This window comes from Pelodiscus sinensis, chromosome 16 (genome assembly GCF_049634645.1).
Source record: "Pelodiscus sinensis isolate JC-2024 chromosome 16, ASM4963464v1, whole genome shotgun sequence".
In the NCBI taxonomy this organism is placed as follows: Eukaryota; Metazoa; Chordata; order Testudines; family Trionychidae; genus Pelodiscus; species Pelodiscus sinensis.
This window is the reverse complement of record NC_134726.1, coordinates 22,585,214-22,639,098: the sequence shown is the minus strand read 5'-3', so window position 1 is coordinate 22,639,098 and position 53,885 is coordinate 22,585,214. Positions and strand designations below refer to the sequence as shown.

The 53,885-nt window shown below is 44.1% G+C and overlaps 1 protein-coding gene across 1 annotated transcript; it reads right to left on the bottom strand.

Annotated features, from left to right (window-relative positions):
• Positions 1–2,875: 2,875 nt before the first annotated feature.
• On the bottom strand, positions 2,876–52,608 carry LOC102454424 (putative short-chain dehydrogenase/reductase family 42E member 2). The gene is made up of 13 exons (XM_075899463.1): positions 52,451–52,608; positions 48,286–48,683; positions 36,196–36,545; positions 34,900–34,995; positions 33,447–33,507; positions 28,415–28,530; positions 26,339–26,414; positions 24,257–24,339; positions 19,024–19,161; positions 14,111–14,176; positions 9,679–9,742; positions 8,051–8,124; positions 2,876–4,868 (listed from the first exon to the last, which is right to left on the bottom strand). Exons 3-13 carry the CDS (start codon positions 36,424–36,426, stop codon positions 4,662–4,664), a joined length of 1,212 nt encoding a protein of 403 aa, XP_075755578.1. The 5' UTR covers positions 36,427–36,545; positions 48,286–48,683; positions 52,451–52,608; the 3' UTR covers positions 2,876–4,661.
• Positions 52,609–53,885: the final 1,277 nt, after the last annotated feature.

Genomic DNA, 53,885 nt, shown 5'->3' with positions numbered 1-53,885 from the left:
TTTGGCTATGGGAGGGAATTTGGGTGTGGGAAGGGGGTGGGAGGAGGGGACAGATTCTGGGAAGGGGTAGGGTGTGGGAGCAGGTGTGGGAAGAGGCTATAGAGAGGCACAGTGCTTACTTGGAGCAAGCCTTCTGGCAGTGGCTCCTAGGCAGAGGGGCCAAGGGGTCTCTGTGCTGCTGTTGACAGGCACTGCCCCTGCAGTTTCTCATTGGCCACAGGGGTGTCTGGGGTGGAGGCAGCACACAGAGACACCCTCCACCTGGGAGCCGCAGGGATGTTCCAGCAGAAACCACTTTGGCCCCACTGAGCTGTCAGTGGTAGCCTTAAGGATTTTTAAATCACCCATGGGTGGCAGGAAGGACATGCATGGGAGTGGCAGTCCATGGTAGGGGAGAGACCTGGCCTCAAACTTTGCTGTTGCCAGGTCCTAGGCCAAAAATATTCCTGGTGCCTGGGCACCATGGACCCATATAACTCATCACCTGTGGTGGAAAACTCATTGCTAAGTCACTTAAAAATGGACTGTGATGAAACTTATATATTTCAAGGAACGCTTGTGCATTGCTTGAAGAGATGGACTAGATGTGACTTAATTTTCCAAGTGTAATTTCTATAATTGCCATTCTTAGAGATAAAAAATAGTGGAGTCTACAGTAAAGTTAACCAATAACATCACATATGTAAATAATGGCATACTAATTGGGGGAATCTGAGTTTGAACTTCATCTATCTTTCAGAATGTTACAGTTCAAAAACTCTGCTGGCAGTTGATGCAGTTGGCTGGAATTCTAGGGTAGCTGTTTGTAGGCCTGGAAACATGAATGAATAAACTACCCATTAAATTATAGTGGTTTTTGTTTCAGATATCTTGAATTCTTGGTTCATCAAGATTTTTGTTAATATGTCTCTCAGGTCAATACATTTTGATATTTAGTTCTACAACAGTAATAACAGCTTTTAATTTTGTGAAACATCATAATCATATAAAGTTATACATTGTTTGTACATTTGACTAATTTTCTTTTGTTCTTTCTATTTTCACTATTTTTTATATTTTTTAAATGATACAGAAATCTGTTATATTTTCTATTTGTTGATTTTGCTTACAGAAAGTGTAAATTGAGAAGCTTGCTGAAATTATTGGGAATGACTGAAAAATAGAAAAAAATAGAAAAATATGCTTGTACATCCTTAAGTTGCACAGTACAAGTGCATATTAAACACAGTTTACCTTTAAGCAAACCTTTTGCTTTTCTTTGATCATTTTTTCCTCTAGCACAAGGACATTCTGAAAGCAGGGATCTGAAACGTTGTTAGGTGAACCCTGTAAGTTTCAAACCCACCATATACAGGGCAGATGGTTTCAGAGTGCTAATACTTAACACAAATAAACCTTTCTAGTCTCATTATCTCCAAGGAACTAGAGAGTTTCTCAACGATCTTCCATTTACTACAAGGAAGATGTTACACAAAATCCATTTCAAAACAACAGTCAGTATCCATGGGATGGTGACTTTTAGAAAACAGTCACTGACTTTCCAGTCTGATGCAAAGTTCCCTGTCAGAACAAAGTTGCTTCAAGCACTTAGTACATCTTTTCTTCTGGTGTTGTCAATGTGCAGAATTTGGACTGGCTATTTACTAAGTGCAAATTAATTCAGGGTTATGTGTGACTAGGTCCAAATACTGTGGCTGCATCTTTAGCTCCCCACTGCACTCTAGAGGGCAGGCGATGCATCAGCTCTATAAAGTACATCAGCGCACAGGGAACAGTCAGATATTTTCTCATTTCCAATGGGCAGGTCACAGGATTTACCTTTGGCAGGCTCCTCGTTGTTAGACTAAAATGTAATTATTCTGGGTCCTCATTTGCAAGCCGGGGAGATGGTCAGCTCTCTTGTCCCTTGATGTTGACTTTCACCGGCATAGCAAGGCTCCCCAGTAAATCATGTTCCCCCAACGAGCTTAGATCTGCGGGTTCTTAACACCGCCCATCCCTGGAGGCGCCGGAGAGAGCCGTTTGCTGGGGGCCAGAGCGCACCGTGTGGCCACGTCTCTTACCTGTTAAAGGTAACATTGCGGCCGTATTTACCTCAGTCGCGGGGCAGTTGATTTCTGCTCGCAGCGTCTCCCGCTAATGCTGTAGCAGCGGGGATGAGCCACGGAGGAGCACTGATATACTACTTTACCAACGCTTGAATTAATATACTATTTTACACACGTGACTACCTTAGAGTACTAGCAGAAATGTGAGTGTGTGAATGAAAGAAAGAAAGAAACTTGGGGTGTTTGCTCCTCCTTTTTCTAGTTTTGCCCCCCCCCCTTTCGAAAAACCCTTTCAGATAAGAATCAGGAGACAAAGAATCTGTTTGGAAGGATGTTCCCTGCTGTTTTATCCACCTATTTGAGTTTCCTTTGTTTTCCCTTCTTGCTTAATGACTGTTTAGTGTTTAAATGTAAATTTAGGAAAACAGACTTTCCTCTATTTAAGACAGATGTTTTTGCCTTATTCTGTCTGAGCAGGGCTATGGGGTTTGCAACATGTACTAAAATACAGGAAAATCTTATCAATTCATATGTAAAGTTACCACACATATTCTATCAGGCAGTATTGGTCAGCAAATTATATGTTTTCAAATGATACCGTACACAAAGATAATGAGACTAGTGTGTAGGTTGTGAATAAATGGGTGTATTCTGTCGCACCCTCCTTTTTCAATTACTTAATCACCTGCCACATAGTGTAACAAATGTGCCACCTTCATGATAATGAGAATCCAAACAAGGAAATATAAACTTGATTCAAAATGTCTGACATAAATGCAATACAGGGGGAAAAAAATCACATTTCCCTAACTTGTTTACTTAATTTACTTTATTTAATGACATTTAAACAGAAGATTCATAAATTCAATTTTTAATGTATCAGTGCTAATAAATACAAGCTATTGTGTATGGGTGTATATCCTAAAAAAGACTTAAATGCAGAAGTTCAGATGCACTTTTATTTCACCTCCTGTGCAGTTTCACAAGAAATTACATGTATGAATTAGCTACAGTTAAGTAGTAGTTCTGCAGAAAAGGACCTGGGGGTTACAGTGGATGAGAAGCTGGATATGAGTCAACAGAGTGCCCTTGTAACCAAGAAGGCTAATGGCATATTAGGTTACATTAAGAGGAGCATTGCCAGCAGATCCAGAGATGTCATTATTCCCCTTTATTCGGCTTTGGTGAGGCCACATCTGGAGTATTGTGTCCAGTTCTGGGCCCCCCACGACAAAAAGGATGTGGACGCATTGGAGAGGGTCCAGCGGAGGGCAACCAAAATGAGTAGGAGGTTGGAGCATATGACCTATGAGGAGAGGCTGAGGGACTTGGGTCTGTTTAGTCTGCAGAAGAGAAGAGTGAGGGGGGATTTGGTAGCAGCCTTCAACTTCCTGAAGGGAGGTTCCAAAGAGGATGGAGAAAGGCTGTTCTCAGTAGTGACAGATGGCAGAACAAGGAGCAATGGTCTCAAGTTGTGGTGGGAGAGGTCCAGGTTGGATATTGGGAAAAACTATTTCACTAGGAGGGTGGTGAAGCACTGGAATGGGTTACCTAGGGAAGTGGTGGAATCTCCATCCCTAGAGGTATTTAAGTCTCAGCTCGACAAAGCTCTGGCCGGGTTGATTTAGTTGGAATTGGTCCTGCCTAGAGCAGGGGGCTGGATTTTATGACCTTCTGAGGTCTCTTCCAGTTCTATGATTCTATGAAAAAAGCATGTGTAACTTTTTCTGTGTAATCACTGTCCATTCTTTATATAAACTGATGTTTCTCCTTTGTTCTGTTTCCTGGTTCCTTTGTATTCTTCATAGTAACATGCAGGCACTGTGACTGTTGGTCCAAGGGTTGTCTGGTCAAACAAGATGGGTACTAAGTGACCTGTGGGGTGGATGTGGTTGGCCAGGGTCAGCCCCGGTGGGCCGCCAGATGCTTTTATTTACCTGCATGTCTGCAAATCTGGCTGCTCGCTGCTCCAACTGGCTATGGTTCACCGTGGTTTGCTGTTCTCATCCAATGGGAGTTGCAGGAAGTGCTGAGGGCAGGCTATCGCTTCCCATAGCTCCCAGTGGCTGGGAATGGTGAACCGCGGCCAACAGGAACTGCCAGTGGCTGTAGGTAAATAAAGAATCTGGCAGCCCATCAGGGGCCAACCCTGGTGAACTGCATCCAGGCCACGGGCCACTTATTGCTCACCCCTGGCAATACTTCCCTTATTCTAGTTACTGTTGTTTTTATAGCACTGCAGACATGCTATATCTACTCTTACTCCAGTTTCTTATCCAGTCATTGTCAGAAGGGGTTCTTTTGTGATGAACCAAATAGAAACTACAGCTCTGGTCCCTGCACTTATCAATGGTGATTTCCTGTGGCCTTGCAAGTTTATTATACTTTAAAAAAATGTAGTAGCTTTAACCTTTAAGAACAATTGTTTATATGCCAGTTTTTATTTAATAGCAAAAACAGCTTAAAATACATCAGATGAAATAACTTATTCAAATAATAATGAAGTTTATGTAACCTGAGAAATACACTGTGGCTGATTAATTTGTTTACCGATTATTAATAAACTAATTTTAATGGTGGCTTTTCTTTAAATAAAGACATAAATGTGTATGCTTAAGAAAGTAAAATAAGGAAGATCAAACATAAACAGGTGCCAAAGACAAACCAGATTTTAAGGAAATCATAATGGTTCTGGTATTTGGGTGTAGTTTGAAGATAATGATCCACTGAATCTGCAAGTGCAAATTTCTTTGGGCAGTAACCTAGTTGATTGCATGCCTTTTCTATTCGGAAAGTGTGTGTTACAGTGATGCTCCTCACCTGAAAAGCAAAAGAACAATTCATAGTGCTTCAAATTCAGAATTAATTTAGAACAGATATATAAATAAATTGGTGGGATGACAGAACAAACAAGACATGGCAACATTCAACCGGACAGAATGTTTATAAATACAAACCGGATTTCCATGGCTCAGCAAAGCCAGGCTTTGTCATTCATCAGTTCTATCAAGGGCCCTTTGCTGGAAGAACTAGGGGTATGTCTACACAGCAAAGTTATTTCGAAATAACTTTCCTAGTGTCTACACAGCCATTCCGTTATTTCGAAAATAATTCGAAATAGCGGAGGGCTTATTTCGAAATTGGTAAACCTCATTCCACCAAGAATAGTGCCAATTTCGAAATTGCTATTTTGAAATAAGCGCTGTGTAGATGCTTATTTCAAAATAGGGGGCCTCCAGCCTTTCTCAGGGTGCCCTGCTGGCCACCCTGGCCATGAGGCAACTTTTGACCTGATGTTCTGCCGGAACTGGTTCCAACCAGCCTTAAATGTGATTCAACGTCCACTCAGTGAATAGAAATAGAAAATAGAAAAACGCTATTTTGAAATGCATTTTGTGTGTAGAGGCATTATTTCGAAATAAGCTATTTCGAATTAACTATTTCAAAAAAGCTTATTTCAAAATAATGCTGTAGTGTAGACATACCATAAGAGTGGCTATGCCATTTCTTTACCACCTTGTGGATTCTCCTCTGAAAAGTTACTTAAGTCAGCTTGCTATCCCCTGTGCATCACTGAAGCTAGAACTTGGTGCAAAATGAATGTAAAAATGCCAGAAAATCAGAATTGTAGCAGTTTACTCTTGCTTTGTATAGGTTTAAGACTACAGATTGAAACTCTCTTAACCAGGATTCTCTGGTCCAGCAACATCCCTGGTCCAGCATGGATGTTGCAGGACCAGAGAGTCCCAGTGGAGGGCCAGTGGCAAGGATCCCTGAAGGGCTGGCAGGTCAGTGGGCTGCCCGCAGCAAGCTCATGGCAGGGCCACCCAGTGCATGGCAGCAGGTCTGCTCAGCAGGGTTGGGTGACATACACACGCGTGGCTGACTGCCGGGGCTGAGAGCCGTGGTAGGTTGGTGGGGTAGGGATCTGCAGTGCACAGTTGCCCAGCAGGTCCTGGAGCCCCAGTGCAATGTGCGTGGCCGCCCGATGGGGCCCGGAGCCATGACAGCAATGGCTGCCCAGAGGATTGGCAGGGCAACGGGGCCAGCAGGAGGCGAGGCATTGGCTGTGAGGCCAGCGGCCGGGTGAGTGGGGGCCTACAGCAGGGGATCCAGAAATGACCTCCCCATATCTGGCAAAATCCCTCATCTGGGACTGGTCAAGTGCCGAGAATGCCCGACTAGGGAGGTCCAACCTGTACTCAGGGTGGGCAATGGGAAGTCAGGCATCTAGTTGTTTCTTTCCACATAGAAATACCATGTGGAGCCACTAGATGGCGCTATTAAAACAAAAACACACACCACATGCACGCACTTGCGCCCTAACAGAGTCCCTCTCTCATTTTAATAAATATCAGCCCCCTCCAACCTGTGGATACTATTGATGTTTAGTTGTATCTAGTCTCAAATCTCTTTCTAAGGGGTTTATAAAGCAGTCATGAATTCTCTTGACTGAAATATGTCTTTTTTAAAATAAGGATGTAAACAGATTTAACATCAAAAGGCCAAATCCTGCTTATTTTCTCATTGTCTCATTGAAGTAATATGAACAAATTAAATAGGAGTTGGGCATATCATTTTAAAAAAATCCAACACTGATTTAAAAATTGTCAGTGATGGAGAATCTACCTCCAGATCTTGGTAGGTAGTTGCAATGATTGGAACTCCTACATTATTCTCATAATCCCCTGTTCTCTTGCAACATTTACACCAGTGTAAAACTGGGAATAATACATTGGTGAATCAGGCCCACTCTCTGCGCACAATCTGTGCTTGACTTCAGATGATACTGTGTAGACACATGTATAGGAAAATAAGGATTAATTAGGATTTCTCCACTGGGATTTTTATAACATTTAAAATAGCTATGATTCTAACATTTGAAAAAAATCAGTTGTAACTCTTGAGCCCTATGAGTGGGTGGACATAGGTGTATCTTTGCCTCTATATATTGCAGAATATAGTAATGTCAAAACCACACATTTGCATGGTTTCTGTATCATGTGTCTTTCTTGTATCATTAATATTTTGGGGATTATCTTGATTCATGCCGTGTTTGCTGGATGTGTTGAGATAAGGCAATAAAACTGGTCACATTCTAGTGCATTTTGGTAAGCACACAGTTTGAATTTGAGCTACTTAGAATGAATCTAGTTTAAAAGTGCTCCACCTTATCTTTTTTTAAAACTATAATTACAAAAAAAGTGGTTAAAGGCAAAAAAAATTAATGATATATAGACTTTAAATAACCAATAATTTCTTTTTTAAACAATCTTACATACAGTTAAAGCCACACATATTGTCCAAGTATTGAAAAGATCTCAGGACAGTGCTTTATATTACATGCTGCAAAACACCGTTTTACCAAATGCCAGCCAAGTTCTGCTCTTGGCTCCTCTTTGCACCCAAGAGCCTAACCTGGCTCTAAATTCTTGGGTGTGAGTTTATGTGAAACCTTCATCTGTTTCCTTTTTTAAATAATTAAAAATGAGAAGAACTTACAAAATGTCAGCACTGATCCCTAACCCTAACTCTAACTCATCAATCCCAAAATGAATCTAGGTTCAGATACTGCTTCCTCATGGGAGCTCAACTGGCAACTGGAAAGGGCGTCACACTCAGCCCGAGTTGCAGTTCTGAATGCAGAATGACTGCAGGACTGGCTCACCAATGATTAGGCAAGACTACCTCTCCTGTGGCGTTTCCTCTAGGAGGGAGGAGAACTGTATACAAAGCCTCCCTTAAAGAAAAGGAGGGTTTCCTTCCGGAGTTCCCTGGATATTGTGGAGCTTGTCAAAATGTTTCTGATGGAATGTTTTGCTGTTTTGTCCTTTCATGATGTGATAGTTCATGTCCTATTAGAAATGTTGCACCTCCCTAGTCCTGCACCCTCAGGAGTTTATTGGTCCTGAACCAGGGAATCTGCCATATCAGGGAGGTCAGTGCTGGCTCCTCAGCTCCAGACTTTATACAGATAAGTAAGTATACACTTATAGTTTTACCTCATTTCTGGTCAGGACAGGTGTAAACTTAAAAACTGGTTTTAGTGCCAGGTGCAGGAATTCCAGCAGGATGGCTGTGGACAAAAAGTTGCTAAAATGAGGTAACAACAGTAAAGTGAGCACAATGGCTGCAGCGCAAATAAAATGGGCCAAACATTGGCTGGGCTTGCTGAAGGAGTATGGCTCTGCATTATGGCTGGGAGGACACGAGATCAGAAACTGCTGAAAAAGGTGGACAGTGGTCAGCTTTATGGCACTGACTCACCCCCTCCCCTCAAGGATGTGAGGTCTGAAGGACTTAATGGTGCAAGCCCTGGGCAGGGAAAGCCTCTTTGTTCCACACAGCAAGCAAAGCAGCATCCACCCTAGTGGAGGCAAATATCAGGCTGGGTTAGGACCTGTAGTGGCCTTTATGCTAGATGTGCCTTTTTAAGTGGGGGCTGGGAAGGATTCTTTCCTGGCACCACCATATTGGCTTCAGTGGAGTGAGGTTTTTTTCACCTTCCCTAGAGCAGCCATTGGGCAGGATCTCATAAGTCTGTATGTCACAACTTATTTTGTAAGGATTGGGGCGATTGTCTAGCCCAGGTACTCCACAGGGAAGGCATCCAGTGACCAGATAAATGGTCTGATAAAGAATTTAAAAGGAGGTGTTGGATAAAGGACCGGAATAGGTGAGAGGAGCTGGGGACTCCTATGATTGGTATGGTATGGAGCCAACCTCCCTACCACTCCCCCCTCCCTGTTCTCATAGCCCACCATAACCCTCTTATGAGGGCAGTGGATGGTAGAGTCCATGGATTGGCTGGGGGACCTGTGTACTGTATCAATGAAATGGGATGGTGGAAGCCCTAGGTTATGATTCAAATAAACACGGATTTGCCTGCACTGTCCACATTATCAGCCAGGCAGTCCAGACATCTGTATAATAAAGTGGTAGCCTGATTAAAATCCGTATCAAATGTCTCTTGTCCTTTTGGTTTACCCAGGCAACACAGGGCTTGTTTTTGCTGCCCCCCTCAAAAACCACATTTTTTTTTACTTGGGGGTAACCAATGTAGATGAGTTCAAGAGATTAAAAACACAGTCAAGACAAAGTACTTTAGTTTTACTGTGAAGTAAACTCATTGAAGTCAGCCCCACATGGGGTAGAGGATAACCTTCAGGAGTTTCATCTCACGGTAAAACTAAAGCACCTTATCTTCATTATGTCTTTACCCCAGGATAGCTCACTTATGTTAGTTACCCTGAAGTAAAAATACCTGGCTTTTTTTATTGGTGAAGCCAAGCCCATGGTGATGACAGGTGGTGTGAGCTAGATCCTGTTTGTTGCATACCGAGCACACCCATTGATTGCAGAAGGTGCTTTGGGTTTGCTACAGAAGGAGGATCCAAGCTTTTGAAAACAATTTCCAAAATATTTGATGAACCCAAAGATACTTATCTCCTTTGGTAGGGAAGTACTTAACCCCAGTTAGTACAATTGCACAATTATTGTAGGAATTGCACAAGTTTAAATCTGTATATTCCTTTTAGAGAACAGCTGTGCAGTTTACCAGTGACAGCGGAAATAAAAGAGGAAATGCAAAATAAAACAGCATAATAATCAGCTATTTTACTCTTTTTACCTGTTGTATAAATGAGGAAAGTAGGAATATGTATCCATGGTTTACTGTAACCTAATTTTTCAAACTGGGAGGGATTTAAAAGAAAAGAGATTAAGAACAAAGTATTTATACTAAATTGGTGAATGTCGGTACAGCAAGAATATGCAGAGATTATAAATCTGAACTGCCCCAAACTCAGCTATTACTATTTTTAAAAAGTTTCAGATGAACAACCCTATGCCTGCCAACACAATTAGACTATGAAATAGCTTATTTTGAAATAGCACATCTACACTGCAGGGAAACCTCAAAATTAGTCCGAGGTAGGCTTCCCTAAAATAGACATGCTATCTCGATATAGAGCCCCAGGAGGAATAACTTAGAATGGCCCTGGTGAGGGGCTATTTCGAAATAGCAGCAGTGGAGCATCTACACACGCCTTATTTCGAAATAGCTGTTTGCAGAAATCAGAATAAACCATCCGTTATTTCAAAATTATTTCAAAATAACGGAATTGCTGTGTAGATGCTTGCATCATTATTTTGGAATAACGGCCGTTATTCCAAAATAACTTTGCTATGCAGACACACTCTTAGACAGCACTGGCAGGGATATCTATTTTAAAAAAGAGGACATGAGCAGTGCATGTTCTATATCTTGAGTACAGTTGTGACGTTTATTGCGTTGATGTTATTGGGAGTTTTCTCTGTGCTTACACTATAGGGTGTGGCTCTTAGTGGAGGTTTACAATCCTAGTCTGATAATTATGACCTTTTCCTGCTGCTTCTGTTTTATGTTTACAATGAAATTTAAGAGAATAGTTGTCCATGGCATTGCATCTTGAGGAACCATTTACAACAATGACTCTGAACCCTGATGCTACTCCAAATAAAAATGTCTTCATAAGGCAGTGAAGAATCAGGATTTACCATTATGAGCTAATTTAATTAAAAGGATATAAAGAGCCTGATCCTGCATTCCTGCACATCTAAAACTATTGGAACCAATGGGAGTTTGTCTTTATGAGCTTTATAAGCTAAGATCTGTGAGAGTGCAGGGTTAGGTTCTGATGTGATAAATAGAAATTGTAAAAATGTAGGGCTGGAATCGAAGGGATCTCGATAGATCATCTAGTCCAGTCCCTAGCACTAAAGCAGAACTGAGGTTATATTTACACTTTCAGAGTTTTTGCATGATCAGTTGCACCAGTGATAGGGACTTGGTAAAAGAGTTTCAAAGTTCCTATGACTTTACTGGGGAAGGGGGGGGGGGGTGGGGGGGGGGGGGAGAGTTGGATGTCGGTTTACCTGGTGTCAGAGCAGCAGAGATTCTGGCTACAGTGGGATATCCTAGGCACTGTGGGATATCCTGCAGAAGCTAAAAGCTCTGTATACAGTAAGAACATGTCTTCACTTGCACATGACTGCAAAAGTATCACTGGGAATAGCTGTACATATCTCATGGAGGTTTTTTGGTTTTTGTTTTTTTTCCCCCTAGTGAAACTCCAGTAAAAAGTTATTGGCAAGTATCAATGCAGCGATGGGTTTTGTGCCAAAAAGGAACTTTTTTTTCCCTGATATGAATGACAAATGTAGACATGTGTGTTGTCAGGGGCATCTGAGAGGTGATTATCTAACCTGTTTTTAAAAATCTCTTGTGATGGAGATTCTACAAACTCCCTAGATAATTTGTTCCAGTGCGTAACTACCCTGACAATTAGGAAGTTTTTCAACCTAACTGTTCAACCTAAATCTCCCTTGCTGCACTTTAGTCCCATTACTTCTTGTCATGTCCTCAGTGGATAATGAGAACAGTTTATCACCTTTCTCTTTGTAACAACCTCTTATATACTTGAAGACTGTTATCATGTCTCTCCTCAACCTTCTGTTTTCCAGACAATAAACCCAGTTTTTCTAGTCTTTCCTCATAGGCCATATTTTCTAGTTCTTTAATAATTTTTGTTGCTCCTCTACATTTTCTTCAGTTAGTCCACATCTTTCCTAGAGTGTGGTTCCCTGAACTATTTCAGTTGTGGCCTTATGAGCGTTGAGTAGAGTGGAAGAATAATGTCTTGTTTACCACACTCCTGCTAATACACCCCAGAATGAAATTTGCTTTTTTTTTTGAGGGAGGCAACAGTATGACATTGATTCATTGATTCTAAGGCCAGAGCAAAGCCTCAGAGGCGCGGGACCCCTCCGCCTCCCCGGCTTTGCTCCAGGTGTCCCTGGTCTGCTGGAGACGGTCCCCAGCAGATCAGGGGCACCCGGAGCAGCTTTTCTCACCCCGGAGGTCGAGGTGGCAGGACCGCTGCGCTCTGGGCGGTCCCGCTGCCTGCGAGCTCCGGGGCGAGAAAGCCCCGTTCGTAAGTGCGGATCCCACATAAGTCGGATCCGCGTAACTCGGGGACTGCCTGTATGTACAATAAAAAGGGTTAAGAACACTTTATATACAGTATATAATGTATACAGTATATATATGACCTGCTTATAGTACCTCCTGATAGTCTGGCATATTTGATAATCCGGCACCACCTAAATCCCATAGATTCCGGATTATCGGAAGTCTACTGTATATTCTATATTGTGATACAGCAGGGCCAGAGAGCAGTAGGAGAGTAGTAGAAGAGATATAAGCCCTCATCTAATAAAGGCAGGGTTCCCTGTACTCTAGGGAAGGCTACTATAGGTCAATTGAAGCATCTGTACCCAATTAAGTCCCTGTCAGGAAATGAATAACCTTCCCCCCCACACACACACTTTAAGCAGACAGGGTGGAATGAGGAAGGAGAGAGGACCGGAGGTTGGAGCTATGTTGTTGAGATTGGAAAGACCAAAGAACTGCAGGGAAGGGAGACCCTGTCCCAGCACTGCCGGTAGACTCCTTCCAACAGCATCAAGGACTGAGGGTAACCCTGCCCGGGAGGGCGGGGGGCAGAGGGTAAAAATCTGCAGTGGTTGAGAGGGAGTGGGGTTCACACCTTGATCCCTTCTCCTGGGGCATGAACCAAGTGCACAATGCCCAAGAATACAGTAAGATGTAGCATCAATATTAACTCTAATCTTTTTCATCCATGTGTGGAATAATATTTTTATGTGCATTGAGGCATGTGTGAATGTGCACCAGCAGTAAAAACAAAAAAAACCTCACTGTGGGCGTTCTGCTAATCAGCTAGGTGGCATTTGAATCTCTCCTGAGTGTCCTTGCCAGCACATAGCTTATAGGGAACACCGGATGGCACCCTGACCCCCCCCCCCCCACCAAGGGGAGGCATGGGACCCTCCACAGCAATTCTATCCATTTACCACTAATAATCTTACAGCCAAAATGACTGACGTTTACAGTAAATTGAACAGTGAATTAACGTTACTGTGACTCTGTGGGGTAATGTTGATTGCTAATTTGATTCCTGCACAACTAAGGTCTGAGTATCACAGGTCTAAGATACGTTTTTCTAGTTTTAGGGGGCCATGTGAAATAGTGTCTTTCAAAGCCTTACTACAATCAAAATGTATCAAACGTATGTCTTAAATATAAAAATGTTTTGAGTTTTGCTTCTTTGGGTAATTACTGTGGCATTGGCTTTATTTAGCTGATATAGTGTTTCTAAATTAGTTGTATGCTCAAGTCCCTTGAACAGTATTAGGGAACAAAATACGCCTTGTGGGCTGGATCTAGTCTGCCACCATCCCGTGGCCAGCAGGGGCCATGTGAATCTTTGTGTGCTGTCCCTTAACCCAGCACAATCTCGCAGCTCCCAGTTGCAAGAAACTGGACAATGGGAGCTGACTGGGTCATGCTTGCGGCACAGGTAGTGGGTCTACAAGGGGACATGGAGCACATGGCCTCAGCAGCCAGCCATTTTCAGGGGTACGTGGAGGCAGGAAGCCTGCCTGAGGGTCCTGCTGGCTAGGAACTGTCTAAGGTAAGCGCATCCCAGCCAGAACCTGCACCTGACACTCCATCCCCTAATGCACCCCAACTCCCTGCCCCATGTCACAACCCAAACCCTTAGCACCTCTGTTTTTGTCCTTATCCTTCTCCCAAACCCTTCACCTCCCTCTTACACCCCAATGAATTGTCTCAGGTCATAATCCCTTCCTGGCCTAGGTCACAACCCAAACCTCTGCACTCCTGCCTCAGGTCACAACCCCCTCCCAGACTCAGTACACCCCCTACACCTCTCTTCCAGATCAGGATACTCTCCTGCACCCTTGCATCCCCTACCATTCCACAATCTCTTGCCCCAGGTCACAACCCCCTCCTTCACCCAAACTCATTCCCACTCCCCACACCTCTTCCTGCACCTCAAACCACTACCCTGATCTCCCTTCTGCATTCAGCCTCCATTAATATCATGGAAGAGTATGGCCCTCAAATTCTTGTAGTGCTCCCTCCATCAAAAATTATTGCCCTCCCCTGTATTAAAACTAAACATGCACATAGTACATACTAACGGAGTTATCCATTCAGAAAAGAGGACATTCTCGCCATCATTTATGTAATAAGCCTGACCACTCTGTTAAAAAAGCAGAGAAAAGACAGATTAGAATCATAATACTGAGCATGAGTGACATTTACTTTTAAGAATATCTTTATTCATTTTGTAATAAACAGCAACATAATTAAAAGCAAACAGATCAACAAGCATCCTCTATTGGAACTAATTCTGATCCTTCTGTAAGTTTTACGCATCTTTAAACTCACTTAAGTTAATAGAGTTACTCATGATTTATTATACTGTTATATAAAAATGGCAGTGTCAGGTTCATTATGTTAGGACTTCTACTAGAATTAATACGCTCAACCTCATTATCATAGCACTGAGGTTGTTCTTTATATTTTTGCAGGAGCCAAAAATCATTCTATGTACCATGAATTCACTAGAGTTGGCAATACTAGTATGTGAGTTAATACAACTTCTTAATGTCACAGTCTCTTTGATTTGTTAACTTCCTGCTTTTAAAAAACAATGGCATGTTAATGGCTCTACCTTAGAAGCATTACTGTCACTAATTAATATTTACTATGGATTTATACTAGAACAAATATACTTCTGATGTTCTCAAGAGTGAATTCTGCCCCTCCCTCCCACATACATGAAGTGGTTCACAGATTCCACCCTAAACCAGAACAAGACCTGGGTTAATGATGCCCTGTCCTGCAACAGTTGCAGGGCATACTCCATCTTAAATGGGCATTGGTTGGTTAGAAAGAGTTACAGCAGGGATGGGCAATAATTTTTGACGGGGGCCACTCCAAGATTTTGGAAATGCTCAAGAGCTGCACTCTTCCATGATATTAATTCATCATGGAACCCATGGAGGTTGGGTGCAGAAGGGAGCTTGGAGTAAGAGATTGGGGTGCAGGAGAGGGTTTGGAGTCTGGGAGGGAGTTTGGGCTGTCATATAGGTGGAAATTGGGTAAATATTGCATTGTATTATTAGCAGCAGAACTGGCATAAATGGGACCTGTGTGTTGTGTAGTCTTGCCTTAATCTTTGTATTCATGCCCGTCAGTGTGAAAGACGCTATTTGTATATATATTTGCATGTATATGCAACCACACTTAAGTTGCGGCCCTCGGCATGTGCTGTGAGTATCATTATGTCCCCCGGGGCTTCCAAAGTTGAGAAGCCCTGGTCTAGACAGGGACAGCCTGTCCATATAGGCGAACTAGGCGGTTGCTTAGGGCACCAAGTTAAATGGGGCGCAATGGGGCGCCAAATGGTGGCACAATATCATTGAGGGGTTTGGAGGTGGGGGCGCCGATTGCATGGTTTGCCAAGGGCGCCAGTTGTTGGCAGCTAGTCTAGGGCTGCTCCTGAGTCTAGATCAGTGTTTCTCAACCTTTTTCAAAAAAATTAAAAATTATAAATATCCCCAGTACCTACAGTTTTCAGACACACACAATTTTTTCTACCACTGCAACACATTTGTTTAAACAACTTAATCGTAGCCAGGCAGGTGACGAAATTTTGGGGTGTAAAAAGTACAAAAATAATAAAGCGCTGTAAAACTAAAAACAAAAATTCAGTTTTCTCCAAATTTCAGTTGTGTTGACGTACCCCCCAGACTTCTCTTGAGTACCCCTAAGGGCACTCATTCCACTGGTTGAGAAACACTGATCTAGATCATCCCTGACTGGTGTCTAGTGTGAGTGTGGGATGAGTGATTACAGAAATTTGGAAGCTGTGATCCATCTCCCTTTCCTGTTTGGAGTTGGGAACTTATAAGAGACTCCCCTCCCAAAAGTGGACATTGTCTCTCTCCTCCCTGCCCCAAGTAGACTCAGCGGTTACTACTGGCTGTGACCACATCTAAAAACGGAGGAGCCACAACCTGGTAGGAAGTGACCTAGGTCAGGACACTATGGCGTGGGAGGGCCTAAATCCCTCTCCCTTGCTTCCACTCCACTGTTGTGACAGAAGAAGAGGGGAGAAGAAAGGACACAGGAAGGACTGAGGCCTACCATAGTTGGCCTAGCAGGACCCTGTCCAGAATGAGAAGACTGCAAAAGAACTTTGGTGCCACTGTTTGACCACTAGGCCAGCTGGCTATTGGACTGAGCAGCTACACCACACAAATATTACTGCTTCCCCCCCACCCAACAAATTCAGCACTGACGTGATATGGAGTAAAAAAACCCTGAAATTTGTCAGGGAAATGGCCCAGAGTGAGGAGTTTTGAGTGTTAGATTGGATTTGATTAAGTTGTTCAGGTTTGAAACCTTTCAGGGCGGAATATTCTGTTTATCCATATGGCTGTGTTTCTCAAATCCTACTCTGCCAGCGTTGCAGAAGTATCAAGAATCTATTAGCCAGCTCAGAAAACTTCTACTAATTCTTCCTTAAACACCAACACACGGTCGGGTCCTGTGGGTTTGAATCAGTTCTGCGGGGGCTTCAGGAAGTCATTGAACTCCAGTCCTCCAGTGGCAGCTGACGGACAGCTGTTGGGATCAGAGTCCCTGAAGCCCAACTGGGGCACAAGCCCTTCCCTTACTCTGCCAGAGAGGTCCAAGGCTCCTTGTTGGGCTGCAGCCCCTATTTAAGCCAGAGGAGGAAACAGGAAGTTGTTTGCACAAATGAGCTTCATCCTGCCATGGGACAAGGGGATGGTGTTTTCCACTTGTACTTCCTAGTATCCTGACTTGGCCTGGCTCTGCGTAGCAGATTATTGATCTCTGTCTTCCTGTTGATCTCCAGATTCTGTGCTAGTGGCTTTCCAACCCTGCCTGATTCCTGGTAATTGGCTCTTGCTCATTGGACTCTCAGCCTGCAGCCACTGCTAAACCTTCAGCCAGGCTGCTTCTCTCAGCTGTGAGCTCCCCCTGTCCATAGAACTACACAAATAACAGATACACCATCTCTCCATTTTACAACCCCTATTCAAACCCCTCCCCTTGTGTGTCTGATGACCACCTCAATTCATCCTCTTCCTCCCCAACTCTCAGTCATCAGTCCTCCACAAGTTGCACCTTTGTAACTCTTACTACCAACTCATCAGTTCTGTACTTGCAAACTGATCCGCTCTCTTTTCCTTACCCCTCAAATTAGTCAACTCACATTTCACACTCTATCAACACTCCCCAAATTCAACATTTCTCTTCTCTCTTCCCTCCTTTTTCTCCAAATTGATCAATTCTCTTCCTTATCTCACTGCCTGGTAATATCTCTTCCAAACTGACCAAGCTACCTTAGCCCCTCCAAGTTGGGCCTCATCCTGGCTATAGTAGCTGTCTGAATAACTTCCCCAAAGCTGGTGTCTCAAGACACCTCCTGGGGGCAGGAAACTTTTCCTCCCTCTTGTTGCTATGCTTGCATCACTTCCAAAGACTTGGTTTTAAAGGTTGATGTCTATAGTCTCCCTGGAGAGATGGTAGAGGGTAATAAAAGGAGTTTACTGCAGGGGCAGGCAACTTGTGACTCTGGAGCCCAGGAGTGGCTTGAGGCCGGCTGCGGCAGCTGGCGCCCCAGGCAGAAGGCATGACATCATCATCGGGCGCCCGGGCTGGCGATGCCCTAGGCAACTGCGTAGTTTGCCTAGGCTCACAGGCCACCCCTGCTGGAGCCACTTGTGGCTCTTCTGAAGTTAATATGCGGCTCCTTGCTCAGGCACCAACTCCAAGGCTACAGCTACAGGTGCCAGCTTTCAAGTGTTCAACTCCTGGCTCCACCTCCCCTCCAAGTGTATTGCGCCCTCGCTCCTTCCTTCCCCCACAGAGCTTCCTGAGTGCCATGAAACAGCTGATTGCTGTGGGCAGGAGGTGTGGGAAAGGAAGAGGAGGCACTGATTGGTGGGGCTGCTGGTGGGCAAAAGATGCTGGAGATGGGAGAGGAGGCATCTGATGGGGATGGCTGACAAATTACGGTAGCTCTTTGGCAATGTACATTGGTAAATTGTGGCTCTTTCTCAGGCTCAGATTGGCCACACCAGGTTTACTGGGACTGGGTCTTAGCTAACTGAGGATGAGAATAAATCAGCCTGGCTCAGAAAAGGTGGAACTGCTGATCTTACCTTAACCATAAGTTCAGGGCAGGGAATACCCCATGGAGCCTGGAGGATTCATATAGAGTGACTGCAGCTATTTCTATATTAACTCAGCTGTAGAACTGAGTCTGGAGAGGTACAATCTATGAGCCTGACTGACAGGGGCAGATGACCATTTCACTGGGCCAGGGCAGCACAATTTCGCGGGGCCCCCCTTTTCCACAGCGCATGCGCGGGGCTTCTTGAAGCGCGGGGCCCCGGGCGGCCGCCCCGCTCGCCCTGCCCTATATACGCCCCAGCTGACTGACACTGGAGCTGCCAAACAGTGTGAGTGCAGATGCTGCTGTAACACTGTCAGGCATGTGTTGGGTCATGCTCTCAAATTTCTTTATAGTTGTGACAAAAGTCTTAAGTAAGTATTCATAAGTGTCCACTAATTTTGATTATCCACATTTTTGGGAATGTTGAGATGTACAGATCAGGTCCAAAATGTTTCAGATTGTTTAATGAAAAATGTACATGTCTAGACTCAAACCTGCTTTGGGGAAAATAATAAAGAAAAAATGTAATTCAGGAGAATTTGATGATTGCTATATTCACTTGGGAAAGATTCCTATGCCACTGGGGCAGGCAGGAATCCCTACCTTTACAAAATGAGCTTACAAGACAAAGATACAACACAAAATGTTTAACAAGATGAATAGGAGCTGCATGCACAACAAGGACATTTTGCATGTGGAATTGTGCAGTTTGCAAATGTAGTACTTTTAAGACTATAGCAAACCAACTTACAGTTTGATCCTAAAGCCACAGAAAGTGACCCATATTTTAAAATTATATCCAACTGGGTAGGACATTTAAATTGTTTACTTACCGCTTTATAACCCTTCTCAGGGGTGAGAGTTTCAGCAGCTAAGAGATGAGCTTGTATAAGATTTTTTACATGAACCCAGTTCATCTGAGATTTGGGATTTCCAAAATGGATGTTAAATAGTCCTCTTTGGATATTCTTCTGTGGAAACAGGCAGCATATGCAAAAAGCTGAAAAACTAAAAGCAATTTTTAAAAAGTAGCTGGAATCCTGCCAAACAAACAGTTGGTCCACTGGATGACTGAGGAACTAAAGAGCACTTGAGGAAGACAAGGCCATCGTGGAGAAGCTAAATATATTCTCTGTATCCGTCTTCACTGCACAGGATGTGAAGGACAATCCCACATCTGGGCCATTCTTTTTAGATAACAAATCTGAAGAATTGTTCCAGAATGAGGTGTCAATAGAGGAGGTTTTGGAACAAACTGATTAAAGAAACAGTAATACGTTTGCAGGACCAAATGATATTCACCGGAGAGCTCTGAAGGAATCAAATAGTTCTCCAGGAACGTAACCGTGGAATATAAACTATCACTTATATTAGCTTCTGTACTAGATGACAGACAGATTGCTAATGTGATGGTAATTTTCTAAAAAGTGCCAGAAGCAATCCTGACAGTTACAGATCAGTAAGTCTAACTTCAGAATCCAGCAAAATTGATAGAAGATGCCTGCTAGATGGTGGGACAGGATAAGAGGGCATGGATCACTGACTGAATGGACCCCTTTTTTCATGTCCAACACACTATTGTAGTAATCTTTGCATAGAATATGCCTTGTGACATATTGAATGAAAATTAACTCATTGATCAATAACATGGTGAAAAGCATGTTGCAATACATGTAGCAACATTATGTGTTGCGTTATAAACACACTGAAATTCATACATGGCACGCTCTTTATGAAATGTCACAATCATAAACAGATGAGGTTCAATGCATCACAGTAATTATCATGTAATCTGGCATGTGGATAAACCAGTCTTTCAAAACGAAGAACAAGGTGATGCCAAATTTGTCATCAAAGTTGATGGGCAATCACCTGTCAAGTAAAAACAACACAGAGTCCTATGCCACCTTAGGGTATATCTACACTGCAGGGCTTAACTTGAAATAAGCTATGCAAATTGAGCTACATGAACAGTATATCTTATTTCAAAATAGCTTATTGTGAAACAGGGAGAGTCCACACAGCACTTATTTTGAATTAGAGCGCTCTTCTTCCGACTTCCCTTATTCCTCATACAATGTTACAGGAGTCAGAGTAAGAAGTCCTCCAGCTTGACAGTATTTCAACACTGTTTCGAAATAACTGCCTGCTGTGTAGACGCGGACTAAGTTATTTTGGAATAGTGCTAGTTATTTCAAAATATTGTTGCAGTGTAGGCATACCCTTAGAGACTAACAGATTTATTGATTAGGCCAAGGAACTCCTTGTTGTTTTTGCAGATATAGACCAGAATCAGGGCCGGACTGAGGCATGGACGAGCTGGGCAGCGGCCTGGAGTGCCTGATGGCAGCTGTAAGGGGTGCGTGGCGTCCCTTACAGCTGCCATCAGGCGCTGCAAGCCAGTTCCCGTAGCGCCGACCCTGCAGCACCAGCCAGCAGTACCCTTCCCCCCCATGGCTGCGGGGCTTTGCATGGCCCGGTGCGCGCGCCAGCAGCACTAGCCAGGCCAGGCTGGGCAGCACATGCACCGTGAGCCCTGTGGTCGGGCCCTGGGCTGCGCACCAGTGGCTGTGGCTGGCCCACGCATGTGCTGTGCACCCTGCGGGGGGATGGGCCCACGCCCCATGGGTGGGCCTGCGCATGCACTGTGCGCCTGGGGGTGGCGCCGCGTGCCCGGGTCCAGGCACCAAAAGGGCTCGGGCCGCCCTGACTAGAATGGCTACCCCTCTAAAACCTGTCAAGTGGTCATTCTACAGCAAAGAAGCGGGGGCCAGAACATATACATTTCTACATTTTAGCAAAGGGCATGAAATCTTTCACCACAAGACTCCATAACTCCAACCCCAATGAATTTTATCTAGAGTAGCCTTCAGGAAAACTCATTTCAAAGGGTGACGGGGTTATAAAAATGAGAGGCAAAAACACCCTCAGGGTATGTCTACACTAGAAAGTTAGTTCGAACTAACGGACGTTAGTTCGAACTAACTTTCCTATGCGCTACACTAGCGCTCCGCTAGTTCGAATTTGAATCGAACTAGCGGAGCGCTTAGTTCGAACTAGGTAAACCTCATTTTACGAGGACTAACGCCTAGTTCGAACTAGCTAGTTCGAACTAAGGGCTGTGTAGCCCTTTAGTTCGAACTAGTGGGAGGCTAGCCCTCCCCAGGTTTCCCTGGTGGCCACTCTGGCCAACACCAGGGAAACTCTATGCCCCCCTCCCGGCCCCGGACCCCTTAAAGGGGCACGGGCTGGCTACGGTGCCCGTGCCAGGTGCAAGCCTGCCAGCACCCAGCTAGCAGACCCTGCACCTGGCACGGCACAGAGCCACCCACCCGATGCCCCCCAGCCCACCCCCTCTTCCCGGGACCAGGCTGGCGGCTCCCGGGAGCTTGCCCTGGACCGCAAGAGGCGGGCACCTTCCTGGGCTAGTGCGGACATCGTGGACCTCGTCCACGATCTCCGCACTAGGCACAGGAAAGTGGCCGTCTAGGGCAGGAGAGCTGCCAGCCTGGCCACCCAGGACCAGGTGTGCATGAAAATCAAGGGGGTCCACTGAGACCCCCGACCCTGAGCCCTGAGCTTACAATGGCCGTACTGGGTCAGACCAAAGGTCCATCTAGCCCAGTAGCCTGTCTGCCAACAGCGGCCAACCCTAGGGACCCTGGAGGGGATGGACCGAAGACAGTGACCAAGCCATTTGTCTCGTGCCATCCCTCTCCAGCCTTCCACAAACTTTGGGCAGGGACACCACTCCTACCCTCTGGCTAATAGGACTCCATGGACCCAACCTCCATCACTTTATCTCACTTCCCTTTAAACTCTGTTCTAGTTGTAGCCTTCACAGCCTCCTGCAGCAAGGAGTTCCACAGGTTAACTATTTGCTTTGTCAAGAACAACAACTTTCTCTGACTAGTTTCAAGCCTGCTACCCATTCCTTTCCTTTGGTGTCCTCTAGTCCTTCTTTATGGGAACTCAGGAAGAACTTTTCTGAATGCACCCTCTCCACCCAACCCCTGCTTTTACAGACCTCTATCCTGTCCCCCCTCCGTCTCCTCTTTTCTAAGCTGAACAGTCCCAGTCTCTGTAGCCTCTCTTCATCTGGGACCTGTTCCCAACCCCTGATCATGTTAGTTGCCCTCCCCTCTCCCAGCCTTTCTCTTCCCCTCTCCCACCTCCTTTTCCCAGTCTCCCCCAGTTTTTTTTCAATAAAGACAGAGTCAATGTTGGAAGAAACGTTATCTTTATTTTGTACATCAATAAGAAGGGGGGCTAAGGAAGGGTAAGTGGAAGGAGGTGAGGGAGGAATGGGGTACGAGCCCCCGATGGGGAGGACTGGGCTGGCTCTGCGGGCTTCTGGGGGTGGAAGCTCTCCTGCAGCCCCCCAATTGCCCCCTCTCCCCAGATGGCAGCCTGCGGCAAGTGCAGCCGGGCTGATGGCCGAGTGGTGTGATGTGCCCAGTGTGGGCACTCAGGGCACTCCAAGCCAGAACTTCTTTGCAAGCGGGGCACCCCTTAGAACTGTCTGTCCGGGGTGGGGGTCGGGACCCTTTAAGCGCAGCCCTCGGCTAGCCTGAGACAGTATCTCCATGCTCTAAGTCCTCCTTTTATGCCCTGCCGGCACTGCTTCCGGCCATCCTTAAGCCCTGTTCAGAGTCCACTCAATGTGGACTTACTAGTTCGAACTAGCAAAACGCTAGTTCGAACTAGTTTTTAGTTCTAGATGCGTTAGTTCGAACTAGCTTAGTTCGAATTAACTAATTCGAACTAAGTTAGTTCGAACTAGCGCTGTAGTGTAGACGTACCCTCAGAGATCTCTCCTTATCTCTTTTACTTAAGATGAAAAGGGAAGCCATCATTTGATTTTGGAAGATATCCCAACCTGAAATTTCTTCAGCTCTGTCTAGTTTGTTAAAGATTAGCAAGAGAAATAAAGATAAAACTCTTTCTTTTGTGACCATTTCTGACTTCCATGCCTTATACTTGTATACTCGTAAAACATCTCTCTTTTCAATTAAATACATGTATTTTATTCTTTAATCAAAGCTAATCCAGTGTTGTCTTTAAACTGAACTCTGGTAACTCCATTTAAAGTAGCAAATGGTTGTACATTGACAGGGGAATGGACATCCAATATCAAGACTATCCAGTGCAAAACATATGTTTTTTGAGGGGAATGTGTGGGACTAGAGTGTAATGGTATCAGCCTGCAAGTGCTTACCAAGGCTGGTGGAAGCCATAGTGGGACTAGAGAGAGGTGGCAGGGTTCAGCTGTACATATTCAGGGTGTTACCTCCATTCTGCAATGCTGCAAGTGGCCCAGATAGGAGCTACAGCAGCAAAACATTGTGAGGTATCCAAAGTCACAGGGCAGGTGATGACAGAACTGCTCTGGATTGCACCTCACAATGTGACAGAATCACTTGATAATTGCCCTGTTCCATTAATTCCCTTTGAAGCATCTGGCATTGGCCCCAGTCATAAGACAGGATACTGGGCTTGACCCACAATTGGTCTGACCCAGTATGGCTGTTCTGTTCTTTTTATGCATGAAAGAACTGTAGAAAGGGTGTTGATTTGCTAAGCAATATGATAATTTAATTAGTTGTTGTCTACAAATCAAATGTTTGTCTCTTTTAAAATCAAGATATGAAAGATGACATCAGGAACATTTAATTATAGCTACACGATACAGCAATGGTCTGATTAAACAATAGTAAAATAGGATTGTATTTCAGGATTTTTCTAGGAATATTTTACACTGACGTTTAAGTGCTTACTCAACAAATTACTGTCTGCATAATAACCAGTGATGCAGGTGTAGCTCTTCCTTCACAACACTGTTGTTTTGTTTTTCATCAGAAAAATTCATGTTCCTAATTTCCATTCCCATCATCCTCCAGATATGCTAGTTGTCAGTTTGCATCATGTGATCTACAAAGGGCTGTCTGAGGAACTGTTTAGATCACTAACCAGCATACTAGCTTTTGTATTGAATGTTTTAGACTTAAGCCACACGGGTACTATAACATTTGTAATGCACTCCAGTGTTTATAATATAATACCTACTACTACTCGTGGCAGATGTCTTTGCTCTCCTGGTCCATAGATGCCTGGTGGGCGAAGAACACATGTATGGAGCTTCTCACCTCCTAGGAGATGTGATGAAATGTGATTTTTCAAATAGTTTCTGTATTAGTATATGACAGTTTATCTGCTGTATATATTCTGAAAACCACAAGAGGACCCGATCTCTTTCTAGTAAATTCTCAATCTTATTTTAAAATGTGAATTTAATATTCATGAAAAATCCCGAATTTAGTACTCAGGTGAGTCCCAAATTGAAATTCTGACTATAAAATAGCTGGAAAGTGGAGCATCTTACAAACTTCCCCACCAATGTAACCTTCATAGCTAACATGCAGGGGCCACCTCTTACATTCTATCTACATTTATAAAATAGATGCCAAGTCATCATGCACACAGAACATTGAAAAGCACAGTATCTAACATAACTAACTATATTCAAACCCCTCCTCTGATCACAGCTATAGCAGCATCACAGAGAGACAGAAACTATTTGTCAAGCAGCCAGCTTCCTTATCAGTTAGATTTGACTGTAAAGTCCTACCACTTTAAATCTCATAGAACTCAATAGACAGCCAGTGCACTCTACTGAGAACAGATATAATCTGCTTTCTGTATGAAACTCCTCATAATTATCGGATACTTTCTGCACTTATAGTTTCAAGTTGTATCCCCATAGAGTACATCATAGCAGCTTGCGTCTGAGCTCACAGCAATAGATAATGACAGCAAGGATATCAACTGCCTCTAATAGAAAAGGTCACACCCTTCTCACCTAGTGCAGATTGAATAAAGCATTCTTGGCCACAGCTGCTATCTGTGAACTCAGGATCTGAGAAACTAACATAACCCCAAACCAGGAAATCTAAGTAACAAGCATCTGTCTGCCTTCTTCCTGCACGGTGTGCAAGTCATCTGTAAGTCCTAAAGACCTGTGAGGATGAAGCTGCTAGAGAGTGTATCTAGGTGCCACTGTGTTTATGGGTTTCAGAAAGATAGCTGTGTTAGTCTGTTTCAGGAGAAACAGGGGCGAGGGACCTAAGAGCTGGGGCTTGCCTGCATCCAACACCATGTGGGGCTGGAGCACACAGAATCTAATAGGCTGGGCAAAGGGGATGTGGGGAGTGTCTTTCTCCCTCCCAGTCAGGGGCCATGTCAATGAGGGTTTGCTTTTTTTTTTTTCTGCTTCTCACTTGTGTGTGGCCCCTGACTGATTTTTCTGTGGGTCAGCAGCCCCTGACCCAAAAAAAAGTTCCCTAACCCTGAGCAATAACCACAAGGAGTCCAGTGGCATCTTAAAGACTAACACATTTATTAGGGCATGAACTTTCGTGAGCTATGACTCGCTTCCTCAGATGCTTGAAGTAAAAGAAAGGCTGGGATACAGAGATGGGAATGTGACATCAGGGAAATTTCCTTCAGGGAAATTACTTGCTGTAATAATGTCCCTTTCAGGTACTCTCCTTTTCTCATCACTGTTGGAGATGAGCCTCATCCACTCTGATTTAATTAGCACCGATGTCACACTCCCATCTCTGTATCTCTGCCTTTCTTTCACTTCAAGCATCTGAGGAAGTAAGTTGTAGCTCATGAAAGCTTATGCCAACACATTTGTTAGTCTTCAAGATGCTACCAGCAGAGCTGTTCTATTTAGAACACCCACTTGCGTAGGGCATCCAAAAATCTCGGGGCACCAGTGGGTCTTAATGTTCACCCTTCTGCCTCTTCCTATCATTATTCTGTGGCTCTGCTTCCTCCAGAGAGAGCTAGTTAACTTAAAAGTGAAAAATCCTGTCAGACCTATTAACAGAACCTGTGAAAAAGCCATTCAAGTGGTAATGAAGCCTTTGCCAACCCTGTCAGTTTCTGAATTTACTGTGTTAGTCGACAGGACCTTAGTTTAAAATTTGTTTTAAAATATGTCATTGGTGTGTTGCTGAAGATTATAAAATCACACCTCTTAAAAAATCAGCATCTCCCCAGCACCTGAATTGAGACCCCCTTTTTGTTGTTCATAGTTTTACATACATTAGTGATATTAGACAAATAGAATGTTATATGTACCTTTTAGTGGGGTACCATTAGCTGCAAGGATCATTTGGTCTGCCATGGCTTTAGTTCTTGAATAATGATTAACTTGCTGAAAAGAGAGTGAAAAATATAGTGAATTGCTTAACTAAATCACTACATTGGTAAATGCCAACTCTGATAACATGTTAGTCAAATTGTACATCTGTCCAGCTTGCAGACATCACCTCAATAAAATTTTCTCAAAGCACAAGATATAGAGAAATGATTTAGGCTTGGAAGCCTAAATAATTGTTTTCTGATTAAAGTGACAGGTAGGTTAGAATTTTGGCTACACAAATTTATATTCCCAGCCTTGTTTTTTGTCGACTGATCCCTTATGCCTCGTGCAACAAGGTTTACAGGATCGGTTGACAACAGCTCTAGGACATTCTGGCCACACAGTGTCCCTAAAATCAGTTTCCTGAAGGAATTGTCCCAATGTAGAGAAATGACATAATACCAGAAGGTTACCATGGCAGTTCCTATGTGTCCCAACTCATAGCTGACATTACAGAAGCATAGCAAAAAAAGAGTGGCTAAGGCCCATTTACATGCAGGGGATCATAGACTTTTGAAATGGCCACTCATGGTAGGGAGGGGCTGGTGTAGGAACTGGGACGTGGCAAGGAACACTATCAGTTTAGCTACTTGGGGCATTGGTGATGCAATTTTTTTTAAAACTAACGGGTTAACTAAAATTGATTGAAGTGAATCTAGGACTTCAAGACTTCAAGACAGACCCAAAAGAGAAAATAACAGAACTCTTCTTGTTGTTACTTACAGTCCACAACTCAGACCCCTCCAACGCATTGTACACAATCTACAACCCATCCTGGAAAATGATCCCTCACTCTCAGAGGCCTTGGGAGAAAAACCTATTCTTGCTTACAGACAACCCCCTAACCTGAAACATGTTCTTTCTGTTAACCATGCCACATAACCACATCATAAGCCTCCAGGAACCCGGCTCTGCAACCAGAAAAGATGCCAACTCTGCCCACATATCTACACTGACAAATTCATCATTGGAGCAAACAACACAAGCCACAAAATCAAAGGGTCATTTGACTGCTCATCTAGTAATTTGATTTATGCCATCAAATGCCAACAGTGCCCCACTACTATACATATTGGTCAAACTGGACGTTCTCTACAGGAAAGAATCAATGGACAAAAATCGGATATACGTAAAGAAAATACTCAGAAGCCAGTGGCAGAACATTTCTGTTTACCTAACCATAAACTCACAGATACCATCTACATTTTTTGTTAGTCTATAAAGTGCTACAAGACCATTTGCTTGCTGTTTTTTTTTTCTGTACCAGACTAACTCGGCTACTCCCTGAAGCTCCTGATCTCTCTGTAGGTGAGGAAACAGAGTCTGTGGGATCCTGTCTTAGATGCAATTTAGGCGGTCCCACCTCTAACCTTCCACCTCTAACACCATTGGCTACAAAGGTCACAAGTGGTCCTAGGGCTTAGACACAGTACCAATGGACACAGCTATTCAAGAAAAATTTGTTATTGCATCAAGGGATGCATGATAACCTCAAAGAGTGGAATCTGTGTGAACTGTCAAAGAAGAAGAAGTGACTCCTAAATGCAGGTGATGTTCTGAGACAGGGAAAAGCGAGCAGCGGGAGTGGTCAAGGCAGAATGTGCTCCAGATTCCAGTTAGTGAACATTCTGGTATCCCCAGGTTTCTCTAATTTATATTTGGACAGAGTAGAGAGTCAGGGAATCAAAAGACTGTTTGATGGTTTTCTGCAGGAAAGACTCTTCCCATTATTTTTAAATTCCAGTTTTTAGTTGTTGTTTTTTTTTTTTTGTAAGATCTACTTAGTTATGGATAAGGACTGGATTATTGATCACAGGCCACTCTTAGAATAATCTCAGAGTATTTAAGTCAGAACTCTGGCAGCAGCAGCAGCAACATCTACCTCTACCCAAAGATAAACTGAGGCTAATAATTTAAATAAATGCCCTCTGCAGAAGCACACTTTGGAACACAAATACAGTTTCATAAAGTTGGACAACACTGCTGAATAGGACGGTTGGAAAGTAAAATACCTTTTCTAGTGGAAAATATGGTAAAGTTTCATCTCCATCTTCAATGGGATTCCCTCCAAACACCACATTCACCGTACTAGTATATATCAGCCTCGGGATATTTCTTTCTTTGCAAACTACAATAATAGACAAAATAAAATTTAAAGAAAAAGGGAAGAATATGAAAATCCACATGAATGGCAGTGAATATTTTCTTGTCAAAGACAACTACTGCAAACATAAGGGCAGTCTTTCAGTTACAGCATTATCTTAAAATTAAAATAACACCTTCCATTCATAGAAATTGTGGATGAAAAATTTCTCTATGCAACTTTTTGAAAATGGAAAGTGCTATATAAATGCTGTTGCAATTACTAAATGTTTTACAAACTACATACATGCAGCAATCACATCACCACTGAAATACAGTCACTATTTGGAGAGCAGATGCTACTTGTGTGAGAACACTTTAATGGAAATAAAAAGCCCTGCTATATTTCAGTAACATCAAATGAATTATTTTCACTGTGCCTGACTGAGCTAGAAAAGGAGATCAATATGCACACCCATGGGATGAAATAGAATTATAAATGACCTGCATCATCTTGTCTTCTGGACTGTAGATCTCCAGGCTGAAGTCACTTTTGCCCTTGCTTGTGCAGTAGGCAGCTGTGATAGCAGTGCTGCTTTTTCTAGCATGTCTGGCCTGTGCCACCTCCTTGCTTATATGCATGCACCTCCATGAGGCTATCTCCATTCTCATTTTGTGCAGGCCTGTATGCAAGAATTTGTGTGTGTGTGTGTGTGGGGGGGGGAGAGGTTTGGAAATGTGGACCACAAGATATGAATGCACACCCTATGGTCTCCCAAATAAGTAGGGAAATCAGACCCAGCCTTTCCTTGGCTGGCCAGAGCATGCTTACTTGGCAGGTGTTGGGGGTGTGTGTGTTCTATCACACCCTTTGCACTCCCCCAGTGTATGAGCCTGTTGTGAGAACTTAAGTGCAATAGGAAATCGATGTCTTCCCAGCTGCCTCATTGTCAAAGCTTCCTGTACCATTGTCCCCCAGGGACTGAGGGAAAAAAATGTGGAGGCATCCCTTTAAATGTTATGAAGGAGAACAGAGTGCAGCTCAAACATTTCTTTTCCAAAGTGCTATGAAGCGAAAGTCCACCAAAACACGAGAGAGAAGAAGCAAAATATTTGAGTAAAAATGTTGTGCGTGCATTTTGCTAGTACAGCTGCATAGTTCACATCCAGAACTGCAGAGTGGTGGAAGAGTAGGCCTTTCTTCCAAATACATCAAGTCGCTTCCAGTCCCTATCTCATTTTCTTGGCCTCTCTGATTCATTGCATCAACCACTAGAGAAATGTGAGTGGGATGCGTGAAAAGGAAATCCATTTCCTTGATGCAACATGAGGGAGAGAGGGTGGCGGGAGTTTGCCAGATCACTTTGGCTGGTTCCATCAATGCTGCATTCACTGGCAGGGCAAGCCTGGCAGCTGGAGAGGCCTGGAGGATATCCGTGAGCCTGTGCTGCATCTCTGGTAACTGCTCCAGAAGGATATCTAAAGAGTCAGCCACTTGCTTGTGCAGTTCTTGAAAAGATTCAAAATCCATCTCCTGAGGTGGGAGGAGGAGGCATGATAAGAACAGCCATACTGGGTCAGACCAACGGTCCATCCAGCCCAGTATCCTGTCTGCCGATGGTGGCCAATAACAGATGCCCCAGAGGGAGGGAACAAAACTGGCAATCCTCACGTGATCCCTCCCCTGTCACCCACCTCTAGAGAAACAGAGGCTAGGGACACCATTCCTACCCATCCCGGCTAATAGCCATTGATGGACCCAACCTCTATGAATCTATCTAGCTTTCGTTTGAACCCTGTTAAAGTCCTAGCATTTACCACATTCTGTGGCAAGGAGTTCCACAGGTTGATTGATAGCGTCATCTGGTGACAAAGAGGATATGTGTGCGAGTTCAGGCAAATCAATCTCAACCAGCTCACATATGGCATTGTGCCCTCCTCTGGGTCCATTACTGAAGGGGGGAGGGGCTGACAGGGCTGGAGTGCCTTCTGATCTGGGAGTTGGAGCTGGTTGTTGAGGCTCAGGATGCTGAGCTCTGTACATAGCTCAGGGGTCCCAGCAGGGGCAGTGAGGTGGTGCAGGTATCGGTGGAGGTACCCATTGAACGGACTGCCACTGTGGAGGTTGCTGGTATGGCTGGATTGGTTGTGGGGAGGAGTGTACCAGCCTTGTGAAGTTTCCTCTTTCTCATCAGGTGACATTGGAGAGGCTGAGCCAGCAGGAGTCATGGACAGGCTGAACGATGTGACTGTCAGAGCTGAAGAGAGGTGACCAGTAAGTCTGTGTGGCTGGTAAAATGCTGTGGTGCCGGGAAGGTCGGTCCTGTACAGGCACCAGGGGGATGCTAGGCAGTTGCGCTTATGCTGACATCTTGCAAACACATGAGGGTGCAACAGGTGGCAGAGATGAGATGCTTGGTGCCGAGGCTGTACTTGTGCCGACGCAGTCTATTTGCCTTTAGACTGGGCGCCGTAGAGTTAACTTGTGCCAGGTTTTTCGATCCTTGGGTTGTCTGGATGTGCCTCTTGGCCTGGTGCTGTGGGTGCTGCAGGTACCAGGGCTGATTTTTTTGTGAGAGAGCTTTTTCAAAGGGGAAATCGCCCCGAGAAGAGGACTGGGCGCCATGTCTGGAGTAGGATCTCTGGCGCTCGACCCTGAGGGAGCTGCCTTCTCTGCTACTGTCACTGGAGAGGATTGTCTTGGCGGTGGAGTATGTTCCAGATCCAAAGTTGGACCAAGGGACTTCTCCTTGAGAAGCAGCTTAAGCTGTAATTCTCAGACATTTCTGGTTCTGGCTGTGAGTTTTTTACAGCGGGGGCACTTTTGCAGAGTATGTCCCTCCCCTGGACAATGGACACACTGAGTGTGTCTGTTGGAGACTGGGAGAGTCCGCACCTCAGACACTGTTTAAAGCCCAGAGAACCAGGCTTGTCCAAGAAGCAGACACAGGCATGGGTACTGGGTAGTATGTGGGGAAGGAACAGCCATAGGCACAATCCAGCTGTGTTAGGAACAGTACCACTGCTGTGGTGACAACAGCAGGGAGTGCAGCTGTCACACGAGTGACTAAGGAAATAGTTACATGGCTGCAAACATATAGGGGCAAAGTCTGCTTTTTGGCAGTGTGTACTCTTGATAAACTACAGGCACACAGGGAATCTCCCAGTGTACCTATTCTCCCGCCCCCCCACCCTCAATTCTTACTCCATTATCAACCCATGGAGAAATGCCTCTGCACATTTTGTGGCTCCAGAGGTCATTTCTGTTGGGGTTATTTGGCGTATTTCATTGGATATGTTTCTTGATTCATTCCTGGCTTTGCTTATCACTTCAGTTCAGTTATTTTTTGTTCCAGGTAGACATAATCTGCAGTGAAAGAGGGGGATTGTGCACGGGCAACACAAAAGTGAGTAAAAACTAACGCTGCTCTTGCCTTTGTTGCAAAGGCAAACACAAAAAGAATGTTGATATGGACGATACAGTATAAAAAGCCATATCTGCCGCTTACAGCACCAGAAACTGAACTGCTGTCATTTTCCTGAGAGATTATATTTTGTCCTTTTAGCAACAATATAAAAAGCCAGGATTTAATTCCAGATATTCTATTCACAGGTGTGGGGGTTTCAGGGTGCGATCACCCCCTCTTGGCCCAAGAGGGGGGGTCGGCGAACCCTCGTGTCCCCCTTTTTAGTGCTTATTTGACCTTGGAGCCCCCAACAGGGAACCCCCGGTAACGGGTGCGATCACCCCCTCCCAGGAGGAAGGGGGGGTCAGCGAACCCGACGACAGTCACCCGCGCAAGCGGGGTGGGGCAGCCGGCCCCTGGTTCAGCGTTTCCCCTTGCAGGGTCGTGACTCACTACAGCTCTCTGCTCAAGCCGCGGGGAGTGGGATACTCCCTTCGGGGAGGGAGGGGGACCCGGTCCCGCCCTCTCTCCGGGTCCCAGCCCGGGGCCCTAGGCGCCGGGGCTTGCTACCGCCCCGACGCGGTGGACGAGGGAGCTAATCCCTCCGAAACTCGTCCACCCACGGTCGCCAAAAGCGCCCTGCCCCGGACTCCTTCCTCCCCCCGGGCGGCGCCCGCCAATCGGGCCTGCCGCATTCACACCTACCCTGGTTCGGGGTCTCGTGGTGTCTCACTTCCCGACGTAGCCTCGGGGAATTGTTCCGGGGCGCCATTCCGTTTCCGTGCGTCCCGCTCCTGTTGTGCGCGACGCGGTGGGGTACGTCCCCCGTCTGCCGACGGGCTGAGGGACCGCCAGAGGCAGTGGCTGTCCCGAAGTCCCCGGGCCCAGCGCCGGGCTGGCAGCCGCGGGGTATGCTGCCCGGGCTCCGTTCTGTCTCTGGCTCGGCTCCTGTGCTCCTGCCGGGAGCCCCCCTCCTCCTCCGCCGGCGGCCAGCCCTTTTGAGCTGGCCCGCCGTACTCGCCGCTCCCGGGGGCTCCGCCCCTTCCGGGCACGCCGCCGTGCAGCGTCCCTCCACCCAGCTGATCCGTCCCCCCCCCGACCCCACCGTCCGGGGACGCGGGGAAGGAGTCGGCACGGCGCAGCCGGCGCAGGCGCGGGGGGAGTTCCCCCGCCCGCCGCCGCCGCCGCCGCCCGCGCGAGCTGGGGAGATGCCGGAGAACCGGTTCCCCGGCGGCAATCTCCTGGGGACCGGGGTTCTGGCCGCCCCGCCCCCCGACCAGTGACGGGCTGTCACAACAGGCCTGGGCACAACCCAAAATTTTCTACAAAAAATGTAGTAAGAAATACTTCTAATATGCCATAATTATGTTACATTAGGGTTTCATTCTGCCACACTGACTTGCTGTGAGTAATGCCTTACTCTGTGAGCAATGATGGAAGAGTTGGTCTTTGTCTGACAGATCAATGCACCAAAGCGCTGTGGTGAATGGAAGTGTGTCAACTGACTTCAATGGGCTTTGGATCAGGCCCCCAAAAGGAAAATCTAGGTACATACCATCAATGACTACTTTAGTTCCATCAACATTTATGGACTCAATCACTTCTTTCTTTTGTAGCTAGAAATGGAGAAGTTGCACAGTATTTAATGACTTTAACAATTTAAATTCACCACACAGCTTCGTAATTGTCAAACATTAATGCAGTTATGTCCACTTTGCCACTTATTTTGTTTTATGTTCTTGTAAACCTCAGATCTCTTTTACTTGTCAGTTTGTACACAGAAGTAAAGTTTACATTAAAAAAAGGGGATGGGGCAGGAATTAGATTCCAAGACATCAATAGTCTGTTCTGCCCAACGTAGGATTGGCACAGAAATGAGAGTTGGAAAGTAGATTTAAATGTGAGTGCCCTGTTCTGGGGCCTGGCCATGGTCATAGAATCATAGAACCATAGAGCTGGAAGAGACCTCAGAAAGTCATCAAGTCCAGCCCCCTGCTCTAGGCAGGACCAATCCCAACTAAATCAACCCGGCCAGGGCTTTGTCAAGCCGGGACTTAAACACCTCTAGGGATGGAGACTCCACTACTTCCCTAGGGAACCCATTCCAGTGCTTCACCACCCTCCTAGTGAAATAGTTTTTCCTAATAGCCAACCTGGACCTCTCCCACCTTAACCTGAGACCACTGCTCCTTGTTCTGCCATCTGTCACTACTGAGAACAGCCTCTCTCCATCCTCTTTGGAACCTCCCTTCAGGAAGTTGGAGGCTGCTATCAAATCCCCCCTCACTCTTCGCTTTTGCAGACTAAACAGACCCAAGTCCCTCATCCTCTCCTCATAGGTCATATGCTCCAACCTCCTAATCATTTTGGTTGCCCTCCGCTGGACCCTCTCCAATGCGTCCACATCCTTTTTGTCGTGGGGGGCCCAGAACTGGACACAATACTCCAGATGTGGCCTCTCCAGAGCCGAATAAAGGGGAATAATGACATCTCTGGATCTGCTGGCAATGCTCCTCTTAATGCAACCTAATATGCCATTAGCCTTCTTGGCTACAACGGCACACTGTTGACTCATATCCACTTTCTCATCCACTGTAACCCCCAGGTCCTTTTCTGCAGAACTGTCCTGCCTGATCCACGCTGCCCAATAAATTAGCTGCCACAGGTCTGCTTTAATTTAACCTTTAGTACAGCATGGGCTCTACACTAGGTTAATAATTTCATGCCTAGTATTCAATAAATCCCACCTCATTTCCTAATCAGATTATTTAATCTTTATAAATAATTTTGGTTTACACTTAAAATAATGTAATCCCAATCATCAGAAGCCTAACCATCTATGGCTATACACTCAACATGTTTTCCACCTTTATATGAAAGAAATTTCACATATATAAATATTTTACTATGAAAAGTTTGCAATTTTTTTTCATGTCACTTACTCATCTCAATAGACTGCTACTTTTAAAGCATTCAGAGAGAGAAAAAAATAAGAAAGTTGTACTCACTTGTTCCAGTCCTGACATTCCGTGTGAAGCCACATGAAAAACACAGTCGACCCCTCTACAAGCCTTGAAGACTGCATTATAATCCCTCACATCACCCTGTGATCAGTCAGAAAGCAATAGACTTGGCCAGAAAGGTATAATTTACAATTTTCATATAACTAATCATTATTGTTAAGAAAAATCTAAAAGTAATTTTGCTACCCTTCACACAATTGCTTTGCTAATTAATATTAAATAGATTTTTACAAAACTGTACAGCAAGGTCCTGATAGAGTATTTCTTTAGGGACAAGAAAAATGTGTATAGCTATAGTTTGGTTGAAAGGTACTATGTTTTTCACACTTGGTCCTGTAGCCCTAAGGGTGGGAAAACTAGCTGGACTTTAATTGTAGTAACACGTGTCCAAGCGTTGCAGGATCAGGCCCTTCTAAGAAGTCATCAGAAGGAAGGTTCAGTGATTTGCAACATCGTCACTCTGAGATTGTTAAACTTTACTGTATTCATAGTAGTTCATAGATCAAACCTCAGCTTTTGCAGTTTATTAAAACACATATCTGTCTCCATCTGGTCTCCAATGTTAAATGTGTGTGCCAGATGTTTGCTATTTAATTGACATCAATGATAGTTTTATCAATGTTTCAGGGTAGATCATATCTCTCTAGAAGATGGATATAAAAACAAATGTGAAAATTCTATGGTAGGGTGGTGAGATTTCAACATCAGATGTGACTCAAACTACTGTCATAAGCCTAATGAAAATATGTCTTGAGTTGGCAACTTGAGGTGCATTTCACAAATATAATTTTTAAGCTTTACAACACCCCATGAGTCAGAAAAATATTAGCTCTAGCCAGTTTACAGTTGAAGTGTAGGACCAATGGCGAAGTGGTTTGCCCAAAATTACACAACAATTCCAGTGCCAGAAGGAGATCATCCAGATGCCCCAATTTCTAATCCGCAACTCTAACCACAATATGATAGCATTACCCTTCAGTGATTATTTCATAAACACTCTGCAACATTTTTTTGTTACAATGTGGGAAATGTTGTTTTTAGTGGATTCTGACAGCCTGATCCTCAGCTGGTGAAGTTAATGGAGCACTGCTAATTTACAATAGAACTATGGTGATTTACACCAGCTTAAAATCTGGCACATAATTTCTAATGAAGTTTTTGATGTTATTTATGACAGTTCTGTGTTCCATGAAAACTGCTAAGTTGACAATTTGCTGCTGTCCACAAGAGAAGAACAATTCATCTAATTTGATTGTTGTTAAAAATGTAATTTTACCATACCTGGAAATGCGTTGCTCCATTAGGAAGTTCCCATTTAGGCTTTTGTATATCAAAAAGAACAACAGTGATTCCTAATTTGGTGAGAGCACATCCCAGGTTGTATCCAAAGTAGCCTCCACCTCCTGTTATCAACACCTTGCTTTTAAGATGTGGTACAGTTTTTCCATTTAGTCTGCAGTCAGCTGATGGGGTACTGCCCTTCTGGAACCAATCAGCCTTGTTTTGTATCATGTCTACAATTGAGAGACTTTTTTGAAACCTCCTCCACAGAACTCTGGGATGCAGATAATTCCACTGAGTTTCATGTTACAATGCTCTATTCATGTCTGCAAATATTATCTTCATCTGACCTGTTTAGAAGGCATAAAAATAAGTAATAATACTAGTTGCTGGATTTCCAGATACAAAAAGTAACCAATATAAATGCTCATTGAGATGTTCAGCTTTTGTCGTTTAGTGTTTCATCACAAATTTCATGTTAAATGAAAAGAAGTGCTGGCAGTCTACAAACATCGCATACTGTCATCCTCAGTTTATCAATTATATGGTATTAAAATATATTGTTGATATTGTACCCTGAAAAGATTCACTAGGTTTGCATATATTTAAGTCCTCCATAAAGGTTAGCACAGCATACAAGAAAGAAAAATGGATGAGTTTATATTTGATCAAGACAAGCGCTATAACAATGTCCCTAACTGCTTATATATATCACTTTATTCCACTTGGTGTCAAAGTATAACAACAATCAAAAGCTGTTACCATCTATAATGATTGTTTCCTACACAAATGAGTTTAGGGATCTGTGTCCTGTTTCTGTTACTGTCCATCTTCATAAAGTTCACCCTTTTGGAAGCCTCAGCAGAAAGACAACTGAATGGGCAAGGGGATTATATTAATATCATTTCACCTAGAGTGGTTTTTCCTGGTTTCAGTGTAGGCACAGCAGGTCTGCATTGCTGTTGATTGTACTGTGCCTGTTCTGGGGATAGATATTCTTAGTGCATCTCCACAGTTACTCATTTAGCTTCTTCACTTTCACTGTACTATGTCTGACTATGACCAGGAGACAACTAGGCAACTCTCCAACATCACATTTTACAAACCTTTCTCCTCTGATCCACTTCAGAATACCAAAAAGAATACAATGTCTCCTTAAAGAACTCCCTTCCTCTACTCGGGACCAAATCCACACAGAAACACCTTCTGAACCCCGACAACGATTGTTCTATCTGCTTCCCAAAATCCATAAACCTGGACACTGCGGACACCCCTTCATCTCAGGTATCGGCACGGTCACTACTGGATTATCCAGCTATGTAGACTCTCTTCTCAAACCCTACGCAATCAACACTCCCAGCTATCTCCGAGATACTACTGACTTCCTGAGAAAACTACAAAACATCAATAACCTCCCTGATAACGCCATCCTTGCTACCGTGAACGTAGAAGCTCTGTACACCAACATCCCATGTGAAGACGGATTACTAGCAATTAGAAACACTATTCCAGAGGATACCACTGCCAATCTGGTAGCAGACCTATGTAACTTTGTTTTCACCCACAATTATTTCCAATTTGGGGACAACTTATACCTCCAGATCAGCAGCACAGCCATGGGTACCCACATGGCCCCACAGTATGCTAACATCTTTATGGCTGACTTAGAACAACGTTTCCTCAGATCCTGTCTCCTTTTATCCCTTCTCTACTTATGCTACATCGATGACATCTTTATGATCTGGACCCATGGCCAAGAAACACTGGATGCATTCCACAGATTTTAACAACCTACACCCCACCATCAATCTTAGCCTGGACCATTCTACATGAGAGATCCATTTCCTGGACACCACAGTACAAATCACCAATGGAAAATTAGACACCACTCTCTACAGAAAACCTACTGACTCCTATAGTTACCTACATGCCTCCAGCTCCCATCCAGGACACACCATATGATCCATCATCTATAGCCAAGCCCTTAGATACAATCGTATCTGCTCTAATACCACTGACAGAGACCAGAAACTTCAGGATCTCTACCAAGCATTTATAAACCTCAATTACCCACCTGGAGAAATAAAAAAACAAATTGAAAGAGCAAGACGAATACCCAGAAACCATCTACAAGACAGACCCAAGAAAACCAACAATAGAACACCTCTTGTCATCACCTATAGCCCCCAACTTAAACCCGTCCGATGCATTATCAATAATCTACAACCTATACTGGAACAGGATACGACCCTCAGAAAGGCTCTGGGAAAAAGACCCATAGTCTCCTATAGACAACCACCTAACTTCAGGATGATTCTTACCAACAACCACAGGATATACCACACTAATACCAACCCTAGAACTTTCCCTTGCAACAAACCCCGGTGCCAGCTTTGTCCATATATTTACTCTGCTGACACCATTATTGGACCTAACTATGCCAGTTACAAGATCAAGAACACATATTCCTGTTCATCCAGAAATATAATTTATGCTATCATGTGCCTAAAGTGTCCATCTGCTATGTATATTGGACAAACTTCTCAGACACTTCGCCAAAGAATCAATGCACATAAAACAGACACCAGGCTCTCTCACAGAGAGAAAACTGTTGCTTGCCATTTTAACCAGATTGACCATTCTTTCAATGACCTTAAAACATGCATATTGTTTCAAAGAGATTTTAACTCCAGACTTCAAAGAGAAGCCTCAGAACTGTCATTCATGCTTAAATTTGACACTTTACATATGGGTCTTAATAAAGATGCTAATTATCTCACCCATTACAAAGATAGCTTCCCCAGTTATCACCCCTAATATCATTACCTCGCAGACACTAACCTTCGCCTCTTACCCCTCCTCTGTTCTTAAATCTGATTAATCAATTTTATATGACACCTTATAGACTAACTGAAGACCCACTTCGTCAGATGCGTGGGTCTTTGCCCACGAAATCTTATGCTCCTACACTTCAGTTAGTCTATAAGGTGCCACAGGACTCCTCGCCACTTTTGCAGATTCAGACTAACACGGCTACCCCTCTGATACTCAATTTTATATGTGTTAACTTTTTTTTTATTGTATTACTTTGGTATATATGGTCATGCCAATTTTCTTCCACATATTGATCTGAGGAAGTGGGTCTGGCCCACGAAAGCTCATCACCTAATAAACCATCCTGTTAGTCTTTAAAGTGCTGCATAGTCCTGTCTTTTGTTTCAGCTAGATCACTGCATATCTATCACTATCCCACCATACAAACACACAGTGTGAAAGTTAAGAATAAAGTCATGCCGATATATTGAAATGTGCCTTTATACTAAAACAAAGAGTCTATTCTCCCATCAATTAAGACATATGAGATGTTATAGGGCTTGGAAATGTGCCATTCTAGCTAGCTGTAGGGGCTAAGTACTCACACTTTATTATCGGAGTTGCTTGGATTCACACTTCAGACTGAAGGCTTGTCTGCTTAAAGGACTAGAATGGCACAGCTACACCAATGCAGCTGCAATGCTGTAGCACTTTAGTGAAGATGCCTCCTATGCTAATGGGAGAGCTTCTTCTAAGGGTAGTGATAGAAATGTAGCCGTGTTAGTCTGGGGTAGTTGAAGCAAAATGCAGGACAATGTAGCACTTTAAAGACTAACAAGATGGTTTATTAGATGATGAGCTTTCGTGGGCCAGACCCACTTCCTCAGATCAAATAGTGGAAGAAAGTAGTCACAACCATATATACCAAAGGATACAATTAAAAAAAATGAACAAATATGAAAAGGACAAATCACATTGCAGAACAGAAGGGGGATGCGGGGGGGTGGGAAGGGGGAGGAGGAAGGTAAGTGTCTGTGAATTGCTGATATTAAAGGTAGGGAGAGTGGGATGTTTGCCCGCATCCCCCTTCTGTTCTGCAATGTGATTTGTCCTTTTCATATTTGTTCATTTTTTTTAATTGTATCCTTTGGTATATATGGTTGTGACTACTTTCTTCCACTATTTGATCTGAGGAAGTGGGTTTGGCCCACGAAAGCTCATCATCTAATAAACCATCTTGTTAGTCTTTAAAGTGCTACATTGTCCTGCATTTTGCTTCTTCTAAGGGTGTAAGTAATTCACCTTCCTGAGAACAGTAGTTGTGTCATCAGGAAAAGCTCTCCCATTGACATGATGCTATCTACACTAGGAGTTAGGCTGGTATTTTGTCATTCAGAGGTGGGGATTGTCAACATCCATGAGCAATGTAATTTCACTCAAGTTACAATGTAGTTTCACCCTCATAATCCTGAGGGTTCAGAGTGCAAAACTAAGTTCTGGATGATGATTTCACACCCAGAATATCACAAAAAGAGAAAATGTGCTAATATAAAGGATTAAAATGTCTAGAAAAATGAGCTATGAGGAAAGACTGAAAAAATTGCATTTGTTCAGTTGGGGAAAGAGAAGACTGAACGGGGACATTATAGCAACTTTCAAGTACTTAAAAAGAATGTTACAAGGAAGAGGGAGAAAAATGATTCTCCCAAATGCTTATGATAGGACAAGAATTGATGGGATTAAATTGCAGCAAGGAAGGTTTAGGTACATTAAGACATTAGGACAAATTTTGTAACTGTCCAGGTAGTTAAGCACTGGAATGAATTGCCCAGTGAAATTTTGGAATCTCCATTACTGGAGATTTTTAAGAGCGGGTTAGATATCTGTCAGGAATGGTTTAAATGGTTCTTGGTCTTAGGTGCAGGGGACTCAACTTGATGTTATCTTGTGGTCTCTTCCAGTTCTATTATTCAATGATTATAGAGAAAAAACTGAAAGCAACCCACTCTCCTGAAGTAAAATAAATAAAAAGAAAATAGTCCTCTAGCCTCCAAAAGAGGAACTATCACAATTTATACATTGTGAAAATAAGTTACGTTATAAGCAGGTGTGATAGATCCAGACCAGCTGTCTGCCATACATGCTGGAGCTTGGGTAGGCAGCTTTCTCTTCCCTGAGTTAAAAAAAAAAAGCCATACTCTAGCATAATCAGGCAGGCACCTGGGGTCAATTGAAACTTGCTAGAAGCCACAGGCTAATTAAACGCCTGCAGCCAATTAAGGCTTGTGGTGTCGCTTTAAAAGGTCTCCCCTAGGCAAGGAAGGGGGAGAAAAAGAGCAAAGGACAGGAAAGAGGGGGTGCTGTGTGAGAACAGAACAGAACAGAACAGAGGGAATTGTTTGGAGAAGTGGCCCAGGAAAAAGCTCCCAGATTCTGAGTGGCAAGCCTCTGAGGCTAACACTATCTGCCAGGAGCACAAGACCCATACAGAATAGCTGGAGCTTTGCCACACAGGGTAAAGCTCTCCCTTTTGTCTTCCACAAAGACAGACTGAAAGCTAGGCTGTAATATCATGCCAGGTGAGCTCTGGTAGGCCAGGTCTATACTACAGGCCTCTCGTTGGCATAACTACATTGCACAGAGGTGTGGAAAAAACCTCCTTCCCATGTAGCTGTACCACCCCAGACAGGAGGTGGGGTGGTACAGCAGCAAAAGCCAAGAGGAGCTGCTGGCATGGGGTGCTGGCTCCCAGGAGCAGTAGCACTACGCTCCTCCCCTTTGACCATCGCACCTTCTGAGAGCAAAGCCTGGTGGATCAGTGGATACGGATTTCAATCCATGGATATCTGCATCTGCAGATAGACGTTTGTATCCATGCAGGGCTCTACTTGTCTCTCTCACCAACAGAAGATGATCCAATAAAAAAAGATATTGCCTCACCCTACTTGTCTCTGCCATTTGTCAGTTGTAAGAGACAGTTAAGAGGCTACCCCTAAACCAAAAGCTTAATAGATTTGGCCTAGCAACTAGCCCAATCTGGGTGAAGGCATAGTAACCAGGCATAGGGGAAGAGAATATCCAGAAGAAACTGAGACGTTGGGGAAGTTATTTACTCCTTCACATGACACAAGAACTATGGGTCATCAAATTAAATTAGTAGGCAACAGGTTTACAAAAGAGAAAAGGAATTATTTCTTCACACAATACACACACAACCTGTGGAACCTGTTTCTAAGGGATGTTGTGAAGGCCAAAACTGTAACATGGTTGAAAAAAGAATTATATATGTTTGTGAAGGATAGGTCCATCAACGGATATTAGCCAGGATAGACAGGGATGCAACACCATACTCTGTTCTGTTCATTTTCTCTGGGCTCCTGGCATTGGCCGCTGTTGGAAGACTGGATACTGGGCTAGACGGACCTTTGGTCTGGCCCAGTATGTCTGTTCTAATAGACCAGCATATCTCAATCCTTTTGATGGCTTATAACAGCAATTAAGGAGTACAAAGTGAGCTAGGGACTGCAGCAGATCTCGTTTGGAATTCCTGAAAAAGAACAAAGGGATTTGGACTATGTAGAAACCTGACAATCCAAAATTGAAGAATTCACACATTTGCTCGGGAAAATTTGAGGATAGACTCTGATAAAATGAATAGATTCTATGATGTACAGTCAAAGGGGGGATATTTTAAAAGAGGTGACTTGGTCTGTTTCCGTAATGTGAGAAAGAAGGTAGGAGTCCTAAACAAAATAAACCTTGGGAAGGACCTGTCACAGGTAGACAGGACCTAATATATGCCCCACCTTGTAATTAGTCTCTCGGGAGATGCCTCTTTAATATGTCAGAGTCCAAGGACCTACAGTTTCACAGGGAGAGTCCCTCAGCCTCCAAGACTGGGCCTGGGCATAGTCTCTGTGTGGCTCCCTGAAGCAAATCCCGGTTAAGCCAAGAAGCAGTAGCTAGGCCAGTGGAAGAATTCTGTCAACCTAGTGCTGTACACAGGGACTTAGGATGGCTTAACTGTATTGTTCAGGTATGTAGGTCTTTCACACCCCTAAGTGACGCAACTAGGTTAATTTAATTCTCCTCTGTATATCAGCCCTAAGTTTTCCCAGAAAGTAAATTTAATTCTCCTCCCACCACCACTGGGTAGCAATGCAAAATAGGGGGGAAACAGAAACACAATACTAGGTGTAAGGAGAGTAGAAGCCCTTGGAAGGAACCTTACATAATAGTGAAAACAAAGTGGTGTACAGGATACAAGTGAGTCTCAAGGCAAAACCAAAAGGGACCAAGTAAGGTGATATTTGCAGGGATAGATTTCAGCCTGGCTCCCTCTGAATCTGAGCATGTAACTGTGGATATTGAGTCTGAGGAAGTTATGGCAGTAATGAGTCCCTCACTTGAACAAACTGGGCAGGAACTGTCACAGCCAACAAGTTGCACAGGAACAATAGACATGCCTCAGGAGAACCCTGCAAGAAAAGTCAAGCAGAGAAAAGTTCCAAAGAATAATTTTTTTATGTTGATTATGTGAAACTACTCTGAGAGAGAGAGAGAGAGAGAGAGAGAGAGATGCTGTATATATGTAAATAGTTCAGTTTATATAATCTGAATTTTTTTATTATATTTCTATTTGAGATGGGTTATCAAGTTTCACCATTTTAGGCCTCATTGGGATGATGGACAAAGCTGAGATTTGAGGTGGTGACATTATGAGTTGAGCTAAAACCTCTTTAAACTGATGGGTGAATGAGTCTTCCATTTAAATCAGTTGTAAGAGAAGTTAAGTGGGCCACATAATAAACAAATCCTAATAGAATGAGCTCAGAAGTAGCACCAAGTGGGTGGATATTGGACTGGGTATAGTGAGCAGACTGAAGTGCTGAGTAGGAGAACCCCCAGAAACACAGAACAGGGTAAGGCAAGACAGCCAAGCCTGTAAGCCAGTGGTGGGCAACCCGTGGCCTATCAGGGTAATCTGATTGTGGGCTATGAGACAATTTGATGAAGTTGGCCATCCACAGGCATTTCTCCCCCCCACCCTCCACAACTCCCAAATGGTTGCAGTTCACAATTTCTGGCCAATGGGAGCTGCGGGAAGCAGCTGCCTCCTGCAGCTCCCATTGGCCAGGAATCACAAACTGCAGCCACTGGGAGCTGCGGGTGTGTGTGATGTTATTGGATTCTGATATGAACGTGCAAAACATTGTTGTAACTACTATTATGTTTGCACCAAATGTTGTGCAAAATGAGATGGCTATAGAAGGCTTATGATTCACTGATTCTATGTATACCGCTCATATGCATGTATGATTTTTGTATTTGAAACTATGAGAATTGGCTATAAACTTGTATTTCACAGGTTTGCTTCTGGGAAATTATCAACAGGCTTTGCCCACCTTGTGAAAGAGTTGCTAGTTAAATGAATAGCAGTTCTTCACGGACAATGCACCTCAAGTGATACCAATCCACATCTGAGGAACTTTGCGATGAACATTCAGACCAGCATGTAAGCCATGGCTGCTTGCTGAAAAGGACTGAGCCATGCATAGATGGGTGACTTGCTCATGTGACAAACTCCTTTTTGGGAGATACTTTCTCAAAAGAAGAACAATGGAATTCCCTCCACATGAACAAGGGTATAAAGAGGGCCCTAGGGTTTCCTCTATCCTTGTCTTCATTCCAGCTTGTCATGTCTGAAGCATTTTTGCTATGAATTGAGCTCGAAAGGATTGATGACACATCCTGTGTTAGGATGGATTTCAGAGACTTATAAAACAACAGATTAATCCATCTCTGCTACAAGCCTGCACAAAGGACTATGCATTGGTGTAATTAGATTCCTTTTACAATTTTTCACTCAACCTTTTCTTTCTTTCTTTCTTTCGTTTACTAATACACCTTTAGATTTTAGATTCTAAAGGAGTGGCACAGCATGCTCTTTTGGGTAAGATCAGAAATATAAAATCGACCTGGGAATGTGGCTGGTCCTTTGGGATTGGAAGAACCTGTTCTGATTTGGTGAGATTGGCTTTCATAACCTCTCTTCTCTGTAAGGAGTGGTACTGGTTGTGGCACAGAAGCTGGAGTGTCTTAGGGGGCTGCTTGTGTGATTTCTTGCTGGCCAGTGTGGCAAGCTGGTTTGGTGCCTCATAGTGGAGGACCCGTAGTTTTAGGCTGTAAGTAGCCCTGTCTTTAAGCAATTTGCCCTGATTTGACACTCTCAGCGGTGCTCTCAGAAACCTTGTTATATTAGAGGAGGTAATGCCTCTGGATGGTCAATGTCAGCAAAATGTCTGGCAGCCCACAATCAGATTATCCTGATGCACTGCAAGTGGCCTGCAGGTTTCTCACCACAACTGTAAACACAGTACGACCCTGGAAAAAGTTACAGAGCCCTTTTGGACTTCATAGAATCCTAGAACTGGAAGGGACCTCAAGAGGTCATTAAGTCCAGACCCTTGCACTCACGGCAGGTCCAAGCACTGTCTAGATCAGTGGTCTCCAACCTTTCTACACCCAAGATGACTTTTTAAATGTCAGGACAAGCCAAGATCTACCCCACCCCTTCCCCAAGACCCCACCCCTTCTTTGAAGCCCTGTCCTCTCTGTTCTCCACTTCTCCATCACTTGCTATCCCCAGCTCTTACTTACTCTCACTGAGTTGAAACCGGAGGTGTGGGCTCTGGGGTGGGAATGAGGCATTTGGATGTGGGAAGAGGTGAGTGGTGCAAACTCTGGGAGGAAATTTGGGTGCAGGAGGAGGTGGAGAAGGGGATGCTGGCTTGGGGAGGGGGTTCCAGATTGGGGAGTGTTGGGGTCAGGTAGAGGGTTGGGGTACTGAGCAAGCCACAGGCTTGTGGATGTGAGGGTGCAGGAGTTTGGATTGGGGTGTGTGAAGGGCTCAGGGCAGGGAGGTTGGGAGTATGATGGGCTCAGGATACAGATTTGTGGTGTGTGGAGGGTGCAGAAGTGTTGTGGCTGAAGACTGAGGATGTGGGGGTGCAGGAGTTTGGGAATGTGAGAGGCTCAGGACAGGGGGTTCCAGGGAATGATAGGCTCAGGTTTAGGGTCCGGGGTATGTGTGCAGGACTATTATGATGCTGCGGCCAGATGGGGGCTTGGCCCCAATTGGGGGGCTTATTGGCCAGGCTTCATTTTTAAATAAAATATTATGTCAAACACAAAAGGTTTCAGCATTGTCTTTATTTATGAGAGGGGCGGGGAACCTGTTTTGAGTCAGGGGTCACTGACCCACAGAAAAGTCAGTCGGAGCCACACAAGTGAGATGCAAAAAAACCCAAACCCTCGAAAATCCCCCAAGCCTCACCAATTTGGCCCCAAATGAGACATCTCCCTCCCCTGGCACTCCAGCCCCAGGCTAGATGAACTTTTCTGGGTTCCAGGGTTAGTGGAATTTGTGGGCCCCTATACAATCTGAGGTGGGGCCAAAAATGAGGGATCCAGTGTGCAGGACAGGGTTGCCAGTGAGTGGGATAGGAATGGGGGTGCAGAATCTGGGTGGAAAATAGGGTATAGGAGCAAGCTGAGGGTGGGTGTCTGGCCAGGAGGGAAGGGACAGGAGCAAGGTGCTGGTGGGGGTCTGCCCAGGGGTCAGGGTGCTGATGGGAGCCTGGCCATGGGGCAAGGGCAAGGTGATGGTGGGGGTTTGCTCAGGGTGCAGGAGCAGAGTGCTGATGGGGGTCTGGCCAAGGGTCAGGTGCTGGTGGGGGTTTGGGCAGGAGGCAGAGTGCTGGTGACGGCTGGGGTGGGGTACTCATGCGGGTAGTCTGGCCAGGGGGAGGGGACAGGGACATCTCAGGCTGGTACCTGGGGATCCTGCAGCTGTACGCCAGGTCCGGGTCTCAGGAAGAAACGTGGACTGCTCTTCCCCTCCCCTGATCAGTTGGAGCTGGCTCAGTCTCGGGACCCCTACTCCCCGCCGCCCACACAGGAAGGCATCAGGGGGAAGATGCTGGCGCGCAACAGACCCAGTATTTCAGGAAGCACGCCAGCTGTTTGGGGGAGGGGCACAGCAGCCCGCATGCTTCTTGTGGTGCTGGACCTGGCATGCAGCTGTTGGACTTCTCCCCTCATTTTGCAGGAAACCGGCGCTACCTCCATTGTCGCTGGAGGTAGCGTCAGTAGGGGCTGCTCCTTGGGCATTGGGGGAACTGGAGAGGGGGCCCAAACGCCTAGCAATTGACTGGTCGTGCCCTCCCCCTGATCGACCAGTTGATCGTGATCGATGGGTCTAGATCATCCCTGACTGGTGTCTGTCTAACCTGCTCTTTAATATCTCCAGTGATGGAGATTCCACAACCCCTGTAGGCAATTTTACTCCAGTGTTTAACCACCGTGACAGGCAGGAAGTTTCCCCTGAACTTAAACCTCCCTTGCTGCAATTTAAGCCCATTGTTTCTTGTCCTAACCTCAGAAGCCAAGGAGAACAATTTTTCTCCCTCCTCCTTATAACACCCTTTTAGATACTTGATGCTTAATGACTTGATGCTAGCCAAAGACATTTGGTAAGCTAAGAAATTCTTCCTTTTATTTGTGGTTCCTACTGCATTCAGAGACACATGATTTTGTACATTCCTTGTAAATACATAGAGTTGGTCCAAAGAAATACCTGACTACCACCAAGTTCTACTCCCAGCTAGAACATCCACATAGCTCCAAACTTTGATTAGCTACTTGGATCAAAAGGGGCAACAGTTCCGCATGAAACTGGAAAAAGCCTTCAACTTTCTTTCACAAGCAGGACATTACATAAAATCTTTCTAAAACCATTTTTGGCACCTGTGTACTCATCACTGGCAGACAGTGTTAGAAAATGCTTACTGCATATTCAGAGTTGTATGGAAATCTCACTCAGAAATTTGTTTCCATTATTTACTACATCACTCAGTTCATCTCAATTTGTAGAAGTTATTTTGAGTGATTTACTCAAGCATATTTGCATTGATTACATAGAAGTTTTAGATCTTTGTCTAAGTCGGTCCAAATACAGTTGGTTCATCTTTAGCTTCCTGCTACAATCCTCATCACAAAAGCTATAAAGTACCTTACTACTTACAGAAAAAAAACAACAACAAATGGTCTGGTAGCACTTTATAGACTAACAAAACATGGAGATGGTATCATGAGCTTTCATAGGCACAGTGATACCAGCTACATGTTTTGTTAATCTATAAAGTGCTACCCGACCATTTCTTGGTTTTTTTCTGTAACCGACTAACTCGGCTACCCCTGAAGCTTACTACTTACAGTTAGTATTGTCCTGGGTCTTCCTTTCCAAGTAAATGGGAGGATGAAAACTCTTCTGGGATATTTATTACCCCCAGGATATCAGGCATCCTTACACCAGCATATTGATGTTTTCAGCTGTGAGCAGGTCCTTTATATTGCTCCATAATTTCAAAAGAGAAATACTTCCCAGTAGTTGGAGTCTGGGCTGGATGCCAGGGCAGGTGGGGCTGGTTTCACTTCCCTCCCAGAATTAGGGCAAGTGGCTTCCTTCTGTCAGTCTCTCTCTCACTGAATCAAGGTTTTAGCTTATGTGGAAGCACTGTTGAGAGCCACAGGGAGCATGAATATAGCATCTGATTTTTATATTAGAGTTCATTCCGTACGTGCAGAGAAAGCTGTCTCTCACGTGGGTGTATCTGAATGAGGTAGATTTATGAAAAATAAAATAAAGGGAATTTTAAATTCCTCTGAAATACATACAGGAAAGCCTGTTTTAAAAAAGTAAGAAAAAGTATTTTAAAATGAATCATTCATAGAATATAACTTCTTCCCAACTGAATGAGACTTTTTTTGGTTTAATCTAATCTAACAGACACAGAAAAGCTGGGAATTTAGATTTGCAGCACTGTTTTGCATGTAGTTGATACACAGTGAAGAATGAATGAGCTGGCAGTAGCTGGTTTAAAAACGTCCCTCAGATCTTTATAGATCAACACTTATTACTGCAAATGCCTTAACATTTTCATTTTGACTTTTCCAGTCCCAGATCCAAATACTGAAAATGTTTACATAGGTGCTTAAATTTAAGCACACAAGTTGTCCTGTTGATTCAATGATTATACATGCTTAGGTGGCTGCAGGATTGGGGCCTTTGTGCACCGTGACAAAACAGCCTATGCTGGTGTGGGGGGGTCCCATGCTTGTCTTGATTGGGGGAGGGGGGAGACTAGGACAACACCCCTTACCCCCTGCTCTTGGGGCACCACGGACCCCACTAATGATGCAGGAAGATAGTAGAGAAGGGAAGCAGGAAAGAGATCTGGGCCTCAGACTCTCTCAACTACTGCAGGTTTTTTACCCTCTTCCCCTCTGGGTAGGGTTACCCTTGATCCTTGATACTGGGGGAGACAGATCCTATCCCAGCAGAGCAAGGAGACTCAGTTTTCTCTCTTTCCTAGGGCTTATGTATCTCTCCTCTAGCTCTCTCCCATTGCGCCCTGACCCTGCTGTAGCACAGCCCATAGAATCAGTGAAGTGCAGCCAAAAACTGGCACATGACACACGAGAAAAAGAAAATGTTCTTAAATTCAGACTATATACTTTCTCATTAGGGCATGATTATATGATTGTATGAAATTTTTTTCTGGGGATTTTAAAGCGCTTTTTCAGATATTAAGGATCAAAGCATTCTTTTTGAGGTCAGTGGCACTATCCCCATTTTCCAAAAAGTTAAACTGAGACCAAGATGACTTTAATTCCTTTACAAAACCTGCCCAAGAATGCAGTCTGAGAGAGAGCAGGATATTTAACCAAGGAATTCTGTACCCAAGAACATCTGTTCTTTTCAATTTAAGTCCAAATAGAGCCAACAGTGGACAAAGAGAGCTCTGAAATTTTCATATATTAATTTGAGTGAGAGTTTCTGGAGACATTTGTGAAACTTGTGCTGCTGGGGTGTCTAAGGTGAGAGGGTGACTGCATAATCAGATTTATAGTCACCATCCTGTGAGGATGATGTACAGATAAACAAGGCGAGGTTTGTCTTTCAGGTGATGCTACAGCTGTAGCATCTGCCAGGTGTGTGGTTTAGCTATCACAGATTTGGGGCAAAGGTTGGGGAGGGTGCATCTATACAATGACTTTGTTTTTTATGAGACTGGGACGTGATTAATTCATCACCCAAGTCAGCCTGAGCTGGCTTTAGGTGTCTGGCCATGCAGGCCTGTGGACAAGGCCTTTTTAACTTCATTGAATGAGTCAGCCTGCAGCAGAGTTTCCCTGGGTGTGCTAGAATTAAGTTCAGAATATAATCACTAGTTCTTATGGACAGTCTATTTTTTTTTGTTTTTCTTTATGTTAAAAATGTTGCTTGTAGGCTTTATTTACTACACTTTTCTGTTGCTCAGGAAGCTAAGTATTTTCATCAGTTACATTTTACCTATGGTCAAGCTTTGCAAAAACACACACCTAAGCATATAAAGAAACCTGATCTGATTTTGAACGCAAGTTCAAATTCAATGGCAATTCAAAGTGCTATGCACTATTGAAAATTAGGCCAAATTTAAGGTCCAAAGCATGTTAGGGATTCTCACTGTGTTACAGCATTTTAAGTGTAGTAATAGCTTCCAACAGTAATCTTATAACTAAAAACATTTTTTCTCTCGTTTGCAGAATGAATAATACCCATTTAAATCTCTTATTGATTTTTATTATGAAACACAAGCTGTATAGGAGCAAGCTGAGGGTGGGTGTCTGGCCAGGAGGGAAGGGACAGGAGCAAGGTGCTGGTGGGGGTCTGCCCAGGGGTCAGGGTGCTGATGGGAGCCTGGCCATGGGGCAAGGGCAAGGTGATGGTGGGGGTTTGCTCAGGGTGCAGGAGCAGAGTGCTGATGGGGGTCTGGCCAAGGGTCAGGTGCTGGTGGGGGTTTGGGCAGGAGGCAGAGTGCTGGTGACGGCTGGGGTGGGGTACTCATGCGGGTAGTCTGGCCAGGGGGAGGGGACAGGGACATCTCGGGCTGGTACCTGGGGATCCTGCAGCTGTACGCCAGGTCCGGGTCTCAGGAAGAAACGTGGACTGCTCTTCCCCTCCCCTGATCAGTTGGAGCTGGCTCAGTCTCGGGACCCCTACTCCCCGCCGCCCACACAGGAAGGCATCAGGGGGAAGATGCTGGCGCGCAACAGACCCAGTATTTCAGGAAGCATGCCAGCTGTTTGGGGGAGGGCTACAGCAGCCCGCATGCTTCTTGTGGTGCTGGACCTGGCATGCAGCTGTTGGACTTCTCCCCTCATTTTGCAGGAAACCGGCGCTACCTCCATTGTCGCTGGAGGTAGCGTCAGTAGGGGCTGCTCCTTGGGCATTGGGGGAACTGGAGGGGGGGCCCAAACGCCTAGCAATTGACTGGTCGTGCCCTCCCCCTGATCGACCAGTTGATCGTGATCGATGGGTCTAGATCATCCCTGACAGGTGTCTGTCTAACCTGCTCTTTAATATCTCCAGTGATGGAGATTCCACAACCCCTGTAGGCAATTTTACTCCAGTGTTTAACCACCGTAACAGGCAGGAAGTTTCCCCTGAACTTAAACCTCCCTTGCTGCAATTTAAGCCCATTGCTTCTTGTCCTAACCTCAGAAGCCAAGGAGAACAATTTTTCTCCCTCCTCCTTATAACACCCTTTTAGATACTTGATGCTTAATGACTTGATGCTAGCCAAAGACATTTGGTAAGCTAAGAAATTCTTCCTTTTATTTGTGGTTCCTACTGCATTCAGAGACACATGATTTTGTACATTCCTTGTAAATACATAGAGTTGGTCCAAAGAAATACCTGACTACCACCAAGTTCTACTCCCAGCTAGAACATCCACATAGCTCCAAACTTTGATTAGCTACTTGGATCAAAAGAGGCAACAGTTCCGCATGAAACTGGAAAAAGCCTTCAACTTTCTTTCACAAGCAGGACATTACATAAAATCTTTCTAAAACCATTTTTGGCACCTGTGTACTCATCACTGGCAGACAGTGTTAGAAAATGCTTACTGCATATTCAGAGTTGTATGGAAATCTCACTCAGAAATTTGTTTCCATTATTTACTACATCACTCAGTTCATCTCAATTTGTAGAAGTTATTTTGAGTGATTTACTCAAGCATATTTGCATTGATTACATAGAAGTTTTAGATCTTTGTCTAAGTCGGTCCAAATACAGTTGGTTCATCTTTAGCTTCCTGCTACAATCCTCATCACAAAAGCTATAAAGTACCTTACTACTTACAGAAAAAAAAACAACAAATAATGGTCTGGTAGCACTTTATAGACTAACAAAACATGTAGATGGTATCATGAGCTTTCACAGGCACAGTGATACCATCTACATGTTTTGTTAATCTATAAAGTGCTACCCGACCATTTCTTGGTTTTTTTCTGTAACCGACTAACTCGGCTACCCCTGAAGCTTACTACTTACAGTTAGTATTGTCCTGGGTCTTCCTTTCCAAGTAAATGGGAGGATGAAAACTCTTCTGGGATATTTATTACCCCCAGGATATCAGGCATCCTTACACCAGCATATTGATGTTTTCAGCTGTGAGCAGGTCCTTTATATTGCTCCATAATTTCAAAAGAGAAATACTTCCCAGTAGTTGGAGTCTGGGCTGGATGCCAGGGCAGGTGGGGCTGGTTTCACTTCCCTCCCAGAATTAGGGCAAGTGGCTTCCTTCTGTCAGTCTCTCTCTCACTGAATCAGTTCCGACTTACATACAGATTCAACTTAAGAACAAACCTACAGTCCCTATCTTGTACGTAACCCGGGGACTGCCTGTATTACATAACTATTCAACACCTTTTTATGACAACTGTCATATTCACTCAGATTATTTTAAACCTATTTGTTTAAACACACGCACACTCCCAGTTTATTAAAATTCTATTTAGAAAAATATCTAAGGAAAGTATGAAACAATTCTCTTAATCTTTTGGAGGGAGAGTTATATGAGAGTGGACAAGAACACACACAACTGGACCCCATTGAAAATTGTCTGGTGGAATACTTTTCCAGTAGAAAATACTGATTCTTTGAAACTGAAACATTCCACATAAACCTTTTTATTAAAAAAAATCAAAATAAAGCATTTCACTAAGTCAGAATGGAATGTTTTCAGCATATAAAAGTGTATTTTAGTTTTGTTTCAAAATAACTTTTTTATACTTTTGATACTTCATAACATTTAAATATAAAAATGAAAATGTAAAAGGAATTTTAAAGTTCAACATTAAAACAAGGTTTTGATTGATCAAAATGTTTTTTTCTAAATTTTTTGTTTCACAGGAAATTTCAAAATTGGATGTTTCATTCCAATTTGGAACAAAGTCAAATGCCATGATCTGGAAATGCTGGCTCCTGCCGGGTTTGGGCAATGCAGTTTGTGCCTGCATTATGAAAGCAAGAAAAGAATCAGCAGGAAGAGAGTCTCAGGAGGGATTTGGGAATGACAGCATGGCCTAAAGTAGCTGATCTGTCATCCATTAACAGGATAGACTGGGTTGTAAACTATGCTAACAAGAGAAAACTTTTTTACATGAGGTCAGTTTGCAGCACTGATTTGGATACAATTTACTCTCATTCAGGCAATTTTTTACTCAGGACTGGAATTTGTGCATGTGAAGACACACACTCCTGCCCTCTCTGTTTTCAACAGCTGCGAAGAGAGACCGATCATAATCATCTATCCTCCACAATTCAAGTGGTTACTAATATAGTTTTCAATTCCGTATACATTTGACACAGTCTAAAGCTTTTGTATCATTTAGAATAAAATTATGTAGCTAGGTAGCTGAGGCTTTGGAATTACAGATGGAAACTGGCATGTGTGAAATCAGTGAATTTCTGAAAATTATTCAAG

Bases quoted from the DNA above. Each gene is read 5' to 3' on its own strand.
- LOC102454424 (XM_075899463.1), bottom strand. From the start codon at position 36,426: ATGATACAAAACAAGGCTGATTGGTTCCAGAAGGGCAGTACCCCATCA. The intron at 33,508-34,899 runs GTGAGTACAACT...CTCCATTTCTAG, and splicing joins GAATGTCAGGACTGGAACAA to CTACAAAAGAAAGAAGTGAT. The intron at 28,531-33,446 runs GTATGTACCTAG...CTATTATTGTAG, and splicing joins AACTAAAGTAGTCATTGATG to TTTGCAAAGAAAGAAATATC.